A 72089-nucleotide genomic window follows, 5' to 3' on the forward strand; every position below is an offset into this window, starting at 1 on the left:
TGAAAAGTTGACAGCGAGGGGTCGCATCTCCCTGAAAAGGTGATAGCGAGAGGTGACCTCACTCTAAGAAGCTGGTAGAGTGATGTCACATGATATTAAGAAATGCATTAATGACATGGTAAATAGTAATGTCTGAACTTGTAATACATAGAAAACAGATGTGCGGTCACATCGCTCATGAAAGGCAGCAAGATACGATCACATCGCTCATAAAAGGTGTCTGAAAAGGCACTAGCATGCGGTCACATGTAGGACATAGAAAATAGACACATTCGAATATATAAGACTAGTTGGCGAATCGAACATGCATCATGAAACAAATATCTAAGTTACGAAAGCAAAGTTAAAATCCTACTACTACCTCCCCCGCTTTCATCGGTTGTTCCCACCATCATGGTCCCGTCACCGCTATCACTAGTTCGCCCTCATGTGGCCTCTAGAGTAGGTCAGGTTGTCTGGTGGAACAACCTGTCTGGTAGGCCTCGTAGTGATCAAGGGAGTCGTGGCCTCCTCTTAGGTCTGTTGCGTCAGTAGTGGAGCAGTGGGCAACTAGGACCACGTGACAACGTCATAATCCGGTGTGCCCTTGAAGAAGTCCCTCACGAGGTCGAACGGGGGGGGGGGGGGGTCCATCCCATGCTCATCCTCCTGACTTGGATAAGATGATTGCGATGGTGCCGCTGTCGTCCATGCATAATCACTAGAGGGCCTGTGAATGGATGAATATATTAGATACGGTAAATGTGGAAATGAATGTATTAGTAAAAATATAATGTTGTACCTATATGGTATGCAGGGGCATCTATAGACGGCCATGCATGAGTGCTGAAGTAGGGTGCGAATGATGGATGTGTAGATGAAGACGTCCTGGTTTTGTCATCGTAGTAACCTGCGGAAGGATGATTACATTAGATATACTATTGAATATATTGAATGCGGCAGTATATTGGAGCCCATTACCTGAGAGGCTAGAGACCGGTGAAGGTGTCGGCACTGGCCATGGTCTATGTGTCAGCGCTGATAAGTGTGTAGGTGCTCCTAATATAATTTGTGAAATTAATGCATCAGTAACAAAAGGATATCGCTAAATACCGTGTGTATGACAAATGCATACCTATTGTTACAGGCCTTGGAGGCCGTGGTCGAGGTGGTGGTGTGATGTTAGTCCCGGTGGAGGTCATTGCACGTCAGACCTCCTGGACAATTCTGTGTAGACCCCACTGGACCTAGAATGAGCACCGACAACATCTGCGATGGATCGGCATGAGGTAAGATTCAGGGCCCAGACGGTCTTGTCGAAAACCCGCTTCACAAATCCTGCTACATCCGTCACACTAAGCTGAATTCCTTGCCTGAGGCATCCCATGGCTCTAGCCACATCCCTATGGATATCATATATGATATCGGCCTGTTGAAACAAACATGGAATGGGAATTTCAATTCATAGCGGTTCATATGGGATTATATGATGACAAAAAGATACGTTAATTAAACATACCAATGTAGCGTCCTCGTCCCAATGGCCCGGGAAGGCCTCCGTAGTCGATGCGACGTGCAGCTAGACATTACCTAGGGTGTAGGTGACCTGAGTACGTGTATGAGGGATGTACCATTGCAGGTACTCCTCGAAGCCCAGGTCAACAAAAGGACGAGGCTCCTCGATAACGTCCTCAAGGGCATGGGCCCACGCCAAGACATATGGCGCCATGTGATCTGCCCATATGTTGCCACCCGGTTGGTCTTTACGTGTATACCTACAAGTTAACCACATTAGATAGACTAAAAATGAGATTAAGCATGCTATGGATTATGAATTTGACTTTAGTTACCTATGAACGTGGGGCAGAACCATGCGAACGTTGTTGAGGGGGAATGCCTCAAAGCGTCTGAACTGCCTCATCACGCGGTGGGGTGAGTACTCATCGACGTAGATGTCGAAGACGAGCAGCTTCTTCGTAAGCCAGTAGTCCTCATCGTGGCTGCACAACGAAGAAAGACCGAAAGGCACATGATCTTGTATCATCAAGTGGCTGTAGGGGGTCCAGACCACGTCCTCTAGACGCAGATGGTCAAACTGCGACCTAAAAGCTTGTACGCATTGTGGGCCTACTCATGCGCCTAGTGCAGCTATGGAGACAAATAGTAAGAAACCAGACTTAAAATATGTGGCAAGTAAAGCTGAGATATGTTTCTTACATACCCAACGTCGACACCACAATGAGCCTATGGTGGGCCCATCCTCCTTAGGTTACCCGTACCATTCCTCAGGGTATGGGGAGTGGTCCACAATGGGTCGACCGATCGCGAACCGCTCGTATGACCACAACTGCTGCAGGAGTGGGCACCCAGCAAATGTGGGTAGTGGCTCCTTCTTCGTGCAAATGTTATACAAGGCTTGATATGTCACCGTCAGGATAGCAGAGGCCCAACTGAACCGGGGGACATCATCAAGCTCCACATCTGCGATCCCCCTCGCGTAAGGAAGAATGGTCCTCGACACCAGGTGGCCTTGGCTGCTGGTGAACATAACCTAGCCGAACAACCAAAGTAGATAGGCCTCCAAGTGCTTCGCGATTGAATACACACCGGCTTCCGGGTATGTAGGCTAGAAGTAATGCAATTCATGATGAGTAAAATATCTTGAAAATCGTAAAGTAAATGGGAAGGTAAATTACAAGGTACCTAGAACTAGAGGATCCGCTTCTTCATGGGCCCTCGCGGATTCGATAGGAACTCGTGCATGTAGGCGGGTGCATCGTCCGTCCACTAAACTGGGGTGAACCACGCGATCATGACGTTCATCTAGTCTGCATCCACATCGAACGGCGGCTCCGGCGCAAGGTAAGCCTAATAGGTAGGCTATGTCCTGCAACGTCGGAGCCATCTCGCCACAGGGGAGGTGCAAAGTGTGGGTCTCAGGCCTCCACCGGTCGACCAGTGCAGCGATCAGCGAGCGCTCAAAATAGAATCACCTCGTCACTACCTTAGGGTTCTCTGTCGATTGGGCCTCCACCAAACGACACAACGGTAGGAGTCCAAATGCTGCCAATCTGTACTATTTGGAATATTAACTAAATGTAGGACATACAATAAATAAATAATCAGGAACATACGCAGCTAACCCGCGACATACTAGTACTTCCAACGATTGTTGATTGTAAGTAACTCCCTGGGTCCACGTGGTCGGAAATCTTCTAACTTTGCCTGGTGAGCAACAAACAATAAATTGTGGTGCTTCTTGTCTACTATAGGGTCAAGAAGCTCGAGGGTCGGTGGGTGCGCCATATCTTCATTGAAACCAAATTTAAACAGTCTGTATCATACATATACACACAGTTACATGAACAATATATAATATACAGGTACACATAATTACAACTGATTACAACATATATGTATACAATCAAATAGAAATGTAAGGTCCAAGTACAACGTACATATGTAAGGCGATCAACTTACAAATATAAAATCAAGATACGCTAAACACATGCATATGTAAGGTCCATATGTAAGGTCCAAGAAGATCCTAACAAACCAAACTGGAAGTAATCAACCACTCCACACAAATCCAACAATAGGGAAGAGTTCCTTCAGGGTGACCCTGTGTTCTTGACTGCTTCTACTTGGGTGAATGGGTGGGGACGCGGGGTGTTGTCATGCTGCAGTAGGCTTCGCCAGCTCGAGGGTCGGGGCGTGGGCATGTGGGTACTGCAAAGGAGGAGAATGGCAGCAAGCAGGTGCTGCAACTGGGTTTGCAGGCTCGTCCCTCGCGGTTCACCCATTAGGCCATTCGACTTCCTGAATCCTGATCGCGCAGAGCATCGGAGCAAGCTAAGCGTATGAGCAACATGGCGAGGGCGACAACAGGCCTGAGTGAGTTGGTGATAGGGTGGTTCCTGACTGATGGCCCATGTGAACAGCTTGCTCCAAGATGAATGGTTGTCCTAGCACCCTTGTGCACAAGTTATTTGGACCATGGTGCACACAAGGCAATTATGGACTAAAATACTAATAATTTTTTTAGGCCCTGGTGCACTAGCACCAGGGTACCCTCACTGGGCTTCACCCCTATCAGGTAGGGATGGTAATATGCATATTTTATATGTGTACTTGAGGCTAAATTCTTAATGAGCACGGATTTGAGATGTATTATTTGCCTATAGATCTTGTTGCAGGTTTGATGTTAAACTCGATAGGTAGAAAGACACAAACAAGAAATAGTCTTACATGTTCCCGCTTCACCCATATATCCTCTCCACGTATCTGACATGTGGGCCCAAATCATTCTTAGTATATAAACTAGTGGTCCTGCTACTTAGGGTTTCTCGTTCTCTCCTCTTATCCCAACCCCACCTAGTCATTACCCATCACACAACTCAGTCGCCCGTCCACCCCTGACGCCCCGGTCCCTCGGCCACCTCACTATCCACCCCTGTCCCCCCACCTCACCATCAGCCCTCGTCTGTCCACCTCGTTGTCCACCCCACTCCGCCACACCTCACCACTGCCAGATCTAGCGAGCATACGGGCATACCCGTGGGTATGTGACACAGACGGGCGGTGGGCGTGGGTCGCATTTCTTACCCATGGCGGGTAATGAGTATGGGCGCAGGTTTAGAGACTAGATTATGGGCATGGGTTTGTGTAGCCTCTACCTGTAGTTTTGTGCTCATTGCTATCCCTAATCTCAGGCAAGGATGGTGGACATGTGGGTCCGGCTACCCATGGGTTCTACACCCGATGGTTCCAGGTTTAGGTCTAAATTTTCACCCGCGGGTCTAATGGGTCGGGTACCCGAAATAGGCTAGGTCGGCTTTGGGTTTTTAATTTCACATGAGGATGCCCACGGGTCCCCCGTCACCTAGACCAACTCACTCATTAGCCCAGCTCGCCCATCAACCGACCTCGGGCCTCCCAGTTTCCATGCCCGGCCTCCCCGTCCCCGAGTCCCCGACACTATCACGCAGTCACGCCCGACCTCTTCGCCCGTCCACCACCACCGTGCCCGGTCACCCAACTCGGCCTCCCCGATCGCTGGCGCTTTGTTCGGCCTCCTCGCCTCCCCCAACCGGCTGCCACTCATCCCGCCTCCACGGCCTCCCCACCCAGCCCTGCCTCCACAGCCTCCCCATCTAGATCTAGTGGATCTGTCGTCGACGGTGTTGATCTCACCAGGTGTCAATATCTCCCCGGCCGTACAGCCTCGTCAAAGGTGGCTCAGCGGTGGTCTGCCCGATGGCGGCTAGAACTAGCCGGCCCGGCTGCGAGAGCTAGCTGGCGTTGCCCAGTGGTCGGCCTGAACAGCCCGCCCAGCGACGGTTGGTGCAGCTCAAACGGCAACTGGCGCATCCCGTCCTTTGCCCCCTCGGCGCCGCCCCTCACCACCCACGCCCTTCCGCGGCTCCGTGCGCTCCTCTGTTATTAAGACTCGACGGGTCCCTATCGGGTTTCGGGTCCCTGTCGGGTTTGGGTGCGGGGGCATGTTTTAACCCGATTAGCACTTGGATGTGGGTTAGGTTTTGAGATTCGGGTTTCGGGTTGGGTGTGATTTTACTCTACCCAATTTTGATCCGATCCATTGTCATCTCTAATATGAGGGGACTTCGGTGCGATGTGGCAGCAACATAGGGTGTCCACCAGATTGTGTGGAGGGTAACCTCGAAATAAGAATTCGCGCCCCCAAAAGTTAATTAGCCCGGGAGGGAAAGAAGGATTTGCCGCATGGTTTGTTGGCCTGCCACTAGATCATTATCTAGTGGTCGATCACCGTGTAGAAGGCCCCCTTAATTTGGCGTTATTTCGATCAGGCACGTCTGATCAGGTTCGACCCGCGGTACATGGACGAGTCGGTCCTGTGGGCCGAGACAAGGAGGACCTGGGCGACGGCTTCCGGCGCATCCACATGATAAACAACATAGATTACATCTTCGACGCGGATCATGCCATCCCTCGCTACGGCGGCGCGCGCGACGGCAGGCGCCTGATCCTCTTCCGGTGGAACGGCGGCAAGGATTAGCAGTGGCGTATCGTCCCGCACAGTACCGCGGCGCCAGAGCAGGCAGAGCACGCGCGTCCCGTCCGAATCCTGTGCCAGAGCGATCAGGGCCTTAGCCTCACTGTTCGTGACGGCACCGCCGTCCTCGCCCGCGCGGACAAGGACGAGAGACAGGTCGGTCACGCAACCGCGCCAGCTTTTGCAGCGATCTTCACCGCGTCGTTGCGCACACGTTAATGCCGCTTCCTTTTGAAGTGCAGTGTTGGATCCGGAGCTTTCGGAACACCGGACGTGACGGACGACGAGGGGGCACCGGGCGTTCGCCCTCGTGAACCGCGCCACCGGGAAGACGCTGAGGCACTGCCGCGGCGATGAGCCGGTACGTCCGCGTTTTCTCGTTCAATCGTGCAAAATGCGTGAAAAGTAGGATCTTGCAGCACGAACTCATGTTTTGCACGGTAGATGGATCTTTTTTTTTTTGCACGGTCAGTTCATCTCGTCGGCAACAACCCGGACTCCGTGGACGTGGCGCTGCTGTGGACGCAGGGCAACGACCTCGGCGAGGGGCTCCACGGCCTGCGCACCGTGAGCGACGTAGGTCTCGTCCTTGACGCGGCGAACGGCGTGCCTGAGGCCGGCGGCGCGCACGACGGCACGCTCATCATCGTGTTCCCGCGGAACAGCGGCCCCAACCAGAAGTGCTAGATGAGTCCGTTCTACTGATGACTTGCTCCGGCGTTTGCCTTTCCTCTGGTAGGATTGGTATGGCTCGTTACTTCAGGTTTTGTTTTTGTGACGTCTGAAACTGATCCGTGTCAATTGATGCGTGCCTGTACTGGGAATCAAATTGGATATCTCAAACGTTAGGCCCGTATTTTACTAGTAGAACCTGACAGTGGTCGTAAAAATGAAAAATGGGGCATGGTCAATCAGTCGATGTCTCATGGAACGGATCTTGTTTAGATGTCATAGTGTTGCAGAAAATTCATTATCACGAATCTATGGCGATGTATTAAGACATTTCAGCAGATGCTTGAACTATTGTCAAACCTGTTAGTTTCGTTGCTTCGATGACGAAATCCGGGAATACCCAATTGATAAAAGGTGTTGCAGAATAGTTAATCGCCAGCCTGGTAGAATTTTGGTCAAAATGAAAAATTAAATTTGGTATCGCTCGGAGTTGGTTCGCCCCAATATTGGAATGGGAAATGCGTCTGATTCTGAACATTCTGCCTCTGACCGTCTTACTTGTTCTGTACTTCTGCTGCTTTTCATCTTGCTTCACTCTTGTCAAATCACAAAGGCATAGCACGTCTGGGACATCAAGATACTACTGCACATTACACTTCGGCTTTCACAACTATTACCATAGAGATTACTGAAAAACGACACAACTGTCCTTAGAAAGTCAAATGTTGACTTAGAGATAGTTTTTTATAGTAAAACATAACTAATGGAGATACAATATGATGCAGAATCTGCCAGATTTTGCTGTTTTGACTTGAACGCTTGGCATATTTTTCATTTTAAAATGTTTATTGACACCGATGCATTTCAGAAGAGTGACATCGGGAAGCTTGACTCCTTACCTAATACTGCAAGCAGCAAACACGCAATGTATGTGATATTGCGATGGATTAACGAGGCAATCTCAAGTGTGCCTTTTGTAATCATGATGAATCTATTCAGCACCTCTTTTTTGAATGTTCTTTAGCTAAGATTATCTGGTATATAATCAGAATAGTCTTAGGGATTAAGAAACCGGGGAACATGTCACATTTGATCGGTACTTGGTTACGGGAGATAGGAGCAGAGAAAAAGAGAAGAATCTTAGTGGGGATATCGGCTATGTTCTGGACTATTTGGCTCTGTCATAATGATATAGTGTTTCATAAAAAATCAATAATGTCATTCATGCAGGTACTTTTCAGAGGCACTTACTGGCTAAGGTTCTGGAGACTACTTCACAGGGAGGATTTGAGGGAAGATTTTCTGTCGGTCTGTCATATGTTGGAGGTGGTGGCATTGGAGCTCTTCGTCAAGCATGGATGGTCTTGTAGTTACAGATGCAAGCTTCTTGATGTTTTTTTTGGTGTGATGTGGGCTACTCTTGTTAGGAGTTGTAATAATTTGTTGGCTGTATGCATCTTTGGATGCAAAAAGCCGGATGTTTTTATCCATTTTCTAAAAAAGAATTAACGAGGCAATCAGTCTCATCTTATACACAATGCAAACGAGTGGCCTAAGTGGTCAACTGGCTTAAGTAGCAATTGGGAGCTTCGGGTTTGATCCCCGAGCGGACGAATTTCGGGGTTTTCACGCAGTCACGTATAGAGCGTGGGGGCAACGCTTCACAGTGGAGCCAAGCCTGACGGGGCTTCGATCCCCCGTTTCGTCTTTGCCCCGGACCTCCAATGAAGGCTATGCAGATGGGGTCGCATTGTTAAAATAAACAATGCGAATGAGCATCGGCTCGAGTGGTCAGCCGGTTCAAGTAGCACTCGGGAGCTCCGAGTTCGATCCCCGGACGGACGAATTTCGGGGCTCCCACGCGGTCACACATGGAGTGTGGGGGAAACACTCCATGGTGGAGCCAAGCCTAGCGGAGGTTCGATCCCCGCTTCGTCTTTACCTTGGACCTCTAATGAAGACCGTGCAAATAGAGTCACACTGTTAAAAAAATATTATATACAATGGATATTACACCGGTCAGCTGCATCTGGTGACAGCGACAAGGGAAGAAATTTCCCTGATTCCCTTGTCCATGTAATATGTATCCAATTATTATTTCAAAGTATATCTGAACCAACCATAATAATGTTTTTTAATTGTTTTTTATTTAACAAAATTACTTAACTCAAATAAATAGCAAACCCTGTCTGACAATCTGAAACCTGCATAAGGCTGCAACAAAGACTGTATGATTTCTGAATTTATACAGTTCACTCTTTAATTTGTACAGTTTACCATCGTTAGGCATGTGGACCAGTTTCTGAATTTGTACAGTTAACTCCTGTATGATTTCCTTTCATATAAATCAACAAAATTTGGCTGGTGGATACACAGAATGGGTACAAGGGACCTATCCTTTGGATAGTTGGCAAGGGAGCAAGCAGCAAGAAAGCTTGCTCACTGCAGGAAGAATTTTCTATACACACAACAAAAAGAACCGAAGAAAGGTGTAAAGCTATCCTATTCGAATGAACAAAAAGATCATTGTGTAACCCCCTACCACTAAACTCTAACCACTGTACTCATCTGAACTTCTGGATGAGTTACGTCATGGGTATCTTGCCACTTCTCCATTTCTCTCGCAATCTGAATGTCACTGGGTGTGAAATACTCCTTGAAGGCCTTTGCAGCAAAATGGGGAATCATTCCTGCTACGGTCACCGCGAGCAGCAGTGCCCAAAACAACCCAGTTCCCATCACCTTATAGATTGCCCTGTCATACAATTACAACATCAGCAAATATGTAGTAGATCTTTATAATATAAGTAGACAAGAAAGTATTAAGAATGTCTCCGTACCAGAAACCAGGCATGATCGGTATGGAATCTATAATCATGACGCAAATCCATGTCGCAACAATGCTACCCCATATCGCCGCATGTGTGATCCAGTTCCATCTGATGACATCCATTGCAAGGTGAATGTTGACAAGAATGACAACAGATAGTGTCCAGAGGTCTCCTAGGCTGGCACCGTCAATTACACTCTTCCGGTACGCAAGGTAAGGGATGAAGAAAATTGCAAGGCTCTGCCAGACGGAGTCCATCATGATGAAGATGAATAACCTTAAATTGTAATTCTCCTCGCACTGCCCCGCGCCATAGAGTTGGGGATATTTCAGCAATGTCCTCCGACCGAGATCCTTGTCGAGAATGGCAACAACAATAGTAGGGACAGCGGTGTATATCACAGAGTATAGCACACTGCTCCACTCAGTTATTGCTGTTGTCAGAGTGAAACCAGTGTAAAGTACATACCTGCAATGGTTAACGCTTAACGAGTTAATATTTGTTCCTTGATGCAGATTAAACCAAGTAAGTGAAGATGGGAATGAGCTTACCAGAAAAGCATAAAGACAAAAGTAGCATTTCTGTAAAAGTTGTACAGAATCATGTAGCCCATCCTCTGGTAGTTCCAATGGCCATGAACCAACAACAAAGGAACCAAAAATCTGAATTGCCCCATGGCAAAATCCGAGGCCATAACAGCTTGCCTTCCCTCTTGCCCACTGATACCAATACCAACATCAGCCATTTGAATCATGGATACATCATTTGCACCTGAAAAAGGTACTTCTTTCAGATTTTGACAAAAATAACAATAATTCAGAGAGTAATAGCTCAAGTTCTGAACTAGTTTAAAACAAACAAAAAAAAATCGTACCGTCTCCAATAGCTAGAGTCATGTCACTTGTTCGCTTCTTTATTAGATCAACAATACCAGCCTTCTGTAGGGGAGCTACCCGACAGCATAGAACAACGTCACAAGCTATGGCGACTTCAAAAAGCTGCAAAATTGATGATTCATGAATTGCTGCTAACATAATTTAGCCAGATGAAAATTCTAGTATGATTGCATACCTTCTCTTCTCGATCCGTATCAAAAATGTAGACAAGGCTGTTCCCATCAATGATCAAAGCAAGGGGCACTCTAGCTTGTGAGTCTGTCGAGAATGATTGAAACTTATCAACCATGGAGATTGCGTCATCTAGACTCTTTGTACATGAATCTCTCGAGTGACTGTTGATTACAATCTGTGTCATCTCCCTTGTCAAAAGCTTGCAGGAATAGCCGATTGAGATGGCAGTTTCTTGCTTGTCACCTGTCAGTACCCAAACCTTGATCCCTGCTTGCCTCAGTTTCTCGATTGCTTCAGGCACTCCATCCTGCAGCTTGTCTTCAATACCAGAGGCTCCCAATAGGCGCAGGTTCCTTTCAATGTTGGCAGCCACGCCGCGGAGTAGGTTCCCTCTTCCTAGTAGCGCGGTGCTAGCCTTTTCATAAGCCATTTGCCACTCCTGAAACTCTGCTTGGCTGAGTTCCCGCATTCCGATAACAAGCGTTCTCAAGCCTAATGATGAATATGAATGGAGATGCTTCTCAGTTGCTTGGACAAGATCTGAATTTATTGTTTTGTCAATGACTCCAAACATCGAACTATCAGCGCCTTTTACAAACAGCATCACTGTCTTGTCAGGGCAGCCAATTATAACAGACATCCTCTTGCGATCGCTATCAAACTCATGAAGCCCAAGGACCTCATATCTGAAAATCAAGTCAGTGAAAGCAAGTAATTAAGCAAATCTTCTGGAATAGGAAATGTATGAGTGAAAAAAAAATCTTATGTACAATGGAAAAAAGACAGTAGCAAGCACTAGCCTTCTTTTCGAAACCATAAGCACTTGCCTTCTAAATGTACAACGAAAATAGGCAAATCCATACATTGCAAGATAAATGAGAGTCAACCGATTACATTAATCGAACTATGCTAATTCAAATAAAGTAGTTCAGACAGATTTTCATCAGCTCCAGTACCAGAAAACACCATCGATTGTCTGCATCTCTGCACTATAAGCCCAAAAAGAAGATGCAAGCAACAGCCACAAACAACCAAAGTTTCAGCTATTAAAAGACAGAAGCCAACGGCAAGCAACGGCTACTATGAGAGTAAAAACAGCTGCACGTCTCGTTCTCCCAATTTCTAATTCTAATCTGATAGTGGCGCTCCACCGAAAGCGTCAACAAGTGCCTACATTTTTAATCGCAAGAAGAAGGTCTCGATCAATACCTCTGCTTCTCACCAAGGACATCGATTACAATGTGCCCCGATGTTCGTTCAACTAGCACAAAGCCATACGCCGCCGCCGCGGAGACCAATGCCTGCTCATCCGGTGACTCGCCCTGGTAATCGATCACTTTCTTCTTAGGGTCCGCGCCATCGGTGATCATAGGAACAATCGTGTTGCACGTTGCCAGGGCGAGAAAGAATTCCCGGGTGTGCCTCCCTTGATAGGTATCACCCCCGTCCCTGATCAACTTCACCAGCTCCGAATCCGTGTTCACCGATATATTTGGCGCCCAAATCCGATCACCCTCTGCTATGAAGTGAACCAAAAGCTATCAATTCCCAAACCAGACTCTCCTAACTCCTAAGCAAAAGAATTGATGGGGATAAGAGAGAAACTATCCTACCAACAGGTTGCTGACGTGTGATATCGCTGTAATCGATACCGTCAATGCTCGCGCACCGGAACTCCATCTTGTTCTGCGTGAGCGTGCCGGTTTTATCGGAGAAGACGCACTTCACCTGGCCTAGGTCCTCGTTGATGTTGAGAGCCCGACACTGGAACCTCGTGTTGGACGACTCGTCGTACAGCCTCGTGTCTCGGATCATGAAGTAGGCCTGCCCGAGCCTGACCAGCTCCATGGAGATGTAGAGCGAGATGGGTATCATGATCTGGAACACAATGACCGCCATGAGGAAGATGAACACGATCTGGGCCGCTATGCCGTAGTAATTGTAGTTTCCGTCCTTGTCTTTGCTCAGGTAGTCCCTCTTGTGGAAGAACTGCGCCAGCTCGAGCTCCTCCTCGTGGGTGCGCAGCCACACGCCCGAGAGCGCGGCCACGAGCGCGCAGAGCACGACGAGGATAGCGGAGAGGAAGAGCGTCTCGCGGTTCATGTGCGTCTCGAGGCGGCTGCGCTTTTTCGGCGCGCCAGCATTGTTGAGCATGGCCTTGGTCTCGCGCCCCGCGTACACCACCACTCCGACGGCCCAGGCCGTGTTCTTGAGCTCGCAGCCGCGCAGCACGATGTTGGACGGGCCGAGCGGTATCCGGCGGCTTTCCCCTTCGAGCTCGAGGTTGGCCTGGAATCCGTAGACGTTGCGGTTGGGGCGCTCGCAGCGGATGACGGCACCGGTGAGCTGGTCGGGCGGCGTGGACAGGGTTTCTTGCTTGGCGTAGCGAGTCTTGAGGTTGGACTCGCCGTCAAGGTTCAGCGTCTGCACGTATGCGACGCCGGTGGGTTCGCTAGTCGCGAGGAGGACCATGTCAGCAGGGAGCGACTCGTTGGAGACGATTCGCAAGACGTCGCCCACGCGGACGTGCTTCCACTCGGTCGGACGGAATTGGGCCCCCGCGCCCTCGCCCGGGGAGAGGACGGCGGCGAGGCGGCCGTTCTCGGCGCGGTCGGAGCGGTGGCGTCTCCAGTCCTCGTACGCGTCCTTGACGGCGGTGACGATGAGGACGAAGGCGAGCGGCATGACGGATGCCCCGCGCCCGAAGACGGCGAGCTGGGGCAGCTGGTTGAGCACGGCGATGACGAGGAAGTAGACGTAGGCGAGGCGATGGAACTGCTCGAAGAGGTTGCGCGGCAGGAAGGTGAGCGGCGAGTACTTGGCCGTGCGCACGGCGTTGCCCGCGTACTCGAGGCGCTCGCTGGTGCGCTCGGCGTCGCCCACACGCACCACCCGTGCGTCCTCGTCGCCCAGATCCTTCTGCGACGCCGACATGTGCCGCGACGACCCGTGGTGGTCCTCGGCCATGGCGGACGATCGGTTCGCGCGAGCGCTGACCGGCGGCGGCCAACCCGCGGCGTCAGGCAAGGAGTCTCGGATCCCCGCCCGTGTTCCCGACCATAGCGATCCCGGCGCGCTCGTCAAGGTGGGATTTTGACCGGCGGATCGGGTTAACGCGGCGAGCTCGGTCAGCCCGGTCGGGTTGAAGAAACAGGGGATGGGAGCGTAAGGAGCAGAACAGAGCGGAGCAGAGCGGAAGACGAGTTGGGTTTTGGCAGGCACGCAAGGAGGAGGCGCGGGTAGTTGGCCGAGGTGGACGCCTGGGAGTAACTAGGGTGACTGTTGCATTAAAGATAGGCTTCGCCGGGGGGTGTTACTGCTCCATATCTCGGGCCGAGGAAGAGGAGGAAGCGAAAGGGGGAGGAAATGGAAGCAGACTCGTTGAAATGATTTGGTCATAGCGCTTAAAATCTGGCAGGGGTTAGCAGTTGGTGAGGACAAAGGCACCGTTTGTATGAGAGAGAGAGAGAGAGAGAGAGAGAGAGAGAGAGAGAGAGAGAGAGAGAGACTTGTGGACTTCGGCGTGTGCCTCTGTGTTGGTGTTGTGTTCTTTGAATGAAGTCTAACAAGGGATCTATAAACATTAAGCTGAGCCTCAGAATATTGAATTATCCGTAGAAGATTTGACAACGCCGTGCCCTGTCCTCCTAGAAGCTTCTTTGCTCCGCTCACTGCAGGCAGGACAGAGGCGACAGCGGAATGGGGCTAACAGAGGAACTGTTTCTTTTTAAAAAAATTGACCGGTCTCTAACAGCTTAACTAATCCCGGAGAAAATCAAGCTGCCACTGATTAGGGCCATCACATGTCGCTCTCGCTAGTCGAGAATGGGCAGGGACTCCGTGTAGTGGAGAGACGGTGAAGGTTTTTTTAGACGGTGAGGGGTTCCTCGCGAAGCAACCGTAATTCTTCGGCGCTTTGGTGCTTGGTGGAGCCGGCCGGCACTTCTCTGCTTTGTGGGCGGAGATCTTGAAGCTTCCAAAAGGCCAAAGGGGTTGCATGGATGGGTATATGACGGTTCTTTTTGGTGAGGTTAGGCCTGATACAGTTAAACCAAACTGCAAGTTTATTCTGTGTGCTGATATATTGGGCCGCTTTCTAATCTTACCTGGATGAAAGGACCTGAATCCTATTCAGAAAAGCTTCACTGCATGCTTAAGCTTCCATCTCCAAGACTGTCTTTTTTTATAGTACATTCTACTACCATTTAACAGGGTTTAAAAAAAACTATAGCTTCGAGGTGAAGCTAAAGCGCACCAAATAGCGGCACATAGGAAGGGCTTTGAAGTCAAAGGTTTTTTTTATGTATTTTGCCTTAAGACATTTAACTTCAAATAGCACATAAGATAACAGCTTGATAAGCAGAGAAAAGTTTTAGAAAGGCTTTTGTATATTTTATCGTAACAAGGGTTTTGAAGTCAAGGTATTAACCACAACGACTAATAAATTTGGCCAATGATTAAGGTGTTACTCTTGTATCCTAGCGTTTGATAAGTCTAAATACCACCTAGACATTTCTGCTCTGACAGCAACCGGTGACTTTAATTTGTGTTTAAGGTTGTAAATAACCGCTTAACTATTTTAAAATCCAATATAACATACAGATATATGTACACACTCATATCACCACATATATACACTCGCACAACATTACTGAAGACCAAAAATATTATGTTCAGAGTGGCTAACTTGACACCATTTACTATAACTTATAAGTAATACGTGAGATGTACGAGTTAAATTTAGCAGTATAAAATATCACACCACGCTGAATTTTTCACAACCAAAATTGCAGCCGACAAGGTTAAAGCACTAAATAAGTATTATCACATTCTTGTGACAAAATGTTACGAACAAGTTATGCTGACGATTTTGAAAAGAAAAATGAAAAATGTTGCTGTGACATGAATTGATAAGGAAAATATTTGCCGCGAATTAGACCGCTCGACCCCCTAATTAATCCTAATTCTGAAAAATTAAAATTGGGTTGCATTACGTGCACGGCAATCACAAGGACGGAGGTAGGATCTCTGACTGGCTGACTTTTGCTTTGCCCACACGTACCTCTTTTCCAGCATTTGAATTCGAATCACGGCAAGGCTTGCAAAATCACGCTAAAATCACCAGTGGGCGTATATAATATTTCAAATCGTATAATTTTAGCGTGGGAGAATCTTGTCAGGAACATGATTAACCCATAAATATCTCGTTGAGGCGCCGGGTCAACGCTCGGACAAGCGGCTCGGGCACGGGCAGGGACGGAGTAGTTGACATCAAACTGGCCCGCCTCGAACGACCGGGAAATAAACTTCCCATAAACTACGCCCATTTGCTGTAAACTTCGCGACGGTCACCGTCTCCTTCTAGAAGTGGCTCATGCGTGACGACAGTGCTTGCGCCGCCGTGGAGTCCCATGACCGAAGGCGCAAGCTATTCTGCACTTCAAGAACTTGTGAATTCTTGGCTCTACGTGCATGTTCCTATTGGTGTGTAGCGATAGAATTAGATTCAAAGGGGATGAGATGACAATGTGGTGAAGTATTTTAGAGACGTTGGGGGTGTAACCATCAGATTGTAGCAGCAGGTGACGAACAGAAATGTTTTCTGGTGGTCATGGTGATGAGATTTTGATGAAACTTGGATGTGGCCATGATGACCGATAAACGGTACAGCATCAATCGTTCACAGTACTTGCCAGAAAATGGACGTGCACTGTGCGGAATTGAATCCTTGAAAAGATGTCGAACTGGAGAGGCATTGTCCTAAATTTGAGAGCTCGGATGGATGGATGGGTGACCCCACCATGAACTGACCATGCCATATCGCACAGTGGATTTGGATTAAAAAAATGCATTTTATGCTTGATTTGATCTGCCCTCAATACTATCACGATCGAGCAGGTACGAGAGGACAAATGTGCCATTTCTTTTTTCTCTTCTTTCGTCGCTCCTCTTCCGCGGTACCTGATTGGATCAGTTCTATAGGTGAACAGTTCTCGTTTCCAGGAAAAGGGCAGATCAACTGGCGCCCATGACAACCTGAAGAAATTTCGATCTTAAAATATCTCACAAATTATGGTTTTTTTAGTTATTTTCGTTAAGTACAGATTGGGTTTTTTCGAGGCAGACTCAGTAGCATAGGAGCGAGGGCACAATCTCACTCAATTTAATTGGTTTTGTGGACTGTAGCTTAAGTATTACTGTAGCTAACCGATTTCTGGGTTGAGTTCGTCCTTGATTTCTTGTCAAGGAAGTTCAGGCATGCTGAGATAAGAGCTAGGTCTACCCGTGCTCTTCTACATACTAACCAAGGCCTCACAATGATCAAACAACTTTGACCGGCAAAAAGAAAATTCTACGAATTCTCCTGTAAACCCACCGATGCTGCGTCGTTGACATCGGCAAAGCTAGAGCTAATCAACTGGCGGCTTCGGGTGAACCGTGGCATGGTAAAAAAAAACGGCAAGAATCGCCGAGACCCACCCGCGCGCGCGCTCCGTTCTACACGGCACGCTGACGGACGGCACCATGTCCACTAGTGGAGGGGAAATTATGGTGGCCGTGAAAGTCTTGAGCAGGCCGCGCGCGATACAAGACGCGCCGTGCGCGGTAGTGCTCTCGCGCGCGCGTGACATTTGGCGCTCGGCGTCCCGCGACGCACGCACCGGCCGGCAGGCCGGCCGGGCGTGCGTGAACGTCCACGTCCGTGCCGCGCGCTGAGCAGGTGGCCGTAGCCGCCTGGCTAGCTACCAGCCAGCCGGAGCTAGCCTATAGCCCCCGGTCAGGGGGTGGAATGAAATTGGGAAGCCTCGTGGGCACCGTCCAGTTTGGCCTGGCCTGGCCTGGCCTCTTTGGGGCAGCGCGGTACGGGCCCGCACATATGGCTTGTGGAGCACGGGAGAATCCAGGCCGTCCGGTTGCTGTTGAGCGCACGCACAAGTCAAATCCAGGGAATCTTGGGTGCCTTTATCAGGTCCTGCTGCTAAAGTACGGACTTTTTTATTTTAGCTTTTTTTAAATTAATATTTTAATAATAACATGTCGAAATCTAAATTTTCAAGAATTAGTCCTTTTTATCACACCAAAATACCTGACGTGACACCTCAATGTAGTCACGCCAATGAATTTGACGTGACTAAAGTGGCCACGCTGGCGGAAACTCCGACGTATTTACACGTAGATTCGACGTGACAGCCTGAGTCACGCCAAATTGGTTGGCGTGACTCGGATAAACAGTATTTTTGGATGAACAGTATTTTCTGCGGTTTCAATTATTCTCTTTTGCTTTCTCTATTTGAACAGTTAGGTTGCCGTACTCTAAAATTCATAAAACTTTTTTTGTATATCCTATAATTCATGATGAATCCATTTTAAAAGGATTCACCTCAATACCCCATCTAGGTTTCAAAATAAAAAACTCCAAAAATAGTTACTTTTAGAAATTCTAGTAATTTTTAAGACCTCAAATAAATTCCCAAAAATCTGAGAAAATTCATTAATATTCCTATCATGTGGCGTAATAATTTTTAAAATTATTTTCAACCCTAGGTTACTTGATGAAAAAGTGAGTTCCTTCGCAATGCTCCATTTATATGCATTTTTATCATTTCATACTATTTAGCCTTATAAACGTCCTCTAAATAATTAGCAATTATATTCGATTTCCTCAAAATTTTGCCAGCGCTTAATGCAACATGTGCAGGTCCTATTTGCAAACATGCACATCCAATAGAGTCGTAGAATTTGAATTATTCAATTTCGAATGTTGGTATATGTTACAATTTGTTCTATAACAATAATACTTAGGTGACTTGTGGAGCTAAAAAGGATTGCCATTTGCGGTCTAAACCATACCAAATTTATTGTATGGATAGTTCAGAATATGTTTTAGCCGAACCACACACATGATTTTTAGGAAGACTAATAAACTTTAAATAAGTAGACTAAAGAGAAAGAATAAATGAAAAAGAGTAAAGATTGGTATATAAATTACAATAAGTTATTTTATGTAGTTATACCTACCATCCGAAATATAGAGGTGTCGTATTGTCTTCTTAATACTTTTGACATAAGTTGTTATAGTAGGTTCAATAGAGACCCTTTGTCCTATTGTGTCTGTATAATGTTAGATTATATGTTATTTTATTAAAGTTATATGATGGTATTACAATAGATAAAATGTATATTAGAAATGGTAGATGTAATATATAAATGAATATATAGTTACCTGACATGTCTCTAGTGTAATCAATTCTGGTCCTTAATGTATCAACGGATGCTAGAGTATATGCATACTTGGGGAACGTTGGAGAAGCACCAGGGAATTCAATTACCTCAGTGTGACCCGTGAATTTTATCATGTATATGTGGTCAACTACTCGATAATAATTCTTAGCTAGGAACACTTGAAAAAACTTTATGAAATATACAACTCCTTCTCTAAGGTGTGTTTTGAATTGATCTACATGGCGTTGTGGCACTTGAGCTTCCATTGCATTTCCCTATACATTTGCATAGAAAATTATTTTAAATAATTTATACTCTTTTATTTTTTCTAAAGTACCTAATGTTTGTGGATACCTCTTGATCTAATAGTACAAAATCAAGTCTATGGATATTTTCTGGTTTGTCATCCAGAATATATTTGGATAATCTTGTCACGACAGAGTGTCGTCATTTCATGCTAAAAGCTCTGTCGTGTAATCACCATCGGGTGGCTCATTCCAATCCACAGTTAAACTACTCATGGATAATGGTTGCCACTGTTTCATTCAATATAACCTAAATTGTGTATAGATTCTTGATGAACATATCTCATGGCTTAAACCTAAGAACATTAATGTTATCAATTGCCTACTTCCAACAAAATTGGAAATTATTTTCTAATTTAAATGTACGTTTCAAAATGCTTAATTCACACTGTAGTCTCAAAGGCTGTGGGTAGCCATAGCACTTAGCCATGTTTGAATATGCGCAATTTAAAGTTTATTAGTCTTCCTAAAAATCATGTGTGTGGTTCGGCTAAAACATATTCTGAACTATCCATACAATAAATTTGGTATGGTTTAGACCGCAAATGGCAATCCTTTTTGGCTCCACAAGTCACCTAAGTATTATTGTTATAGAACAAATTGTAACATATACCAACATTCGAAATTGAATAATTCAAATTCTACGACTCTATTGGATGTGCATGTTTGCAAATAGGACCTGCACATGTTGCATTAAGCGCTGGAAAATTTTTGAGGGAAATTGAATATAATTGCTAATTATTTAGAGGATGTTTATAAGGCTAAATAGTATGAAATGATAAAAATGTATATAAATGGAGCATTGCGAAGGAACTCACTTTTTCACCAAGTAACCTAGGGTTGGAAATAATTTTAGAAATTATTACGCCACATGATAGGAATATTAATGAATTTTCTCGGATTTTTGGGAATTTATTTGAGGTCTTAAAAATTACTAGAATTTCTAAAAGTAACCATTTTTGGAGTTTTTTTTATTTTGAAACCTAGATGGGGTATTGAGGTGAATCCTTTTAAAATGGATTCATCATGAATTATAGGACATACAAAAAAAATTTCATAAATTTTAGAGTACGGCAACCTAACTGTTCAAATAGAGAAAGCAAAAAGAGAATAATTGAAACCGCAGAAAACACTGTTCATCCGAGTCACGCCGTGACTCAGCTGCCATGTTGAATCCACGTGTAAAGGCGTTGAAGTTTCCGTCAGCGTGGTCACTTTAGTCACGTCAAATTCATTGACGTGATTATGTTGGGGGGTCATATCAGGTATTTTGGCGTGACAAAAAGGGTTTAGTTCTTGAAAATTTAGGTTTCGACAGGTTATTATTAAAATATTAATTTTAAAAAGCTAAAATATATAAAAAAAAGTCCTAAAGTACACGGGCCGTGGGCCCCGTCGCCGCGCCGGATTGACGCGTTCAGAGCTTCCCAAGATTTTTTTAGGCTGGAGATCGGCTGCATGATGATGTATCGATATCGCGTGATGATGGGTTGCAGGTAGTATGAGTTAGGGGACTTCCGGACTTCTGATGGAGCTGTCTTGTTCAGGGAAAAAAAATTCCACAAATTTCCTCTTGTTGACTTTCTGGAAGGGCCGTGAGCCGGTGAGTATGATAATCGTGGAAGCGATAGGGGGCTCGTCCAAGACCGCACGGCGCGCATGTGAATGCCACATGAATCCCGTGCGGCTGTGATGCACCGGGGCCGCATGTCAGCCAGTATAACCCAGGAAGCCTCACGATCCAATCCCCCGCTCGAACACGTACCAATACGTTGGTGGCTAGCGTTCGTCTATGCACGTGTCCAAGTGATGCACTTCTAGATGGATCGAAAGATTTCGTACTCACTCGTCGTCTAATTTTCTATCGGAATTGATTGTCGAAGGTGGCCTACTACGGGCGACCTGTCATATCCAGCGCATCGTTCTTGCTCACCCAAATGCGCGAGGTGCCGAGGCGGCTGATTGCACCTGCGTGTGGTGCATGCAACGCAAAACTCTGCATGCCTGCAACGTCAGGATGATATGTTCTCAAGTTGATTAATCTTGAATAATATGTTTTATACGGATTAATTTATAACAAAATTTCGTATTAGATAAGAAAGATGAAGAATATACTTTATTATAAATTGGTTTTTATAAAATGTATTATTAAAAATGATTAACTACGAACATATTATTAAACATGGATCTTCTATTAAGAAAACTACTACTCCATGGTTGGACGGACCATTGGTCACCATGCTGTACGCAGCTTTCATCTGAGCCGGCCACCATACGTAGGCTCTGCATTTTTTCGATCTGGAGAAATTCTGATCACTATCAGGGAGAGAAAAATGTCTCTGGTTTGAATATTCTTTCTGTCCCCCTAGGACAGACGCTAGGATATGACGTCACACCTGATCGCTGACGATTGGAAGCCGATGGCTTTGGATGTCCACGTTAAACCGCCGGCCAATCATGACCTAAATAAAATGGCTAGGGCCACCGGAATTCTCCTCCATGATGGCGACCATGAGCCATTGCCAAACTAACAACTACTAGCTAGTATGAATAGTATATAGTTGCACTGATGTTGCGCGTGATCTGGCTAAAAAGTTTCCAGCACAACGATACCCGGCCTGAAAAACGTGGTGTACGTACGTACAAAGATAACCTGTCGTTGTACTATACTGGTATTCTGATCAACAAGTAATCAGCGAGGCTGCACTGCGCCTCTGCCACATCAATTTGCCCTTTAGCAAAGTGGAGCAGTTGGCGCTTAGCATGCTGTCTGCTTTTGCTGATCGGATGAAGAGAGAAACGTATCAGCCCTGACAGGCCCAAGATTTGGTGACACTACCAGTGAAGACTGTCTTCCTATATAGTATGTAAGTTTTAGCCTTGTCTCATCAATCTACCTGACAGCTGCCTATACGTTGCTATCAATCCCATCGCACCACGCATTGTCCAATTACGTAGTATTAGCTTTCGTTGTCCAAAGCAACGGAAGCCTTTTTAGAGTTAAAAAGCACTTTTCACGAACAACAATGCAATCAAATCAGCAGGGAGCAAAGCAAACAATTCGTTCACCAACAGCAATGCAACCAAGTGAAGCAAGAATTTGCAGACGATGTGTAATTAGTAGGAGTGAGCTATCGGCACATACCTTTGCCTGGTGCCGAACACGTCGATGATGATGTGCCCGGAGGTGCGCTCCACGAGCGTGTACCCGTACGCCGCCGCCGCGTACACCAGCGCCTGCTCGTCGGGGGACTCGCCCTGGTACTCCACCAGCCGCACCCCCGGGTCGGCCGTTCCGCCGTCGATGACGATGGGCACGATCGTGTTGCACGTCGCCAGCGTCAGGAAGAAGTCGCGGGCGCTGTCGGCCTTCGCGCCGGCCCCGTCCTTGAGCAGCGCCACCAGCTTCGGGTCCGTCTTCACGGCCGTCTTCGGCCTCAGCACAACGCCGTCCTCCTCTGCATTGCATGCGCCACACAGAAATTTTTTAGTTCAGAAACTGGAGCAGAGTTTGAATGTTTTGCTAACGAGGGAAAGTAGAGTAGAATTATTGGCAGAATCGGCTGAGAAATGTTATTGCCGCTGTTTTTTTAATTTTTAAACGTCATTTCCCATTTTTCTCCTCAAGACAGTGTCGACACAGCAGCCTGACGTACTCATTTGGATTTTGGACTGGTAATTGCTCTGTCGATCGTGAAGGTCTCTGAGACCAGGAAAAACGCATGATGACGAATCATCGTTATCGAGACATTGGAATCCCTAAAGAATGAGAAGTGTTGGATTAGTTGAGCATGTCCGGCAATTCTTATCCGAAGGTCATTACTGATCCTAGAATTGTGCCCATCGTTCGTCAGGTTGGAGCCTTGACGTTGTAAGGAACGATCAAGACGGTCAAATGCCAACAAATGCCGCAGGACGAGACTTTTCTGTTTTCTATGTGGGTTTAAAAGGGGGCGAGAAGTTCATTGAAAAGGCCAAACGGGGAGACTTGAACTGTGCCACGACCATCTATGATCAACAGTATCGCACGATTAAGTTTCTGTCCTATACTCCTATACCATGGCAGTTTTTTTCTTCATTTACACGGATTAAAGATAGCGTGGAAAGGATACTACTGTTGTAGCATCTAATCTTTTTCGTATCAAGAGTGTGTCAGTGTTTCTGCTAATCTCCAAAAAAAAGTGTATCAGTGTTTGTACTATCTATCACTGGCACCGATTTCTGGGTCAGCATCCACAGGAACCTCGAGTTCTTGCAGAATTCAGTGTTCGTGAGGACGTGAGCTCGAAACGGGCATGGTGACAATTCTAGCATGCAACTGACAAGTGTCATCTCAAAGAGTGGTTCTACCTGTTCGATGTCTTATGTGCTAAAACTGCCCTTCTCGGTGACTAGTCAACCAAACACGGAATAACTGAAACTGAAACTTGCTTACCGGTCACGGAATGCCCATCGCCGCCATCGGTGTCGCTGAAGTCGCCGCCGTGCACGCTGGCACACCGGAACTCCATCCTGTTCTTGGTGAGCGTGCCAGTCTTGTCGGAGAACACGTACTTGATCTGCCCGAGGTCCTCGTTGATGTTGAGCGCCCGGCACTGGAACTTGGCCTGCCTCTTGCCATCGAACATGTGCTTGTCCTGCACCATGAAGTAGGCCTGTCCCACCCTGACAAGCTCCATGGAGATGATGAGCGCGATGGGGATCATCACCTGGAACTGGATCACCCCCATCATGAACGTAAACGCCACCTGCGCGCTGGCGCCGTACCACTTGTAGGTGCCGTCGGGGTCGTTGGACGAGAAGTCCCTCTTGCGGAAGTACGGGATCACGCCGAACTCGTCGCTGTGGTCGCCGAGCCAGATGCCGGTGAGGAGCGACACGATGGAGCAGAGCAGGACCAGGACGACGGCGAGCACGATGATCTCGCGGTTCATGTGCGTCTCGAGGCGGCTGCGCTTGGACGGCGCGCCCGAACTGTTGAGCATCACCTTGGTGTCCCGCCCGGTGTACACGGCCACGCCGATGGCCCAGGTCGTGTTCTTGAGCTCGCAGCCCCGGAGCACGATGTTGGAAGGGCCGAGGGAGACGGCACGGCGGCCGTCGAGGTCGACGGTGGCGAGGAAGCCGTAGATGTTGCGGTTGGGCTTCTCGCACTTGATGACCCCCGCGAGCGCCTCGGGCGGCGTGGGTATGGTCTCCAGCTTGGCGTACCGTGTCTTGAGGTTGGACTCGCCGTCGAGGTTGATGGTCTGGACGTAGGCCACGCCGGTGGGGTCGCTCGTGGACAGCAGCACTATGTCGCAGGGCAACGTCTCGTTGGCCACCACGCGCACCACCTCGCCCACCTGTATGTCCTTCCACCGCTTGGGCCGGAACACGCCGCCCACCAGCACCGACGCCGTGCGGCTGTTCTCGGTCTTGTCCGACAGGTGGCGCCTCCAGTCCTCGTACGCGTCCTTGACCGCCGTCACACCGAGCACGAACGCCAGCGGCAGGATGGACGCGGCCGGCGAGAACACGCCGAGCTGCGGCACCTGGTTCAGCGCCGCCAGGATCAGGAAGTACACGTAGGCCACCCGGTGGAACTGCTCGTAGAGGTTGCGGGGGATGAAGGTGAGGACGGAGTACTTGGTGGTGTGGACTGAATTGTCGGGTAGCCTGGCCGGCGGCGCGCTCGTGCGCTCCGCGTCGTTGATGTACACGAACCGCGCGGCCTCGTCGCGGAGGTCGCAAAGCGAGCCGAAGCGCTCCGACGCGGACCGCCTCGTTGACACCCGCGCGACGCCGGCGGGGGTTCCGATCCTGGAGCCGGCGCGCTGGAACTGGAAGCTCTCGAACGACGACATGCTGGACTCGGCTTTGGAGCCCGACCTGATGTCGGCTGCGAAGGTGACCGACGGCGAGTCGGCCATGAGGGACCGCAGCGACGGCGACCGCCTGGTGGAGTTCGCTGGCGAGTGCCTCAGTATCGGCGACGGCACCGGGTCCGGCAGCCTGGCTGGGGCGTCCATGCTTGCTGCTCCCGCCGCTTCCTCCGTCTGTTGCGGCTGCAGGGGCGGAGTGGACGGCGGCTGAAATGGCCGATCGGGTCGCATGCTGCCGTACTCGATCGTAGTTTGTACTTACTGCCAACTGAGCAGCGCGCAGATAAGGTTGGATTCAGCGAGGCAGGGAACAAGAAGGGATCATCACTCAACTTTGTCCGGGCTGGAGTTCACGAGAAAAGCTGCCAAGTTTTTGGAGGGATCGCTTGGTCGTTTGCAGGGGACGGGCGGGGAGTTCGAAGCGAGAGAGCTCAAGCGTGATGACGCCGAGTTGCTTGCGGGAGAGGGGGAGGAGAGCTCAAGTGCTGTGGAGTGGACGTGGATGTCTTCCGGAGCAGGAAGAGAGGTGAGAGCGTGAGGTACTTGTAGGTGGTACGGGGGAAAAGAAGAGGTAATGGCTGGCTGGCGGGTGCACGAATTGGTCCGGAAGGCGTCAGCGTTTGATTTTGCGCTGGTCCAGGCGGCGCGTGGACACGGTTCACGGCACTAGAAACAGGGTACGGGTATGTCTGTATAGGGTTAAAAATGCGACGGTTACCTTTCGAAATACACAGTAACCGATTTTACTGCTCCAATTCGGTTTCATAATACGCTCGGTAATCGAATTTGAATTAAAAATTCAAATCAATTTTTAAAAAACTCAAAAAATTTAGAAAAAATTTCATAAAAAATTAGAGGTAATTTTAAGATTATCTGTGAAAAGAATTTTTTTTAAAAAAATATCATTTGTATAAGCAAATAGCCGCTCAAAGATTAGGAGTTTGTAAAAAGACCGAAAATGATTAAAAGGCCGAAACGGGTCAAATGCATAGTGCAATCAGCCTGTTTTAGCCCAGCTCAAATGGATAAGGGAAGTTGGCGTTTAGCTCGCATTGGTGCACATCTTACTTTACCCTCGTGTTTGTCCACAGCAAAAATCGAAGAATCGTCGCCCAGTCGGCCAGATCCGCGACAGTCCGGCGGAAATCCGGTGTTGAAGCTTTGGTTATCGAGCGATTAGCGTCAGTAACTGATCGTATTTGAGGGGTCACCGTTCGCTTTCGAAGAGCAGTGCGGAGCGCCTGACGTCGAGCGATTTTTGAAGATCTTTGTTCGGTAACCGCCTATTTACTAGCGATTTTTCATGATTCGTTCGGTAATCGTTCTTAGGAGGTCGGTAGTTTATTGTGTGGTCGATTAGGACGATTTAGTGGTTGATTCGCTCGGTTATTGACTATTTACTAGGATTTTTTATGTAATTCGTTCGGTAATCGTTCTTAGGAGGTCAACATTTCGTTGTGTGATCGATTAGGATGATTTAGTGGTTGATTCACTCGGTTATTGACCCTATTGCGTCGGTTTTTAGCCCGATGTGCACGGTTGTTACCTTGTACTGGTAAGGGTTGTTAATATTGGTCAAGTTAATTGTTTCTTCAGACATTTATGCATGACTAGCAACATGACAACACATGTTTATCAATTTAACATGTATATACATAATTATTAGTAGGTTAACCATTGAGCTTTCTTCTTCCAACAGAGACAATACAAACTAATCGATGACAGATAGAGATGTGGTGTGGCAACACGAGAACAATTTGGCCCTGAGGTTTGGGTGCACTTACTGCAATAAGAAAAAGAAAGGCGATGGTGCCACAAGGTTGAAAGAACATTTGGCAGGGCGTGGATCAAATGTTATACATTGTGATATGGTGCCTTCAGATGTGCATGATTATTTTAGGCGTAAGCTGGATAGGGCAAGAGATAAGAGGAAGGAAAAGGCTGAGGAGAGGTTTTGGAGGCAAGAGTCAGTAAGAGTTCAGGTAGATTTGACAAGCGATAATGAGGAGACGGAAGAGGAACAGGTGCAACGTGTCATGGCTCAATCTAGGGAGGAGGAAGAGTTTAGGAGGTGGGTAAGTGAGTCATATGAGTATGGAGGTGGCAGTGGAAGTGACAGATGAGGTACTGTGTTAAAGAGGATGCTTAGGAGAGCATCTTCAATCAGGGAGCCACCACTAAATGTTAGAGATTACAATGTTTCCGTAGCAAAAACCCCTGTGCAGCAGAGGATTGACACCGGGTCATGGAGTGCGAAGGGAAAGAAAACGAAGGAAGCTATTGGTTTGGCATGATGCAAATTTCTCCATACTTCAGGTATTCCTGGTAGAAGGGCTGATGGCGTATTCTTTGTTGCTGCAGTGAAAGAAATACAGAAATATGGTGAGTGATTAAGTTTGTAATGAATTTATTATTATCTTATTTCTTTCTTTTTGACTTATGACCATCTATTCTATAACAGACGATGGTGTACTGTCGGTGAATCAGGAACCAAGGGTCCCCGAATCCCGAGGCCAGGCCAGCAATCCGCCACGTGGTGCCATCCCGCGAGGTAACCTCCGCGAGGTAAAAAAGACTAAGTCCTGAGAGAGGGCGCTCGGGGCCACAGTCAGTGGTCCCCGAGTACCCGGGTTCCTTGATGATCTGCGAAGACTAAAGTGACTAGGGAGAAAGTGCTCGGGGAGGTGAAAGTGACCCCCGAGCACCCAAGTCCCCCGACGACCAGGAGAACCGAGTACGGGAAGAGGTGTGCCCGGGGCTGCGAGCAGTAGCCCCCCGGGCACCCGAGTACCCCGAGGACTCAAGGAAGGTAGTTCCGGGAGAGAGTGCTCGGGGCTGCGAGCAGTGGCCCCCGAGCACTCGGTTCCCTAAGGATCAGTACAGTCAAGACCGGGAGAGAGTGCTCGGGCCGTGAACAGTGGCCCCCGAGCACTCGGTTCCCCGAGGACCAAGAAAGGGTGTTCTCGGGAGAGAGTGCTCGGGGAGGCGAACAGTGACCACCTGAGCACTCGGATCCCCAACGACCCAGGAAGCCCCTCCGACAGTGGCCCCCACAAGGGTCCAGCGATGAGGTGTCAGCCAGTGAAAGGCCCGAGGTCGCATTTAAGAGCGCGCGTGGCCCATCACCTCCAACTGCTCCCGTCACGCTCGATGTCAGTTTCTGCCATATTCTGGCAGAAGGGCGTGGGGACATTTAATGCACGGGTCCCATCCCGCGCTATCCGGCGCACCTCGGGATAGTGTCGTGAGGCCCGAGGTGTTCCGTCTGCCGCGCTGCTGTGGTAGCCAAACAAGACAGGGCGGGCACGTCGGGCCGCTCTATGGCTGCCCGGTGGGCCCTCTCCACGGCGCCCGTTGCCAGTGCCATCATGACGACTGAAGACCGGGCGTAGTTTTCGGTCTTCGGTATTTTCCTCCCTCCTCCTCTTCCGCGGGGGTTCTGCGGGCCGTCGCGGGGTCCGTCTCTGGCGGTGGGTCGGCTTGGGCACTCACTGTACGCGCGCTCCCGTGCCGGCCTTGGTCTCTGGGCTCCAGCGCCCGGGTGCCCATCGCCGGCGGCGGGTCGGCTTGGGCACTCGTTGTAGACCCGCTCGAGTGCCGGCCTTGGTCTCCGGGTTCCAGAACCGCAGATGCCCCATCCTCCGCAACATCGAGCCCAAGCAGATCAAGGTCTGGTTCCAGAACCGTAGATGCCGCCTCCGTCGCGGGCCGCGCGCCGGATTGTTGGCCGCCTCGGCCTCCCTCCTTTGCGCCGCCCGCCGGCGGCCACTGCAGCAGAGGCGACAGCGACGACAAGGACGTCGACGTAGGAACAAAAATCCGGGGGTGTTTTCCTTTGTCCCCCGGCACTATCACCGCCCCACTGCCAGCGGCGCCTCCTCCACCAGCCTGGCGGCTGCTGCCTGTGGCAGCCCCACGGCCGGCCTGCGGCCTGCTGCCTGCGGCACCCGCGCCACTGGCCTGCGGCCTGCAACCCGTGGCGCTCGAGCCATCGGTCTGCGTCGGGCTGCCTGCGGCCCCCTTTTCGCTCATCTGCGTCCTGCTTCTGGCGGCGTCCCCGCTAGAGGCACTCAGAGCATGACCGGTTGCCTCATCCACCCCGGGAATCTGGATAGTCCCGGCCTTCCGGCGTCCTGGCCGGTCGACCAACCCTTAGGCGTCGAACTCGGGTAGCGTCGCTTGCAGCGCCACCCGCTTCGGGTCAGCGCAGAGCGCCAGCTCCTTCCAGGGAAGCTCCGCCCGGGCCAGGTCATCCACGCCGGTCACCACTCGTAGCAGCCCCCTCAGCGCCGCATCGTCTAGGTCCCACTCCGCACCGATCTGGGTCCTGGTGATGTCCTGGGGGCCCGTGTATACCCAGCAGGGCAGGACCCACTCCCGCAGAGGTGCCAGGCGGCGGCGTAGATAATCCACCACCACCATCACCGAAGTGAGGCCGGCATGGGGTAGGAAGTCGATGCGATCCAGGACCGGATCCATCCGCTCGTCCGCCTGCGGCGGCGCCTCCCAGGTTGACCTCTAGGGCTCCGCCGCCCTCTCCGGCAACGTCAGGAGATCGTGAGGACTGACTTCGATGTAGAACCAGTCGCGCCGCCAGTCGTCCCATTTGCTCCGTAGCACCTGGGGAATGTACTGCTCTCCCAGGCCATCCCGCAGCCGAAAATTGCAGCAGCCGGCGACGTCGGCGGTGGAGAAGCCCCTCTTCTTCCCGGCTGGCTGCAGCATGAAGAAATGTCGGAAGAGCGACACCGACGGCGGCACCCCCACGAACATCTTGCAGAGGTGGGCGAAGACCGCCAAAGAGATGACGGAGTTTGGGCTGAGGTGCACCAGCTGGATCCCGAACATGTCGAGGATTTGGAGGAAGAAGGTCGAGAACAGCGGCACTAGCCCGGCCGCCACGAAGGAGGTGAAGAGGACGATGCGCTCCGGCCGGTCCTTCACTGGCGGGAAGCTCACCGACCTCACCACCGAGGCCTCCCGCTGGCCTTCGGGCACCATCAACTTCCGCACTTTATCTATCGCCTCCTCGTTCACGAGTCGGGACTCCGGCAGCACGCTGTCGGGTGTCTTGTCACGGCGGCTTCCTCCCGCTCTCGGCATCTTGTCAGGGTGCTGGGTTCGGCCTCAGTGACGACGAAGGGCCCATCCGCAGTCTCTAGGCCATTACTTGCCAATGGGCCCGGGGGCTGCTGTCGGTGAATCAGGAACCAGGGGTCCCCGAATCGCGAGGCCAGGCCAGCAATCCGCCACGTGGCGCCATCCTGCGGGGTGACCTCCGCGAGGTAAAAAAGACTAAGTCCCTGGAGTGGGCGCTCGGGGCCACAGTCAGTGGTCCCCGAGTACCCGGGTTCCCCGATGATCTGCAAAGACTAAAGTGACCAGGAAGAAAGTGCTCGGGGAGGTGAACAGTGACCCCCGAGCACCCAAGTCCCTCGATGACCAGGAGAACCGAGTACGGGGAGAGGTGTGCCCGGGGCTGCGAGCAGTAGCCCCCCGGGCACCCGAGTACCCCGAGGACTCAAGGAAGGTAGTTCCGGGAGAGAGTGCTCGGGGTTGCGAGCAGCGGCTCTCGAGTACTCGGTTCCCCGAGGATCCGTACAGTCAAGACTGGGAGAGAGTGCTCGGGCCGTGAACAGTGGTCCCCGAGCACTCGGTTCCCCGAGGACCAAGAAAGGGCGTTCTCGGGAGAGAGTGCTCGGGGAGGTGAATAGTGACCACCCGAGCACTCGGATCCCCGATGACCCAAGAAGCCCCTCCGACAGTGGCCCCCACAAGGGTCCAGCGATGAGGTGTCAGCCAGTGAAAGGCCCGAGGCCGCATTTAAGAGCGCGCGTGTCCTCACCTTCAACTTCTCCCGCCACGCTCGATGTCAGTTCCTGCCATATTCTGGCATAAGGGCGTGGGGACATTTAATGCACGGGTCCCATCCTGTGCTATCCGACGCACCTCGGGATAGCGTCGTGAGGCCCGAGGCGTTCCGTTTGCCGCGCTGCTGTGGCAGGCGAACAAGACGAGGCAGGCACGCCGGGCCGCTCTGCGGCTGCCCGGTGGGCCCTCTCCACGGCGCCCGTTTCCAACGCCATCATGACGATTGAAGACCGGGCGCGGGGCGCGTTTTCAACCCCCGTCACTTCGCGCAGAGGCCATGATGACGCCCTTTCCATTTATGGCACCTTGGAACTTGTGCCCTCACATTCGGGGCATGCTACCGCCGGTGGGTATTTAAAGCAGCCAGCAGCGCGGACAGAAAAAGCCTCTGGAGGTCTGAGAGAGTTAATTGGAAGGCGACGCTCGAACTCTCAGACAAGCGCACTCAGAGCCAATGAACACACACACACAGATCGAAGAACACCTTCGTACGAGTATAGAAACTAAAGAACAAGGAGCCCCAGGCTCGAGGATAGACAGACATTCTTGTAACTAGCACATTCCTGAAAGACATTCTCAGGGCATTTATAGCATCCACACAGGAGTAGGGTGTTACGTGCAGTGCGGCCCGAACCTGTCTAAAAATTCCCCAGCGTATTTACTCTTTTCTACATTAGATCATTCCACCCCACCAGCCATCGCATTCATATCCATTTATTTCTCCAGCAAACATATTCAGAATCATCCCCCCGACCGAATCTCTAAAAAGGGTCCCTCAGGATCCCTGCGACAGGAGCTAACCCTCCGACATGTACCATCTCCATCTAGTCGGGATATAGATGGTAAGTACATGGACGAGAACGAGAGTGCATTGAAGAAGATATTTGGCAAGTGGAAGCTAGAATGGCCAGAGTATGGTGTGATCATCATGTGTGATTCTTGGACTGGACCGACGCATATGAGTATTATTAATTTCCTTATATATTGCAATGATTGTATGACGCATATGAGTATGGTGCGACTGGCTACAGTCAAGATGGAAAGTATTTGAACAAGGTACATTATTTTGCTGAGTTGGTAACATAGTATTTCAATTGTTGCATATTTATTTGGTTGATTTGTTTATGCAGGAGATAAGAGCAGTGGTCAATGATTTAGGGCCACAAAATATTGTGGAGATCGTGACTGATAACGGGTCTAACTATAAGAAGGCTTGTCAGGTTCTCAAAAGAGAATATCCTGCTATCGCGTGGCAGCCTTGTGTGGCGCATACGATAAATTTATTGTTAAAATCAGTTGGTGAATTTAGATAACACGACATTATCATTCAAAGTGTAAGGTCCATATCGCGATAGCTGTACAATCATTCAAAGCTACATGAAATGATGAAGACCCCGATTGGTTGAGAGTTGGTGAGGTAGAATGCCACAAGATTTGGCACAAACTATCTATTTCTTGAAATCTTTCTATACCGAAAGGATATGTTCATGCAATGGATGACATCTAGTGAGCTCCAGTAGTCTCGCTACATTAGTTCTGATATTGGGAGATATGCACATAGTTACCTATCCAGCTTACCATGGTGCGACAATCTTAAAATGGTTGTCGATTCCATTCAGCCATTGTATGCCTTCCTCCAATTTGCTGATCAAGACAAGGTGCCAACATTGAGTGAGGTGCTCCCGAGATACATAGTTGTCAAGTAGGAGTACGATTCGTTGTATTACAATGATAGGGATTCTTTTGAAAAGTACATGACAATTATCGATCGCAGAATGCATGATCTAGCGAATGAGACCTATATGAATACTGGTGATACACTCCTACCACTTACATTGTTATTGTACTAATGCTTATGGTACTAATGCTTTGATCATGAACTTGCAGCGGCCGCATTGAACCCCCGCACACACTACGCGTATGGCACGTGTCCAAACTTGTTCGAACATCTCTGAGAGGCATTCGAGAGGATGATCGATGTTAGTATTACCGCGGAAGCACTTATTGAGGTTGAAATATGTAACACCCTGATTTTTAAATTTTGCAATTCTTTAAATTTTTCCTAGATTTAATTTGAGTTTAAACAAATAGCATAGGATAAAACTTAATTTCTAAATGTTAAATTCAAATTTGAATTAGGATTATTATTTGCTTGAATGCATTCATGCTGGAGTTAGGCATTTAGGTTTTTGTTTGTCTTATTTGAATTGTTTGCTTGAGAATAGATTTAGCAATGTTTAGAAAATAATAGAAAATAGTTTTGGAAAAAGAGAAAGAAATAAAAAGAAAAGAAAAGATTAAAACTCCCTCCTGGGCCGCCCTTCCTCCTTCGGCCCACTCTTCTATGCCGGCCCATTCCTTTCCCCGCCTCACGCCACTCCTCCTGGGTCGCGCCGTGCGCCCGAGCTGGCCCAGCCAGCCGCACGCGCCTGCGAACGCACCTTCCGTCGTGCCGCCTTCGCCCGAGCCTCTGCCATGTGGGTCCCGTGGGTCAGAACCGTCTTCTACCTCCAGAAGGAGTCCGAACCGAGCACGAGACCAGGACCGGCTGTCGAATCCCGCTCGAATTCGAGCCCTATCCAAGGGGGAAAACATCTGGAAGCTCGTCCCATGATTCTCGTGATCTTTTGCCAGCTTATCTCCATCGAATCCGTGTTTAAATGGGGAAAATCGAGCTCGAATTTGCGCCGCCGCCCTCTTTCTTGGCGTGCGTGCCACGGACTCCATGATTCCGTCGCCTATAAATAGCACCCGACGCCCCTTTGTCCCATCTCGCCAAAAACCGCTGCCTCCCATGCTCTTCATCGCCGAATCACCGAGAGCCTGCCGCCGCCGCCATTAGAGCCGACCGAGCTCGCCAACTCGTCGATTTCGTCGCGCTTTGCCGCCGACTAGCCGCCCCGAAGCTTCTACAGCGCCTCCCGAGCACGCCCCTGCCCTCTCCTTTGCCTCTGGGTCACCGGAGACCACACCCCGAGCTTCCCCGATGCCTTCGTCGACGCCGGCCAGTTCCCGTGCCGTTCCAACCCCGGTAAGCCCTAAAACGAGCTCCCTATGCCCGCCTCACCGTGTTACGAGGACCAACGCTGGCGACAAGGTCTGCGCCGATCTCCGGCGAGATCGCCGCCGTGATCCCCTCGGCTCAGCCGTGTTCATCCTCTCAGCAGCCCCTCCCTCTCTGAGCCGTCCGATCTAGTCCGAACGGCCGAGATTAGATCGCACCTATACCTCTTCAGTAGCCAGTAGCAAGTCGCCACGTGTCGTCTCTTTAAACACAGTCAGCACCTTAGTCACGTCACCCTGCCACATCAGTGCCACATGTGCGCCACATCAGCCATTATGCCCAGTCATCTACCCAGTCAGCAATTCAAGCTTTTCCAGTACAAAGATAAATCCAAAAATTCCAGATAATTCTTTTAATTGGCAATTTTGCAGAAAGACCCCTAGACTTCTCTGTAATTACCTAAAAGCCCCTGTCTTTTTACAGTTTAGTCCCTGAACTTTTTCATATTTACAAATAGGTCCCTCTGTTTTTACAAATAGGCCCCTCTATTTTTACAAAAAGGTCCCTATACTTTTCCATAATTACAATTAAGTCCTTTTCTTAATTAAAATAAACCCTAATCTTGTTTTTAGTGTATCTTTTCCGTCGTAGCTCCGATTTAAGCGATTCTTGCGCCGATAGATTCGTTTCTCCGAGCTCTATCTTTCTAGTTAGGTTTTGTCTTATTGTTTCTCTGGTTTGTACTCTGTTCTTAGTATGTTTTGTTTATGTACTTTGCCGGTTATTGTGCGATTAGTCGTCAACGCCCCGGATCAGTTTGAAGAATATCAAGACCAGGAGCAAAAATACACTGAGCAGCAGCAAGGAGAAGGTAAGTGTCCTTGATCATATTGAACCTATGTTTTTAAATGTTTTGTTTTACAAAATTGCATGCAATGTCTGTCAATATGATGGGTAGTCACCTATGTTAGGGTTTTCTCTAGATTTTCCCTTATCATCCCTTGGAACCTAGATGGTTTATAGTTAGGTGTCTTTTATGGGTAGATTGCTTAGCCATGCTTTTGGGATATTGGGAAGTGTCATATACTTGATTAATGAACATATGCAACAATAGTGGTTAACTGGTTAATGATCTAGCAACATGGAACCTTATGCCTTGAGCAAGGTAGTTTTGATGGTTGTCATGGTTATGACGTTGGTTTAGTGTTTGCTCAAGTAACCTAAGTAAGGACCGGTTCATGGAGCGACAACCCGAGAAGCTCCGTACAAACACGAGACTGATATGGGAAAGCTTAGCCGATTAATTAGGGTTCTTCCAGTGTTGTGTGGGCCAGAGGGGAGGCGTGGATAAGAGAAGGTAATTCTCAGAAACCACATGGCACAAGAGGGGGCTTCTAGGTGGCAGCACCTAGCGGTGAAACCTGGAGTGTTCGTGACACATACTGGGAGGATTCTTTGTAAAGGCTTCGTAGTGATCTCTTGGCAACACACCACTGGCGTGTGTATAGTGCTTGGCCGGCATTGCAACATGGAGACTTTAGTCATCTGCTTGCAGGTGATGAAATCACGACTCGTAAAAAAGTTGTACAACCTCTGCAGAGTGTAAAACTGTTATAACAGCCGTGCTCACGGTCATGAGAGACTTGGATCCTCACATGATTAGTTGGTGGTGGAATGGTTATGAGCTTGGTTATGGTTCTAGTACAGGGAGTACTAGATGGTTATAGTTTTGGTTATAGTACAGGGAGTACTAGACGGTTATGGTGTGCAAGGTGGGGAGCCTTGTATGCTGGGTATTGGACTGTATGGGTTACATTCACTTAATAAATGTCTAATGCTTTTGAGTCCAAATATGTTTTCTTTACTTGCATTTACGCAAAAATACCATGTGATAGCCTATTCTTGTTGAAAGCCTGCATATCATTATTTTCCCACACTTGCTGAGTACTCCATGTGCTCACCCTTGCTATCTCCCACAATACATATACTGCTCAGTGGAAGACTTTCAAGACTTTCAAGATGATGACCTGGTGATCTAGGAGTGTGTCTTCCAGTCAGTGCCTGTGGAGCGCTTGGTCGCCGATGCTTTCATTCCGCTGCCGTCGTTTAATAGTTATAGATTGGTTAGTAGAGTTGTTTAGGTGAAGACTTTGTGTAAGAGTTTGACGACTGTAAGCTAAAGTATTGCTTTTGTTACTTCACCTGTGACGTCCTTATGTGTGTTGAACATCCTGGGCACACATAAGCCGCATCTGGTTTTGGCCGTTAAAACCGGGCGTGACAAAATATATCGGACAAAGTCTTTGTCGTTCGCTTGTCCGCTCGCTTCACGAATGGCTTGTGACGGCAGGACTCAACCTGATACGAATTGCGTTGACATATCTAACCGTTGCATCACTTTATCTACTTTTCCAAATGTTATATCACTTTACCTACTTGTAGCATAATGGTGATCTATGTTTGGTTCGTCTACACCTACACTAACGACGCTTGCTAGGCGTCTAGTGTCTCAGTGCGCTTCATCTAGTGGGTGTGAGAGGAACTGGAGTACATTTGTATTTATCCACATAAAAGTTCGCAATCGCTTAAGCTACAAGAAGCTCCATAAGTTGGTATATGTCAATTATAACCTGAGAATACAGAATAATTTGGATGTAGACATCAAGTTGACTACTGATGATGATTCATTTCAGCAGCTTATGGAGCTCATATTGAACGAGGAGAATAATCCGCTCTGTGACTGGATGGAGGCCGGTAGATCAAATGGTGCCCCAGAGCTTGATGAGGACAACACAGACAGTGACATATCCCTGCCAACTCACCTGGTGATAGACACAGTGAACGCACAAGATTTGCAATGGTGGGCTACTAAAGTGGTAGGTGACACACACACAGGAAAGAGGAAGAAGAAAATGGCGCATCCAAAGAAGAGCAAGAATACTAAGGGTAAGGGTAAAAGACAAGTGCAAAGTGACGAGAACACGGATAGTGAACCAAAGAGCCCAACTTACCAAGTATCGAATGACAGCAGTATAAAGATAGATAGCGATGACGATGACGGTCAGGGAGGTGATGTTCCTCCATGCCCATCCTCTGTTGTTTCTCCCATGCAATTCACTAGTGAGAGTCAATTAGCCACAATTTGTGGAAGGAACTCAGGCAGCTACTATGATATCAAGCATTACCCCTCTACTGATGTGGAGTACAACGGGAAAAGAGTGTTACAGCGTGCTTTCTTTGCATTCGCCGCAACTATCAAAGCATTTCGATATTGCCGACCCATCATATGCCTAGATGGAACATTCTTGACTAGGAAGTACAAAGGGCAGATATTGTCTGCAATTGGGGTCGACGGTAACAACTAAGTCCTGCCATTAGGGTTTTCTTTCGTGGAGAGTGAGAACAGGGACAGCTGGTATTGGTTCCTAGAGCGGGTCAAACATGCTATTGTTCTTGACCGACCAGATGTGTGTCTCATTCATGATAGATATGCAGGATTGTTGCAGGCTTTGCTGGATATGCAACATGGTAGTGTTCGACGAGGTGTAGCAGCACAGTGGTCCGACCTCAAAAGCAAGTGGTGCATGCGCCATATGGGTGCGAACTTCTACAGACAGTTTAAAAACAAAGAGTTGATGAAGCTTTTCAAAAAATTGTGCAGTCAAAACCAACAACGAAAGTTCAATGCGCTATGGACAAGACTTGATGACTGACTCTAAAACAAACTGCGGAGGCTGCACCTAACGGTGATGAACCAATAGCTCTCGGACCTCTTCCAACAAATACTCCGCAGATAGTAAGGAGATCAGGCTCATCTATTAGGAGCTTCTCACAGTGAATACGTAATGAGCCAAATGAAAAATGGGCTCTGTTGTACGATAGTGGTGGTGCAAGGTATGGAGTAATGACTACAAATCTTGCAGAGGTTTATAACTGGGTCATGCGAGGAATGAGGTCCCTACCACTAGTTGGAATTGTAGAAGGCATTTTGCATGGGACTTGTAAGTATTTTATTGATCGGTATGCAGCTGCTAAGATTGTAATGGAGGACAATCGTATGCTTTACGGACGGATGCTATATGAGTACATGGAGAAGGCCAATAAGAAGGCCCACATGCATCGCGCAAATCAAGAGGGGACTGCGGAGCACAGGTTCAGTGTCCTATGCCGGGATAAGGGTCGGAGGGGGAGGGGGGTAGACGTGAGCGGCATGTTCAAGAGTGTGTGCTAAGGATTAGGACATGCATCTATAGTTGTCAGAAGCCACAATTACTCCACAAACCTTGTACACACATCATAGCTGCGTATGCGGAGCACCATATGCTTCCCAGGCAATATGTTTCAAAGTATTTTATGAAAGATCAAATACTCAACACCTGGAATCATGAGATGTATGGTTACGGCATTGTTGACACTTTTACAAGTAATCCAGGGCCTGCAAGAATATATGTGCCTGATTTGGAAAAGATGAAGAACGCACCTAGCCGAAGAAAAACTCGTCAGATTCGCAATGATATGGATGAATCCGAGGCTGGCCCTAGGGTCAAGCGATGCAGTCAGTGCAATGAAATAGGTCACACGTACAAGTATTGTCCTAAAAATGCACCTGGTGATGCACCTGTTGTCTAGGTGAGTTTTATGGTGCGTTGTGCTTGATTTGTACCATTTGAACCTTTGTTTGTAGGTCACTATCGCAGTGCGTTAATGTTGCATATAGTGATATAGCGAATTTGCATTCAAAGTATATTGTTACTGTCTATATCTAACAATGCATTAATGTACATGTCTTTGAAATGCAGATATGGCGGACCCTGTGACCCCCAAGCTTCTAGACCCTACAGTGGACAAGAAGCATCGCAGCTTCTTATCCGCCGAGCACCAGACGGAGCTAGGAGTGTTTCGACCACGAGGCCCTGGAGAGCTGCTCACGATAGACGAGCGATGGAAGCACAGGTACTTCGATAATTTCATACGAAATTGCTATATCACTGATGTAATTCCATATTATTGATATATTGCAATACTTGTAGGTTGGCAGCGGCAGAACTCCTACCGCTTTGCCGGTTGGTCGAGGCCCGATCGATGGAGAACCCTGAGGCAGCGGCGCGTCGTTTCTACTTTGACCGGTCGCTGATAGCAACCCTGGTCGACCGATGGAGGCCGGAGACACATATGTTCCATCTCCCGTGCGGCAAGATGACCCCGACCTTGCAGGACGTAGCCTACCTCTTAGGCCTACCTTGTGCAGGAGCTACGGTTGGGGTCATCGATATGGATGCTGACTGGATCAACATCAAGCATCAGCGCTTTGGCCCAGTGGAGCGGAAGGCGGACGCACCCCCCTACGTGCCTGATTTCTTGTCCGATGCACAAGGGCCAACGAAGAAGTGGATCCTACAGTTTCAGGTTCGGTACAATACAACCTATCATTTACTATTCTAGTATGTAGCAATGATCATTTTTGACACCAGTCATATTTGCATCCGGCGTACATACACCCCCATGCCAATGCATACGCAGTCTCCAGGCATTTGGAGGCCTTTCTGCTATGGTTGTTTGGGTGGGTTGTGTTCACCAGTGGCCAAGGCCACCTGGTTGCGAGGACGCTTGTGCCGTACGTCAGGTTGATAGCGGAAGCTGATAGGGAGGAGGTACCGCAGTTTAGTTGGCATCCGATGTATCAGGTGCTCTGCAACGCGTGCACGAAGAAAGAGCCACTAGCCACTTTTGCCGGGTGTCCACTTCTTCTGCAGCTGTGGTCATACGAGTGTTTCATCATAGGCAGGCTGGTGGTGGACCACTCCCCGTACCCTGAGGAATGGTACATCGAGCCGGACGAGGACGCGCCTACTATGGCCTCGATGTGGTGCCGTCGTCGGGTACGTATTTTATATTAACACTTTCCTTCGCAAGCTTTTTTCCCTCTAATGATTTGTAACGATGTTTGTCACGCAGCCAGACTAGGCGCATGAGCAGCCTCGTAGTGCTTACGAGTATTTTCGGACCCAGTTCGACAGGCTATGTCCGGACGATGTGGTCTGGGAGCCTTACAACATCTTGGCCGTGCAGGATTGGGTTTGTCACCATTCGAGCCATACTACAGCACAACAGCCTGGCCTTCTCCTGCTGCACCGGCATACCACGCAGGTACAATTATACAATTTTTACTACTACTTCCAATACCATATTGTTCATATCCAACATAATTATTTGTTCGTAAGCCCCTTCAGCCAGTACACATGGACGCCAGCAGAGCCTTCATAGTCCTCCTACCATAGTCAGGAGGATGAGGCTGGCCCGGACGCTGCATACAACCTTGTTCGTGACTTCTTCGGGAGCACACCTGACTATGATGTTCTCCAACGGTCCCAGGTACCCAGTGCTCCCCTTCGGACACAGCCCACGTAAAACCAGGCCTCGACACCGGTGCTCCCTACTAGGCCTACCAGACACGTCAGTCCACCCGACCCCCTCACCTACCCCAGGAGTCACGTGAGGGTTAACCAGCGGCATCGGGACCACGATGGGGCACACGGGCGACGGCAACGAGGGAGGCAGCAGTAGAATTTTAGATTTTATGTAACTTACATATGCATATTCGCTTTGCGATGTACTCCTACGTATTCAGACACGTTTACTCTTTATGGTCCACTTAGCATGTCGTAACTGCATTTCGTATTCCAAAACGATGGCATCCTAGTTGCATTTCTTAATCTGACATGACCACAAGCTACATTCTGTCGTCGTCATTATATCTTACAAAACAACTTATACAACGAGTGATACCTCGCTTCCTCTGTTGGGAGTGTTACTTTAATCAAAAAGTGACCACACTACTGAACTTTAACCATGACATGACAACACATGCCTCCTTGTGCAGGCTTTAAACAAGAAGTGACAACACTACCCAGCTTTTTCCAAACAATAAATGACAACACAGGTACCAATAAATATGGAATCTCTGACCATCATCAATGACACAACTTTCCCATTCTTCACGATGGAATTCGATGCTCCTGCCACCAGCTGCGCCTCTGCACTCACTCCTTTCTTCAAGAGCGAATCCAATGCTCCTGTCTCCCCCAACCATAAATAGCCGAACCTCCTTACATTGATGCACCACTCATTTCTCAGATCTCTCAAGTGCAATGTCTTCTTCAGCTCCATCAAGCCCACCAAAGAAATATTGGGGGACTACCATACCTGAAGGTCTCGAACCACCAATGTGCTTCTGTGGTGACATTTGTAAGCTCCGCGAGTCGCAGGACATCTCATACACCTATTGGTTGCGCTTCTTCATGTGTGCCAACTACGAGTATGACAAGCCTCAACATGCAAGAAATGGTTATCGATCGGTATGACAACAGATATCAGCATCATCTCTTTCGATTTTGCACCCTGTTTTACTAACCGCTCATCTTGTTCCATTTGTTCAGTCCCCTCCACCGCTATGTGATTTTATTCAATGGCTCGATAATGAGCAAAATGACGCACAGAAGCAGTGGGTCGACATGAACATGAGGTGGAGAAGGGAAGCGTACGCACGTCGGGAGTATGAGCAACAGCAAGAGGAACTTCGCCTCAAGCGGGAGGAAGAAGAGCGCATGAGGAAGACAGCGCACGACCGTACCGTGGCTCAGACTCGGGAGGCTGAGAGGGAAAGGAAGCGGGAGAGAGCCCGCCGTGCTAAGGCGGCAGGTTCCGATGCCCTCCGAAAGGGAAAGTATCCTAGATGCACTCAGTAGAGAATATCTAATGTAACCCGACATACTTTCACTCCCTAAGGCATGTTATGATTAAGATCGACGCACTAATAAGTAGATCTTAGTACGAACCGTACATGCCAACTTTGTTTCCTCATCGTGTTGTCGCGGTTATAGTCTTATGTAATATTTTCAACCTATGTTTAATACTATGTTTGTCGTCGTTCGCACCCCATACCCACGTAATATGCTGCGAGTGCTAATTACTGATTTTTATTCTCTGACTATTACATAACCTTCTCTAAATTTAAATTCCAAATTTTCTTAAAGCCCTTTTTTATTTCTTGAATTACACAAAAAATAATATTTTTAGGGGAAAAAAGACCCTAACCGCCTCCTCAGAGGGTAGCAAGGAGCTAACCGCCCTCGCCCCTAAGAGGGCGGTTAGCCCCCTTGCCGCCCTCTGAGGGGGCGGTTAGGTCTGCCGTCCTCTCAGAAGGCTGCAGCTCCGAGAGAGCTGCAGCCGTCTAGTTTTGCAATTTCTCCCATAAAGAATCTATTTATTTAAATTTTTAATAAAACATATAAAAAAGAACTCTTGCGTTGGCTCAGGCCAACTCCATAATGCCATCCGCCACAACAAGCCAACAACACGAGCAGACCGTGTCCTCGCCGTGCATCCGAAGCCCAAGACACCCACGATCGTGCCCCTTCGACAAACGCCGCGGATCTCTGCTCCAACCCAAAAGACAGCCAACCAGACGCATGCATTTTTAGTACTGGAGCCAACCCCCCGCATGACCTCGTCGCCGGGACGCGCTGCTACGTGTGAACTGAACATCCTTTGAACAAAGTTCAGGGGTCGAAGAGGCACAAATTGCACCTGCTGCCCTCGGGTCGAAGCAAATCAACGCCGCTTGGGTAGGACAGCCGAAGTGCCGTAGGTGGACACGAAGCACATGTTTAAGCAGAGAACAATACCAAACCATCGCCGAACGCAACAGAAATTGAACAAGTCATCAAGGCATAAGCATATTAAACATAGCCATCGATTCTTAATGTAAGGATTCATAACAGACCCATAGTTAGCCTAATGCGTGTGTCACATGCAAAGCAAGCACCGTCAAACCAAACTCCCGTCTAGGACGACTACTGCGCATGGATGCTGAGTTTTACATGCTGCTATGATACGTTACAAAAGGGATACAAAATGACAGAATGTAGGGCACACATCATATCCTCTGTGCCACGAAGTTCTAGCTACTTCATGGATCGATCAGACTTCGCTGCTGACTGTTGACCATTGTCCTTCTGACCTGAAGACGAAGATGATCCAACCTTATTGAAAACTCTGCCACCAAAGAGATCCTTCCCAATCATCCTCTTGAAGGGGAACTGTTTCTTGAAACGGTTCCGGAACAGTGACCCACTGCTTCGGCTTGGCACGAGAGCAGAATGATTCCTCTTCAAGCCATGATCGTTGCAGGAAGGGTTTGCGCTGCTGCTACTTCCGCCTGCACCACCGCCTAACGAAAGATTCCTGCAGGCGGATCTGAGGGCAACATGCAGAGGTTCTGAGAACGATATGCATCCTTCGTCGTCAGCAGCTCGCGCGCACAGGGGGCAAGATGGTTCATGGGCTTGAATTTTGGGAGTGCTTTCCTCCAAGCAGTCCGCATGGAAGACATGCCGGCACGGGAGGACTGCTGCTACTGGCATGTCGGTATTTCGAACAATCCTATTAGAGGTCCAAGGTGATTTCTGCCGCAGGAATCTCTCGCATAACCCACACTTGAGAAATCTCACTGAACTTGTGGGGGATCTTTGGGACTCAATACTGATAAGATCCGATATGTCAATGGCATCCCCATCGTATCCAAAATCATAGCTGCTAGCATTGCTCCATCTAAAACCTTCCCTTCTTGAGCTTGTATTCGGTCCAGGCGAAGCCTCCATCTTCCCAAGCTCACTCAATGCATTATGGAACTTGAGCTCCGGACTCGCCAAGCTGCGACGCCACAGAGGAGAAGCTTGGCTGTCATCACTTGGTGTTGTTCGCCCAGCATTGCTAACCTCGGGCACTCTGGAGGCTTCTGCTTCTGACACTGGATTCCGGAAGACAAGCGGGTAGACCGGTTTTGACATGAATGATCGCCTACCCATATGATTACGAGGTAGATATGGGGCTGGTTGTTTACTAGACGATGCTAGCTGACCTGATTCCGAGAATGGGGATGCAGAACTGAAACTACCCACGACAGTCAAATGCCTCTGCAGCAGATGAACATAGATGTCAGCAATGTGATAAAGACTGCAATATTCTTGATTAGTTTCATTAGATCTATGTCACCTGTCAAAGGAATTGGGAGATAACTCATTAAAGACGAGATGTAGCTTACCTCACTTGATTGAGGATAATGAGAAGTTTCTGGTCTTGATCCTGGTTCAATGAATAAAGCAAATGTTAACCAACAGGAAGATATCCAAGGAATACTAGAAATGCAGCAATGCCTGGTCAGTTGGTTCCTACTGTTGCAGGAGATGAGGAAAACATCCTGTTGTCATTAAGAAGAAAGAAAAAATTGTGGTGTAGCAGTCTTTAACTTGCAGTACTATTAATGTCTACCCCAATATTTACAGTTTAAAAAATTAACAGTCCCCAATAGATTCAATTGATGAGCAACCATAATAGATTCAGTTGATGAGCAACCATTGAGGCCATAGTGTCTGTGTAGTGCGCGAAGATATTTATATATCATGCCTATAGTTTATACGTCACTTATCACGACTAAGATGATCCTAAATATAGTTCTTTGACCCCACATACACCCAGTATTCTTTGCACTTAAATATTGTTCAAATTGATGCAAAACAGAAAAACTGACTAGGAAAGAATAAGACATTCAATAGAAATATCATAAATAATGAGTGCATAACCCGGAAAGTTCAGAAGGGAAAAGAACTGACCATGTAAATAGCAGCTATATCAGCATATCTTAACACAAGGTAGAACAAAGTGTTAAGAATAACCATTTAAGTGGGTAGTAACCAATCAAATTACAATCCCCCATTGATTATGCAATGTGTACTTGTGTAGGCACGTTTCTAAATAACAGAATTTATTTTAGAAGTAAATTACAAAAATGTAGAAGGTTCTTTACAGAAAGAAGATGTTGTCTAGATCCATAGGTACACATGTTCACTGTAAGCTTTCATCTGTATGTGCTTCCATGCCCTTCGTTTACACTACGAGCACGGAGTGGCAACGAGAGGAATGAAATACTCCAATGCCAACAATGTGACTCAAAAGTCTCAAAGTTATCTTCCGCACTTAACTGCTTGCAAAAAGTTGGGCCCATGCTACAGCTACACCATATTGTAAGTGTTTTATCAACGGAAACAGTTAACTACGTTAGTTTTTCTAGTGAATGCCCCCATTCAGCCTATCTCAGAATTCTATGAAGAGAGAACAATATTAAGCAAATAAAGTCAAGTTGTATAGCTGGTCAGCTCATTTCACAATCCACTATATGAAATGTGGAACAAGTACATACCTCCTGCAGGTGTAGAGAATTCTCCAAGATCAAATCTTTGAAGAGAGGATGTCCAGCGAGGAGCCTGAAGGCTGTCAGCTGGACTCCCAAAATAAGAGAGTGCTCCATCAGATACAGAATGATGGTGATTGAGGTACTGATCGCTACCAAATGCACTTATGCTTCCTTTACTATGAGATGACAGTGATGAAACGTAAGGTGGGTGATCATGTGGAACATCATGAACCCTACGAGGTAATCCATCTGATGAATACCGGCAGTCCCATCTCCTTGATGTCGGAGGAGAGAAGCTCGAGTTTATCCGCCAGCGAGGCTCAGTAGGATCCATGGAACAGTCTCTGCTAGCAGGATTCGACTTTGTCCCATGTGGCCTAGCGGCCACGCAGCAAAGAGCACCCGTCTTGACTAATTTTGCTTATCACAGGCAAAACACTACTTGCTTATTTATGTCTGAGATAAAGCTTGATCAGAGCGGAGAAAGATTATACACCCAAGTCAAGAAACAAAAGACATCAAACACAGTGTCACCTGCACATGTATGATGCATGTCAGCGTTGCCTGGAATAAACAGAAAGACTATTATCTTGATCTAAAAAAAGGTCCTTTTTAGGGGATAAAGAAAATGCAAATGTCTCGAATCAACAAGGATGCATACCCAGTTCAACTACCCAATTCACAGTTAGCTCCCACCAAACCTCATGCAGCATGCAAATAAGCATATTATGCACCAGGCGAACTATTTACGCACAATAGAGCTTCTATGTCATCAGACTGACTTATTCATTCTGTAAAGCTTATTATTTTTTTAAAAAAAAAAAATCACTGCCAGAAGGTTGGAGAATATCTGCCACAACAAATTTGCACCTGTTAATGCTCATAAGTGGCACCGACCTAATTCTAAAAATTATCACAGTGGAAACGAATTTACTTTGCAAGTGATTTGCTTATTCTATTTTTGCACCAAAATACTTCCATTCCTCTGCAGCGACTGATGATCTTCCTATTCAACAAGAAATTTCCACCCAGTGTCAAAATATTTTCTAAGCGGTGCAGAATAAGAGCTAACTTTAGTACTTCATCCCTCAATCCAATAAAGCACCAACAGTCCAACTATGTCGTACAAGATTAGGGTACTAGTAATAAATCATACCAAACCACGCCTAATTCGCACGGCAAACGATTCATCGATCAAAGAATCGCATCAAAATATCTAGTCCTCTCCTTAGCTCCCAAGACCCTAATTATCTCAGACCTAAGGTCACTTATTGCTTAGGTCAGGTCATCTACAGAGTAAGCCGCGTTCTCCCCCCATACACCAAGTACTAACCGACCAAGAATCAACAGAACCTACAGACCGAGTTCAAGAATCGCAACAGCATGGAGCCCCGACCCTAGCCGCTCCGTCCAACCAATAAATCCTCCCCCAAAAAACTACCGACAGTAGATTAAAACCAGGAAAGAAAGGAGGGGAAAAAAGGGGAGCGGGGGTACCTGATGGTAGTAGGAGGAGAAACGACTGAGGAAAAAAATATCGGAAAAAGTTGAGCTTTTTGGCGATGAGAAACAGAGGTGGCGACCTTTTGGAGGGTGGGGACTGGGGAGGCGGAGGAAGAAGAGGAGGACAAGGACTGGAGACAAGTGAAGAGGAGTTGCAGGGGAATAAAAGCGGGGAAGCCGAAGAGGGAGTGGAGGAGGTCACACAGATACCGGGGACGCCGGATCGAAAGACCAAAAATGAGAGGTTCTCGTGTTCGGCTTGGAACGAGAGTTGCATTTGCATGATTGGTGTATGTATCCACGCGGCAAGGGCCCCCACGTACCCCACTACAAGTTCTCCCATGGCAAATGCACACATGGAATTACTACATGGTACGTCTTTTAAATAAAACTAAAAAATGGTGTGCCCTTAGCACACCCTATGACCATCGTCAATGCAGTATATTACAACTTTTAAAGTCTGTACATACATATAAAAGTGTACAGATATAGTATTGGGTCATATATATCGTCGTTGACATGAAATTATCTTTTGAAGATAGAAGTAACATAACTATTCTTATCTTATGCATATTCTTTAGGAGATAAACTATTAAAGTGGGTTTTTCACGCTAATCTTCAAAGTGATATCGCTGACAATTGTTTGCGCAAGATTAAGACCTATGTTTGTATGAAAAAAGTATAAGGACTTACACAAAAAATACAACACTTAAATAAGGTAGAATGATTTTTATGGATTTTAAAGAAAACTTGAGAGTTTATATGTAAATTGGAACCTTTTTTCTTTTTTCTTTTAATTGTTGGTTGAGATGGGCCAAAACAACTTAAGCTAAAAGGCCCAACAGGCATTTTCAGCCTAGTCCAGGCCAGCTCCTACGGCCTAGCATATAAAAGGGGTAGCTAGAGTTTTCGGACTCTAATAGCATCTCTAGCTGACTCTATAAATATTGCTTCTTATATGTATCCATATAGAGACACTCTCTAAAAAAATTCTCTCTATTTTTTTACGCATTTTAATTAACTCTCTACTCACATATATTTTTAATATCATATAACTAAAAAAAATTCCAACGGCTATATTTAACTGTTATATTTGCAACGGCTAAATTTACAACGTCTATATTTTCAACAGCTATATTTGCAACGGCCATATTTTCTATGGCTATATTTTTCAGGTCTATATATTTTCAACGGCTATATTTGCAATGACTATAATGTATAGAATTTTGTATGTGATGAAATTGTGTTTGAATTCAAAATGAATTAAAAGAAGAATATCACATAAAATAATAAAAATACATATAAATGGACCATTACAAAGGAGTTCCTTTTTTCATCATATAACCTAGGACTAAAAATAATTTTAGAAATTAGCCTATCATATAAGAAAAATATTAGTAATATTTTCTAGACTAGTCTAAGCTAGATCCTAAACCGGTCTAGATGAGTTTAAACCAGATCATAAACTAGTTAGACTAGTCTAGACCGGTCTAAACAATTTTAGACCAGATCCTAAACCACTTTAAACTAATCTAGACCAATATAGACAAGTTAATAGATCAATTTTTAGACCAGTTATGATTGCGGTTTTGAAATGTCAAGGGGAAATTTTGTGAGCATTATAGTTTGGCCTTGTGAAGCAATCTAACAAACACATGGTAAGTAATTAAAAAAGTAGCCTTCTATTGAAGGTAGTTTAATAAACACATGTTGGACAGTAGACATATCGCTGTACATAACAAACAGATAGAATGAGAGGGGAGGAAGAATTCGATCTGGGAGAGGAAAGGAGTTAATTGTGGTGTGAGCAGAGCATGTGACTCAATGGAGACAATCTAGATCAAATCTTAGACCAGTCTAGACTAGTCCTAGACAAGTCTAGATTAATTTCTAGATCAGTTCTGATAGCGGTTTTAAAACATCAGGCGAGCTTCGACAGATATGAAAGTCAATCTGGCCACACGGAGAGGCCAGGGCAGACAAAGCGTGCCTTTTTTTGTGTGCCTTTTTCTTTCTTTCCGGCTGCTGCAACCTGAGTGAGTTTTTTCCTCACTCCGTTGTTGTCCCGTTGCAAGACTAAAAGATCTGCTTGATAGCTGTGATGACAGAATATCACATGTGGACGGTGAGGGAAAACAGTGTACAGGGCAACAGTGAAAAGGACACGTGTCAGCAAGCCAGGCAAATTTAGTTGTACATCTGTAGTTGTATTGGTTTTTATTTATTCCATGTCATTACTCAGTGCTCGGTCCTTTTGCACAACTAAATATGCCATATTTGTTGTAGATTTTGAAGTTTGAGAGTAAGTTGGTGGATAAGTACATATAAGTTATATTATAAGAGCAGCGTTGCTAGAGATATATACAGTAAAATGAGTTTTTCTTTCGGATAATTTTGTTTCTATAGAAGGCTAAACACAGCAATTTATAGATCAAAAGAGATGATGTTCCAACCAAGGTTAAACATAGAGCAATTTATACATCAAAAAATAAGCTGCTCCAGCTTGGTAACAGATTTAGTATGGAGCTGAGTACCCATTGGTATCAAAAGATAAGCTTGATCTATTATAGAAGCACTAATACTGCGCCATTTGGGCTCAACTGGTATGTTTCCAACTATATCCAATCTGTCATAGCTGCTTTGGCTATCTTCAGCAGCTACATTAAATTTTCATCCTCAAAAACACTATTACAATATCCTCTATCACTATTACAGTATCTCTTATTTTTTCATCTCCAGCAGCTACCCCATTTCCTACCTTCTACTCCTCTTTTTCTTTCTCCGGTCCCGCTGTCAGCCTCTGTAAACAGTACTGCTACAGTATCCTGACCGTGTTTCTGTTCCAGGCCACTGTCAGACTACGTGAACAGTACTGCTACAGTAACTCCGCAAATATACAGCTCCTACTCTCTCTGGAACTCTGTAGCAGGGTACTGTAGCACTAGATATAGTATATTTGGAGCACCTGCTGGAGTTGATCTAAGTGTAACAATTCGACATATGTTAGTGCAGCAAACCCCTCCATTTTGAGGCCATCCACTCAGATTTAAGGTATGAGAATATGCTACCTGCATTCTATCTATAAAGAATTGCCCAAACTGATAGCAAGTTTCACAGTTTGCAATGCAGTTCGACAGTGCAGCACTCAACGGGCTAACAGTGATATTGAGCTATTAAGCACCATGAAGTGATCCTACTTTCCCTACTGAAGTTACTGCCACACTATATCACGCAAAAACTTGAGAGCAGGAACACCTCTAATCACCATGTCCACAAGAGGTGCTTGGATAATGTTCAACACCATCAATTCTGGATCATTCCTTATCATGTCCAAAGCACGTGTTTGATCCTGCGTGAAAGAAAATACATAAATGCCCCTGCAGGTAGGTAGTTCTTACAAAAACAGATATTCAATCTTTATATATCTAAACCGCGTTGGGTTTCTCGGCCTTTGATTGGCTAATGAAGAAGAACCATCCGATCGCAATAGAACGGTCCGATGATGAGGTAGTACAACAGTGGGGCATCACGAATGGTCAAGCGAACTCTGCGGCTACTTTGGGAAGCATTAGCCCCATCGCCCACCTCCAGCTCCCCTTTCCTTTTCCCCTCTCAGAAACCCGCCGCCTGACACGCCTGACCTCCCCCTGCTGCCCTAGAGCTTCAAGAGGCCGTGCCGTGAGCTTCTCCATCGACTCCTCAAGCTATCATCACCTCATTCGCTCGAGACCGGAGCCGCGTTGCTTATTCCCCACCGCCGAGCTCAACCTCCACTGACCCGCCGTCGCTCCCTTCCACCGACGTCTCCCCTCCACTCTGAGCCTAGGGTGAGCTCCGCCGTGCTCCACCAAACCTTGTGCGTACCTCCCCTTCTTCTTTTCCCTCGCTTCCTCGCGCCGTTGCGGGAACCAACCGCCGGCGGTGGCCATGCTCCCTAGCTGCATGGCACCGTAGAGGCCTCAAACTGGTTCCTCACGCCATGTTGATGCTCCCATTGCTCTTCAACGGTCGAGCCCCGTAGGTTCAATTTTAGCTGAAGTCCAGTCCAGTGAGTCAGGCCCCACATATCTAGAGATTGGCTATATAGATCTGGGTGTAAAATGTATTTTTGGGAAAATTTTTTTAGGAAAAACCAGAAAAATCCAGAGGGATTTAATGTTGTATTGATAAATCGGCTGAAATGATATAAAATGCATAGAAAATTACCTATAGCTCAGAAAAATGTGAAACCAATTTTGTTAGATTTCTAATAGTGTTATCTAGATGTTACAATTATGTACATTCATGAAATACTTACTGTTTTCTTATGAATAAATGAATGTGTTAAATCTTGATAAATACATAATTAAATAAGAGATGCCCAAATTAGTGAATCCTATTTTTGTAGTCCTCTTTTATCATCATCTGTACAGGAAAAATGCATTTCACACATGAAACACTTGTTAAGCACTATTTCCTAGTTAATCTTGTTTAAGACTTTTAAACTTGTTTAATTCCTAAAAAACAAATAAAAATCATAAAATGTGAAACCATTTTTTAGGCCTTCTCTATGTGTACCCTACACATGGAAAATATTAGTTGGCATGTTGCATCTACATAAGCTGAATATTTAAATGAAATTTGTGACAGCATTGTTTGTGAACCACATAATAACAACATTGTTACAAAGAGATGTCTTAAATGAACTAAAGTATTCTTCACACTTGCTTAAACCACGTGACAATGAATGGACCGAACCCACATGACTGGCACGAACTAGACCCAAACTTTATTCCCCTTGATTGCATGCTTTCAATTACATCGTTGACATTTACTTTATATCTGGTTCTACTTCTATTTGTTAACCTTCCAATGAATTCTATACTTACTAATAAGTTTGTTCCCTTGAAATCTTCATATCCCTTGGTCTGGAAACCAAAACTCATTTTTTCTATAAATTCTTTTATAGGCATCATCAAGTCTGGAGCTATATAAGTTATTAATTTATTTTCGTTCATATCTCCTTCTAAGAAACCTAATGCGGCTTTATTTACTGTATCCCATCTTTTATCTAATAATGTTATTAGCACCTTTGTTCCTAATTTCTTCCTTGTCATGCCCTTAATTCCTATGATATACATACCTTGGTGAATATACTTGTAACCTGAGTATTTTAAATCATTTTCAAACTGCTTACTGACAACTCTTAATTCTACTGGTTGTGTCAAAACACTTAACTCTACTTCTTTAGATATTCTGTATAACCCATTCTTACTTTCGAACATACCCATTTGATAAAATTGTTGAGGCTTTATTTTTCTTAAAGTATCCTTTTGATATCTTTCAAGGTCATTTTCCACATCTATGACTTCTTCTAGGTTATCTATATCCTCACTTTTACCCTTTAGCCTATCCATTAAAGTTAAGGGTCTTGCATCTTGGTTTACTAGCTGGAGCGTTTTGCCTCTTCTGACGAAGCTTTTAGATATGTCCATCTTTGTGAGTTTATAGCCTTAGTGGATGCAACTATTCCGGACGAAGATAAAATGATCTCTTTGTTATTTTCTTCTATATTGATTCTATTTAAAATCTGGATCAGCAACTGTAGAATAGTATTATTCTGCCTTATTAAAATCTTAGAGTCTTCTTTAGGTGATTCGTAATCAGAAAAACCAACAGGGTCAGCTAAATATTTTTCTGTTTCTCTTAAAGCTTGTTTATAGTCTGTCATATATTTATGAGAGAACCAAGATCTTTACTTCTTCTAGTAGCCTTTTAATATTAACTAAATCTTGATATAAAGATTTCGATTCTTCGAATGTCTTTATAACTTCCTTTTTATCAGATAGCTTATCTAGCAATAGCAAAGAGTCTAGTTTTTCGTATAACAGAGTAACTTCTTCTTTAATGTAATCACTATTTTGAATTGATTTATTTTGCTCGGTCTTATTTTCTCCTAGGATTTGTAAGGCCAAAATTATTTTGTTATGTATAAGAGAATATTTTTCTTCTAACTGCTTGTGTTCTTTATATAACATTTCTAATTTTAAGTCCAAGTCGTCTTGTCTTTTACCCCAAGTTATATAGAAGTTTTGCAATAAGTCTACAATTATATTTAACTGACTATGAGAAGAATGCCAACTATGTTCTTCAGAGCAATTGAGTCTGTACCGAATATTAATATTATCCTTTGTATTAATAACTTTACCTGTACTAACTTCTAAATTTAGATATTTTAATTTTTCAATGATGACCAGGCTCTGATACCAATATTATACGATATTATACGATAAAAATTATTTTGTATTACTATTCAAATTTAAGTTACTATTCGCTAATACTCTTGAGCGCGGGTCGGTGTAAGTATATAGAAACAAATTACTATTCAGATACTATTCTGCGTGCAATTCTTTATTCACGAAGTACTATTCAGATACTATTTGGTACTATTTAGTACTGTTCGCACACCGCGTGAACAGTACAGAGATGATTTTTTATTATTAAAACACTATTTCAAATAGTAACGATAATAATAAGATATTCATATTGAAAGTGACCTCTTTTGATTCAGTGGTAATTAGTGATGCTAAACATGATCTTTGCAGGTTGGCGAAACCAACAACTCAGTCGGTTGCACAATAGTTGTAAAAATCCTACTCGGTACTCACCATTTTTATTGCTAGCTTATTTCAGAAGTAGCAAAGTTTTCTCTGGATATCCCTAGTCATGTATATATGTGATAAGTTTATATCATCACCCCAGGTAGTTCCACCCGAAGGGAACACTTCTCTACGGACACAGAGTTCTCCTTCCCCTATTATGGCTATGCCAGATGCAGGGATTACCTGAGAACTACCGAAGAGGTTTCTCCTATAGGGTACATAGCATAAAAACTCATCTCATATAGACAAACTAGAAGACCAAGGGATTTTCAAAGACAACACTACTTCATTTCCATAAGCATAGCTTACAAATGGTTTTCCCTTTCGGGAACCCCAAAAACTTACTTACAAACGGAGGATTACCTTACAGAGGTAGTAGCACAACTTCCTTCTTCAATATAGCCTATTTTACAAGTGGACTATTACTAGGAATGAGAGAGTGCTATGGATGCTATCGCTCTGCTCTGGAGGATGCTTGAAGGCTGGTGAAGGCTGGTGGTCGTGTCTAGTACCTGAAGCTGCCTTTTATAGCCGCAAGAGGGGCTCTTTCCTCCTTATTTAAATTTGCCTAGATAATAGCCAGGAATCCCATAGCCCTAGAAAATATTCGCCTGCCGTTTGCCAGAGCGTGAAAACCACGTGAACCCACGTGAAGGTGTTTTTCGTTTGTTTCCACATGAACCCACGTGAAGATGTCGTTTGTTTGCTTCTGCCTGAGTGCATTCACTTATTGGTGTCTTCGTCTTCATCTGAATGCCTTCGATTATTGGTGTCTTCAGGTATGCATGGGTCTTGGTGTCTTCAGGTATATCATCTTCTATATTGTATGCATGGGTCTTCTACGTCACAATTATTGATATTACTTATCAATACATTCATACACATACTTTTTATTTTGGATTTTGCCCATGTCCGGCAATATCCATTATATCTTCATTTGAGAGTGGAATTTTAAATTTTTCATCATAAGCTTTCTTCATTTCTTCAAATTTATCATTCATTTCTTTTCTTAACTCTTTTAGAATTTTTTTCTTTTATTTCTATCTTCCATTGTGGTGATATTGATTCAAATTTTTCTTCAAGTTTCCAATCTATATATGACCCATCCAAAGGATCTACATCTTTCAACAAACATTCTTTATATGTAGGCTTTTTTGAAGATCCTTCTTCTTTTATAATTTTACCAGGTGCTGCTGTTGCCATTTTTTTATTCTTTGCTCTTTTAAATTTCTGAATATAATCCTTTGCAGCTGGTTCTATCAAGCTTGATTTAAAGCTTCATCAATGTTTGCATATTTTTTCCATGACATTCCTCCTGTCAATTTTGTTTCTATTTTTTGAGTCAATATTTCTTCAAATGATATATATATATTCATGGTACCTTACCATCATATACAACATATATTGGCTTCTGTTCTATTACCTCGGGATTCTCTGATGTAGGCAGTAATTCATTTACCATATGAAAATATTCAGCAAGACTGTTTAATATTGAAAGCATATATCCATTCTCTTCTCGTTTATTGTTATATTGATACCAGAAATTGTCTAGTATGCATTCTTGGACTTCATCTAGGATTATATGATCCTTGGGCTTAAATTTATATGAATTTGGTGGAAATATTCTGAGCTTATTTTCAACTCCAAAGCTGAAAGATTCAAACCCGCTCAAATTCATCGATCTCTTCATACCTGCAAAATAGATGATCGCGAAAATAGGTCAGGCAACTTATTATCCTTTCCTTTTATATGTTCAAAAATAACTTTATAGTCATTTCCAGTAATAATATCTTCAAACAAAACCCATCTTCTAGTAGAACTTTTCTTACTATTGATTTGATTATAATATCTACATATTGCTTCACAGTCTGTCCTAACCGTAAATTCTTTGAATCCTAAATATAATCGGAAAGAATTTATTGCATATATTATTGCTAATATTTCTCTATCAGTATTATTTACAGTTTTTAGCTTGTAACTTCCTGAAGCATACCTACATATTTTTTCTTCTGCCTTTGGTGAATATTTATTAGGTTTTTATTTTAATATAGCGCCATATCCTTCTTTAGAGGCATCAGTTTCGATAATAAAATAATTATCATCTAAAGGTAATTCTAACGGTTTTAAGTCCTTAACTTTCTCCTTTATCAATTTTACTAATTTTATATCTTCAGAGTTAAAATACTTTTGACCATTTTTTCTTAACTTTGCATATAGTGGCCCAGCAAGCTTAGCCAGATTATCTATATAGTTTCTTGCATAATTTACAATTCCTAAGAATTGTTGTAGAACCTTTCTTTCATTCATGAGGTCAGGGAATTGTAAGATTTTCTTTGCAATATACTCTTGTAGATATATTTTACCTTCTCCTATCTCATGTCCAAGAAAATTTATTTTTTCTTTACAAATTTATATTTTCTTTTTAGATAATATTAATCCATTTTGTTCAACTTTTCTAAAAAATATTTCAAGATGAGCAATATGTTCCTTATAAGTTTTTGAAAATATTAACAGATCATCTATATAGACTAATATAAACTCTTGATTTTCATTAAAAATATTTTGTATTTTCCTCTGAAATAATGCGGGAGCATTTTTTAAACCTAGAGGCATAACAAGCCATTCAAAATGTCCTTGAGGACATGTGAATGCTGTCCATTCTATAGATTCTTCTGCCATCTTGACTTGCCAGAACCCGGCTTTTAAATCAAATTTTGAAAAGTATCTGCTACCTTGAATCCTATTAATCCATTCTTGTTTATTTGGAATATTATATGCATCATCCACAGTATTATCATTTAGCCTTTTGTAATTTATTACCATCCGTGATTTTCCCCTTACTATTTCGGAATGATTTCTTACTATAAAAGCCGCTGATCTGTGTGGACTTCTACTTTCCCTTATTGCCCCTAATTTTAATAACTCCTCAACATGCATTTTAAACTCTTCTATGTCTTTCGGAGTGGCTTCTATAGGGCATGTTTTGATTATATAATCTGGGTTTATTATGTTAATTTTACGTACAATAGAGTTCTTATCCCAATATTTCATTGGTATTTCTCCAATTATTTGGATATCTTCCAATCTTTGTACAATCTTTTCTATATCCTTTTTAGATTTTATGTCTCTGTACATATATTTATATATATATATATAATGTGTACCCGCCGATGCTCCTTGATGGTGCCTGAAACCCTAGTAGCCGTCGGCACCTCTAAAACATCATATGGCGGTGGGTCAGAGGCAATGGCAGTTGGTTGGAAGGAAGGGGACGGAACCCTAACCCACATCGTTACATCTTTTTTTCGGAAGTAATCACAAGTAATCAGATGTTCCAAAGAAATTCTATGGCTCTCCTACCCTAGACACTACACCACGTACTTGTACAATGCAAAATAAGCTGATTTGACCAATCCTTATGCAAATGTGTTAAGGAATTGCAACACAGTGGCATAGTAAGTGTGCTATCTTGTACGCTAAGTGCGGGTTTCAATTACACAAAAAATTATAATAAAATTTGCACAACCACTGTGACCACCAACTAAAATACCTAACTCAGTTTCTATATAATTTATAATATAATAAATAATAGTATATACACTTATGATTCACTACAGACATGCTAAACTTCAAAGTATTCACTTCAAATTACTAGAGGTGATTAATTATTGAAAAAACACATCCTTTTGAAATAATAGGTCGATATCCATATAATGGAACGAGTTGACAATTGATATGTACAATTTTCACACCATTGAACCAACTACCAACAACATTTACAACAAATGTCCTTTTCTATGGTTCAATAAATGCAAATGTACAAAGAATTGAACATACTACAGCGGTGTACTTTTTTCTATGTATGTGTAACATTTGTACCAAACCTTTATATATAATGTATGCATCATGTATCTTTGTTACTATTTGTACAAGACATTATTTATCATATATTTGATGGTTCTTCACTGAGATTGGAACATGCTGGTCTAACCACGACATACATAATGATGTTAAATTCCTGTAAGAAAAAGTAACAAGACAATACAATATACTATAGCCGGAGGTCAGATTCCTTACACCTCTAGCAATGATGTAACTTTTGGATTTCGTACCACTGTGTGCAATAATTGACGTTATAGGTAACAATATGACAATAATACCAAGTTTTAAGGATTAGACTAGATGAGACATCACTATTCTCAGTGATATATTTTATTGATCCGGTTCTCACTAACGGGTTTAACCACAGCCCCCCCCCCCCCCCCCCCAAAAAAAGAGAAAAACTAAAAGAAAGTGGTAGAACTTGGTTGACAATCCCGTGAAAATCTAATCAGTTTGTACCTTTCTTTTTATAGCACAAAATTTGCAATCCCGTGTTGAAGGTGGTAGAACTTGGTTGACAATGAGTCTCCTTACAGGAACACTTCCCTTTTGCAACGAAGAATGCAGCCTTGATGATTCACTGATTGCCATCACCTGAAAATGTCAAACCAAAAGGAAAGGGAAGAGTGTACCTTATGGAGACATGCATATACAAGGGAGCTGGAGAGTTATGTACACAATTGTCACCGTTAGGATTGTCACAATTATAAACTCTGTTGATTCCGTGTCACGAAAAAAGCTCTCGCACTTTGACCATCCCTTCTCTGAGTTGCTCCAATTTGTTGGCCTTTAGTAGGAGGAACACGAGTTGAAAGTTTGAAACACCTAAGAAACAGTATATTCTAGAGGAACTAAGCAGAACACTTACTGCATCCTGCTGTTGAACCTCTTGTCGAAATACTGATTTAATAGCTGATGTTGCAGAAGAAATCTTGCTCCTCAGCTAGGGAAAAAAGAAGGCAACATCAATATGAGAAACCTCAGCACAATACAAACATCATTTCAAGTTTCAAAATACAATAATGATCCTAATCTGATGAGATATCTATCTTTTGGTTAATGGACCTGAAGGACAGCTTCATATGAAATTCTAACTAAATTGCAGGAATAGCAGATGGAATAGACAAATAATTGCATAGTAACAGTCATGATCTTTGGTCATATCAAGCAGGTGAGGGAGATACATGTGAGTGATCCTTGGCAACCACAAGGAATAAAAATATCGAGCCCACTAACACTGAGCTGAACAAATTATAAGCAATGTTTTGTGTTTTCCAATTTCACAAATTGAATGTGTTAACAAAACGAAACATTAAATTGTTTAGCCATCAACATAAAAGAAGGGGATTCTAAGAAGTAATACCAGTTACATATATATTAAGGGCCTCAAATCATAGCACGATAGCACAAAGCATGGAAGCTAACAATACCTTCAAGATTTTCCCAATGGACGCATCCAAGAAATCTGGCAAGGATAGCAACCGGAGTGTATGGCCCTGTCAATATGGGAAGTAAATAACAACTGATAATGTGATTGAGTATCTGGAGTTAACGTTGGATACACAATGATATGGTCATTACCGTGGGGACAGTGTCAAACACAATGCTGCTAAACATGCTGTACTCTTGTGCTTCGAGAAATTGGATAACCTGAGTGACATGCAAAAAGGAAGTCACCAACTACAACCGGAAGAATGAGAAGTAGGGCACTGTAAGTCCACACGCATGTCTTCTTATTTGAAATTGCAATTGCTTCATCCAATCCTGGTTCAAACATATCTCAAAAGCACATGTGTTCGATGAGGTGAATGGCCTGTGCGAAGGAGTCGCTCAACGAGTGCGCAGGGTCGGTGGAGACGACGAGGGTCGGGTATCCGTTGTTGGCGAAGCGCATGGCCAGAGACGTCGTAGCTCATTTTCCCGACCCCACCCTTACCCCTGAGCATGTAGTACCTCCGTCACATCCCAGACGCGTGTCGGGCCGGGCGCTGGCGTGGGAAGTGGATGCCGCAGCGGGTCTCCGTGGAGGTGCGGCAAGGTGGTCGCGAGCATCGTGGCGAGCAAGGGAGGAGGAGGAGACGACGGTGATGGGGAAAAGGGGATCGAGAGAGTTCGCGAGCAATCGGGCACTGGTTACTCAGCGGAAGACACGACCTATGGACTCCATCAGACGGCCCGATATCACGAGTTTGACAAATCTAACGGTTAACGTTATTTTGCTGACGTGGACGTCCTCGCCAGCAAGGAACACGACCGCCTTTTACTCAGCATAAGACACGACCTGTGGACTCCATCGGACGGCCCATATCACGAGCTTGACAAATCTAACGGTTAACGTTATTTTGTTGATGTGGATGTCCTCCCCGGTGAGGAACGCCACCTTGTTTAGAGTATAGAGATGATTTCTAAATAACGAACTATTTTGTAGGACTGCAAACATGGCGTATAATTTTATAGATATTCAAATGTCTTGTTATTTCTTTTTAAATCCATATTTTTCCTGTATTGTATCTGTTTGGGCATTTTGATAATTTTTCCTGTTCTGTAATTCTCCTTTTTCGCTTAAATATATACTCACTGAAATTTCCTTTCATTCGATTCCTTTTACCAGCCTTCCAAGTCCCCCCTCCCCTGTGTTCTCTCAGGGAAGATGTTCCACGCACTGCTTATAACTTCCATTGCCCGTCCTAAATAATTATTTCATTGCATTGAGCATGCATGTGCATGATGAGCATCGTCTCAGCTTTTTTGGAGCATTTTTTGAATGCATTGAATTTAAATTTAAATTGAAAATTCATATTAAGTAACTCAAATTTTCACCATACAACTTAGGACCAGAATTTGTTTTCTAAAAAATACAATATTATTTAATATGAATTTTAATGACTTCTCCCATTTTGGGGGGAATTAAATTGATTCTAAAAAATCAGACAAGAAAACAGACACTTTGTTTGGACTCTAATTCAGTATCTACTCAAGCTTTTTTAGTGAAATCGACTCAAATGGATTCTTCTTGAATTATAATGTCTGCACAAAAATTGACACATTTTTTAGAAGTTTGTAGATGAACCAAACCACCAGAGAAAGAGGAGGGAAAGAAGTCCCTTACTGGTCTTATCAGGGCTTTTCCATTAACACATTTGTTTCCTAAACTTATAGGTAATTTCCATCTCGAAATTTCTGAATTCAATTTCTCAGGTTCAAGATTTGAAAACCAGGATCACACTGCTTGTTTGACTCTCTTTCAAATGTTATCTCTTGCTAGATAGAAGCAATGCTTGTTTCAGTTGTCACTACAGTTAAAATAGTGGTAGTAGATCTAGTAGCTATATTATGAATTCCCTCCATAACACAACAATTCAAGGCTTCAGGCCATGTAAAAGGTATCTATGTCTTACTATAAAAAGTAAATTTCAAAAACTTATAATTATTTTAACATATATTGCAAAAAAATATAACTTTTATTGCTCATTTAAAAAACCTACAACTATTTTAATAAATGTTGCAAAAAACTACAACTTTCTCACTGTGAGATCATCTGTCATTCTCTGGCAACAGATAGGTCTATAATTAATTCTCCTATGACATGTCATAGAAGATGAAAAGTAAGTACATGGTGAGAAAGTTGTAATTATTTATAACGCGTGTCAAAATAGTTGTAGGTTTCTGAAATAGACACTAGAAATTGTAGTTTTACGTAACATATATCAAAATAGTTGTATATTTTTAAAATTTACTCAACTATAAATTATCATATCAGAGTATGAACCTCTTTCTGTCAGGAGGCACACTGTTACATTAGATATTCCAAGCATAAGATCTTACTTTGTGCTCTTCCAACCCGCTCAAAACAGTTTGCAAGCTTTGACAAGTAATTCAAGATTCTATCAGCTCCCTCTGTGTTAAATTTTCTTTCGTCTGTACAAGCAGGTATCAGTACGGCAAGAATGGGAATGAAGTGTGAGTAATATGTACATATACAATTGCTCCTCAGGCTTGTACAAATATTGGCTACAACTTATAGCTCTTCTAGAAAAAACACCTTCTGCAGCAGTGAGAGAATTCACCATGCTCTCCAAGTAGTAGCATCGCCATCTCAGATATAACAAGAGTTCGTTTCCTTGCTTTGCATTTGATCAATCTAGCACAAAAAGTATAACACCACCGTTCTGCTTAGGAAGTGGCCATGGAAGCATCAAGCACACTCGACTTCACCGCTACACAATGACAGCTACAATTGGGACATCCCATAGCTATTAGTCAAAAGCCCACCACACTTCGGCTGCGATAATGGAAGAAGGTCAAGCAGCCGAAACCCCCTTATCTGGCCAGTAACAGGGACATCTCTCTCAGATCCAAATCATTTAACTTCACCCCGATGAAACCAGGGATAAATAGTAATTTGTGAGTGGTAAACAGTAGCCTAGCGTGATCACTGCAGCAACGGTGGTACAACAATTTTATTGTTTGTAAAAACAATGTAGCGTTAAATTTCATTTATACATCTGAGATCTAACGGCTCATCCGTGACTTCACTCCACCGTAAAGTTAGAGGATCCCATTTCCATCTCTCTCACCCCACAAGCACTTGAGAGATGGCCGAGACGCCGGACGTATCACAACATTATTGCCTGTTTCCTCTATTTGCTCAAGTGGCGGCCATGGTGGCTGACAGGCTATTGCTTCAACACATTTTCTTTGCTCCCCTTGGTCAAGTTGTATCATGGAAAACCACCCACTAAGGGTGAAAATAGGTCAAATATTTCTCACTTGTCTGATCATCTGAACCGTTTTAGATGCTAATTAGATCTCGGATATTAGATATTTGGAAAAAATCTTAGATAACGGATTAGATCTCGGATAGTTGTATCATATATTAGATTGTAGGAGTCAAGTATCTGACGAATATCGGACATTCAAGAATAAAATTGGATATATCCGAGTCTATCTTTCGGAGTTTGTAACTTCTTCATACGAAGTTGGATAAAGATAATCTTTATAAGAAAATTATAGCTCTTAATGAGACCTATAAGTTTGTAGTTGATACTTTTTTATTTTAAGTTATTAATATGTTCAAATAATTAATAGACGCTTCAGCAAGTATATTGGGTACTCGTAACTTCTCCAATTTCTCTGTAGCATAACTCCTTGTTAGTATATTGTTGATTTGATTGTTGGACATCTAATGTAATTGAGTTTTGGATAAATAGAATGGTCAAATAATCATAACATATATGATATCTATGGTTGTTAGTTTTACTCAATATTCAAATAAATATTTGTGACTGACATTGTCTGCATTAGACTCGTCACATATTCAAACCGTATTCGTAACCAAGACTATCTACATTCGTATTTGATACCATCTGTGTCCAACTCTGATTAAAAAAAATATAATATAAAATATAGAATTAACGATGTTCATCGTATCTGATCTATACACCTGTACCATCCACAATAAAAGGTAGGCTCCCTCCAAGCTTTGACATGCATGCGAAGGAGCGTGATGCTCATGCTCACATGTGGTGCCGCCGTGATTCTACGCCACTGACGTAGACCTGGTGCATGGGTCTTCTAGGTGTGCATGCGAAGGAGCGTGATGCTCATGGTCACGCCACAAGTCATGGCAGAGTTGTTCCTCAGTCTTCGCTGACCAATCTCCTACTACCTGTGAGGCGTGACCACGCGAGCCCTAGCCCTTCTCTTCCTTGTCTCCCTCCCCTACTCCCCTTTTCTCTCCCCTCCACCTCTAGATGGTCGGCTTTTGCCTGCCCCACTAGCCTTTCCTCTACCAGGTGAGGTTAACACTCAGCAGTTGCATCTGAGGGCGGTGCGTGTGCAAAGTGGGCCCCTATTGCATGGGGAAGGTGGTGTTGTGAGTGCATCCTAGAAAGGGTGACGGCGTAGGGGCAGAGGAGGTGGGTGTCTGTCGGAGGGTTAACTCCTATCGCAGGGATCCTGGAGAACTCCTTTTTAGAGATTCGGCCGGGGGGATGATTCTGAATATGTTTGCTGGAGAAATAAATGGATGTAAATGCGATGGCAGGTGGGGTGGAATGATCTAATGCAGAAAAGAGTAAATGCACTGGAGGGATTTTAGACAGGTTTGGGCCGCACTGCGCGTAACACCCTACTCCTATGTGGATGCTAGAAATGCCCTGAGAATGTCTCTCAGGAATGTGCTGGTTACAAGAATGTCTGTCTATCCTAGAGCTTCGAGCTCCTTGTTCTTGGGCTTCTATGCTTGTACGAAGATGTTCTTCGATCTCTGAGTAAATGCCTGAGAGTTTGAGCGTCCTCTGCTCTGGGTTCTTCTGTTAGCTTCAACTTGTCTCTCTAACTTGTCTCCCTCTGTCTGTGCCTGCCGGCTGCCTTAAATACCCGCCGGCGGTAGCGTGCCCTCGGAAGGGAGGGCACAAGTTCCAAGGCGCCATAAATGGAAAGGGAGTCATCATGGTCTCTGCGCGAAGTGACGGGGGGTTGAAAACGTGCCCCCCGCCTGGTCTTCGGTCGTCATAATGGCAATGGTAATGGGCGCCGTGGAGAGAGCCCACCGGGCAGCCGCAGAGCGGCCCGGTGTGCCCGTTCTGTCTTGTACGCCTGCCACAGCAAGGCGGCAGACGGGGCGCCTCGGGCCTCACGATGCTATCCCGAGGCGCGTCGGATGACGCGGGATGGGACCCATGCATTAAATATCCCCACGCCCTTCTGCCAGAATATGGTAGGGACTGACACCGAGCGTGGCGGGAGCAGTTGGAGGTGACAGTCCACGCGCGCTCTTAAATGCGGCATCGGGCCTTTCACCGGTTGACACCTCATCGCTAGACCCCTGTGGAGGCCACTGACGGAGGGCTTCTTGGGCCGTCGGGGAACCGAGTGCTCGGGGGTCACTGTTCACCTCCCCGGGCACTCTTCCCCGGAAACGCCCTCTCTTGGTCCTTGGGGAACCGAGTGCTCAGGGGCCACCATTCACGACCCCGAGCACTCTCTCCCAGACTTGACTGTACGGATCCTCGGGGAACCGAGTGCTCGGGGGCCGCTGTCGCAGCCCCGAGCACTCTCTCCTGGAACTACCTTCCTTGGGTCCTCGGGGTACTCGGGTGCTCGGGAACCACTGTTCGCAGCCCCGGGCACACCCTTCCCGGTACTCGGTTCTTCTGGTCGTTGGGGGACTTGGGTGCTCGGGGGTCACTGTTCACCTCCCCAAGCACTCTCTTCCCGGTCACTTAGTCTTCGCAGATCATCGGGGAACCCGGGCACTCGGGGACCACTGTTGTGGCCCCGAGCGTCCTCTCCCAGGACTTAGTCTTTTCGTACCTCGCGGAGGTGAACCCCACGGGAAGGTACCATGTGGCGGATTGCTGGCGTGGCCTCGGGATTCGGGGACCCCTGGTTCCTGATTCACCGACAGTGTCTTTTTTGGAGGCAACAACCGCGATGTGGAGAGGGAGGGACCGGAGAGAAGCGGAGGGTGCGGCCAACGCGTGGAGGAAGGCGGAGGCGGTGCAACATAGAGTTGGGAAGGGAGGAGAAGGTGGCGTCTAAGGTGAAGTAGACGATGAGTGAGGCAGGCAACATGACAGGGATGAGAGGCATTACTCGTCCAGGGGAGCAAAATGCAAGAGACGAAGGGTCTAGAGCTCGCTCGATCCCACGCGGCCTCGCACTCAGAAACCCGACGTCAACCTACATATGCCCGCTCGACGCAAGCTGCAGATTCGCTCCTGCTTGGATCCGACAGGAATGCTATAACTGATGTGGCATGACATCAGCGGAAAAAATGACACACTTTCGACATTAAAAGATACGAGTGATGGGGCCACTCCCATTTAGAAGGTTGAGAATTGCTTGATTTTTTTCTATCGGCTGGCTTGGTCAGCCGAGTGAGTCCTAACCCCAGCCGTCATACATCAACATGAGAGGATGTCTGAAAGATCAATGACCCTCTTGTTGATCAATCTTAACATGTTTAATGGGGAGAACTTTTACGGTGAAAATGATTAATATGGACCATTTAATTTCTTGGTCGGACGGTCTAGATTAATCTAATGATATTTCTCATCATCTCCTGTATCATGTTATCATCTATAGGTATCATGAGGGTACTATTGGAAATAGAATAAGTGGCAAACTCTCGTCGAAGCCCTGCTGCATGTCGTGGTTTGAGGAGGCCAGAGCCTTGCTATTGTGTGCTCGTCATCGCCGTTGCAGGAGATCGATCGAGGGAGACATCCACCGAAGCGCTGCCACTATTCGTGTTATCCAAGCCTATCTGCAAGTTCGTCATCGCAGTTCGTTATTCACTGAGCCCCTGCGCAAGCTCGCTGTCGGTGATGGAGGAAGCCTAAAGCCCCCCGCCGCATATGGTCTTCATGGAGAGTCTTGCCTCTTCGATTGAGGCCTGCTTCCTCATCTTGCTATTGAGCCCCGTGTTGGTCGTCACTGCACGCTGAGGAGACAACCACACCATAGCCCTGCTGCTATTCGTGCTCAGCTCCGTTCCGCACTGATGTGTGCACGGCACCGCCATGCTACTGAGCATCGTGCCACTGTGTCGCTGTTGTTGTTGGTTGGCCATGTTTGAGCCACCTCCGTCGTGTACTAAGTTGCTGGCATGAGCGCCTTGCTGATGTGAGCATCATGCCATCGGTAGGCTATCGTGCATGCCACCGAAGTTGCTACCGTTGTGCTTATGCTTGAGCCTGACCACCGTTGTCTCTACCTGTGTGTCTCTATTGTGCTCATGTGACGGCCCGACGATGAGCACATTCTTCTCAACGGTGAATATTGCAACAACAAGCATGACTTCCAATGAAACAATTACAAAAATACCTAGGCCAATAGATGGTTGGATTTAATCTATGATACCTTAAGCTATTGGTATCATTTTTCATCGTAAAGGAGCTTTTAATGGGAATAACAATATTTGCTAGTATGCAAAGGTTTAGTCTTATGGATGAAGAAGATAAACTTAGGGTTGCAAACACCTCAAAAGATTGAAAATCAATACCAAAGAAGAGCTTCATGAAGATATAATGATATATTGTTTAGCTAAGTGATCACGATGTTAAGAACATCATTTGTGTAGATAGGTATACTTCTCTTTGACCATAGTGGTTTGAATTTAGTAGCTTAATTTAGTATGTTAAGATTAGTTATTTAGTAGTGACGTACGTTAGGTTTTACTAGTCTTAATAGATCAAAGAAAGACCAAAGATATCGAGAAGAAAAATCATTAAAGTTGGAACAAAGTTTCAACTGAATTGAGGTACGTGTTAAAATGTACACACTGGATACATCGGATGATTCATTGGATGTTTCGATATGCACCGAATGGTTTCATCACAGAATCCTCTACTTGCGCGCCTGCCCAGTCCCGCCTAGCCATAGCCGCCCATCGAGCGCTCAATGCAGTTTTACTATCATTCTTCGCCATTTGAATCAGAGCATGAGGTATATGGTAAAAGATCAATCCTTCAACAACATATCCTATAGGCTACAGCTTGTGCTGCCGGCTTATTTGATAGTAGGGAAGTAGTGTGTAACATGCCTATCGGTGACATGGGAACCAGGGGTCCTCGAGTCCCAAGACCAGGACAGCACAGTGCCACATGGCGCCATCCCTCGGGGACTTTTCCTCGAGGTCCGAGAAGACCAAGTTCCGGAAGAGGGTGCTCGGGGCCATGAACAGTTGTCCCCAAGTACCCAAGTTCCCCGAGGGCCCGAGAAGTACGAGTTCCGGGAGAGGGCGCTCAGGGCCATGAACAGTGGTCCCCGAGTACCCGAGTTCCCCGATGACCCGAGCAGACACAGTTCCGGGAGAGGACGCTCGGGCCATGAACAGTGGTCCTCGAGTGCCCGAGTTCCCCGAGGACCAAGAAAAGGCATGTCCGGGAGAGAGTGCTCAGGGCTATGAACAGTGATCCCCGAGCACTCACAGTTCCCCGAGGACCTGAGGAGTCCTTTGCTGGTGGTCCCCACAAGGACTCAGCGGTGAGGTGTCAATTGGTTAGAGGCCCAATGCTGCATTTAAGAGGGAGCGTGGTCTGTCACTTCCAACCACTCCCCTCACGCCTGCTGTCAGTCCCTGCCACTGCCTGGCAGGGAGGCGTGAGGACATTTAATACGACGGGTCCCATCGCGCTTCATCCAGCGCGCCTCGGGATGTCGACGCAGGGCTCGAGGCATATCGCCTGCCGCTTTGCTGTGTCAGGCTCGCTCTGACCGAGCAGGTACACGGGGTTGCTCGGTGGCTGCCCGGTGGGCCCCCCGCAGCACCCGCTGAAAAGCGGGATGATGACGACAAGACCGGACAGGGGCGCGTTTTCAACCCCCTGTAACATCAAACTGCAGCCCATGATGGTTGCTTTCCATTTATGGTACCTTGGAACTCGCGCCATCCTTTCTGGACAAGCCAAGTCCCCCCACCCCCGACGGCATAAAAGGAGGCGACGCATCCCGACGGCAGAAGCAGGCTTTGGAAGACAGGAGTTCTTCAGGACCGAGACAAGCTGATAAAGAACAAGAAGCACGAAGCTCTAGACTTAGACAAAAAAAACCCTTGTAACTCAAGAGATCCTCAGAGAGGCATTCCCAGAGCATTTATAGCATACACACAGGAGTAGGGTATTGCGCTTCGTACGGCCCGAACCTGTCTAAAAGCCCCTGAGCATTTATTTCCTCTTGCATCCGATCACCCATCCCACCTGCATCTCATTCACTCTCATTTATTTCATCTACGAGGTAGATTCAGAATCATCCCCCCGACCGAATCTCAAAGGAGGTCCCTCCGGATCCCCGCTTGTGGAGTTCATCCTCCGACAATGCCCATCACTCTCACACATATCACAACAAAGCACAGTGACTCAGTCCGCCTTTAGATGCGGAACCGGTTCCTCTGCTTACCAGAGGTAAGTCAGAGATGACAGTACCATGAATAGTGCTATGAGTCTGGGTGAACAGTAATCTATAGTGTACGGGATTACTGCTCATGTAATTATTGTTCACAAAATCACTATTTGTGAATACTATTTACGAAAGTAACTCATGAGTATTGTTTATCCTCTGACTTACCAGAGCCAATTCCTTTAGATGCCCTTTCGTAAATAAATTTGACCATCGGATCGAGCCAGCAAGAATCCCGCTTCAATCCCCCAACCCCATTCCCTCGATCGATCTCTCTCGATCCCCCTGCCCTACGCCGCCGCCTTCCCCACCAGCGTTGCCTCCCTCCACCTCCACCAGTGCCGCCCCCTCACCTCCACAACGCCACCATCTGCCCTACATCCGCTGCAGTCCCAGCGCCATCCCCTCCCCTCTCGTCCACAGCAGCACCGGCATCTCAGTTCTGCCACGCCATCACCGATGACACTCTCCAGCCCCGCTCCTCCGACGAGGGAGACGGACAAGGCTATGCCAAGACTTCACCCAGAGAATCGCCCAATGCCCAAGCCGAACTATTAGAGTTGATGGATTGGTAGGAAGGGCAATCGCTCCCTCACACCACAGCTAGCCCGCGCATGTCCCCAGTCATACGTGCCACCGTAGCCGTGGCCGTTTCCTCCCTTGTCTCCACCCGTCCCCGTCTCCCTCCCACGCCTGCCTGCCCCACCATCCGTGGATGCGCCAGCGCACTCCCTCCTCCAAACCCAAGCCCCGCTCCCGATGGCCACGCCCCTCGCGGGGGCCGAGACGGTGGTGCCTGTCATCGGCGATCGCTACCTCGACCTGCTCGTCCACTTCGTGGCATGCCACGTAGGCGTGCTGCTTGATGGCTCCATCACCCTACACCTCCACCCCGTCGGCCTCCCGCCTCGAGGTGCTATGGGAGCTCAAGGTCGTGGGCGCCGGCGAGCCCGTCGACTACCTCCACGCCTACGTCATCGGCCTCGGCGACCACCGTGTTCTCTAGCAGCTCCGACGGATCCTACGCCTCTTCACCTCGCTCAAGGTCGTCGCTTTCGCTCCTGCCCTTCGCATGCCTGCATGTGCCCGGTCTTCGGGGTTGCGACCTCTCTACTTCGGCCGCCAGGGGCCTGCTCAACTCTGACACACCCTCGAGAGGCTCATCTGTTACAATTCTACGGTGCGCATATATCATCTGTCGTATAATTTCGTCTGTGCTTCGTTTTTTGTGGCAATTGGCATGGTGGTGACCAGAGGCTATACTTATGATATCCCACTAAACTGAAAGCTATTTTGAGCTGCCAATCGTACTATGGTTTGCTGTTTTGGTTCATCGACAGCTAGTAAGCCACCATTATTTTAGCCTGCTCGCTGCAATACTATGGTCCACAAGACCACACTATTGATTTATTCCTAGGATCGGGTCCAACCCTGTAAATTTACCATATGGTATTATGTTCAGTCAGCTGTGCTTTCTGATGTAGCAATGATGCATGTTCTACTTGCTGCATTTATATTCTGTGTTCTAATCAATTAAGCTGTGACATAAAAAAAATTGTCCAGCCATGTGGTCTCATGATGGACATACCGTATTGTGATCTATATAGTTGCATGCACCTTAAATAGGTTTATGCATCTTCATCTACTTTTGAAAATTATGAAGAAAAAATTGATTCAATATATCATTCATCTTGGTTTGAGATTTTGGGGATTGTGAGTGATCTCTGAAAATAACACGGATATAATGCATCTTGGATGGCAGATAGGTCTCTTACTCTCCTCTCTCTAGCTTGCCTACACTCCCATCTTCCGTCTTGCTTGTGCAACTATCAGATATATATATATAAAAACTCGACCTATGGGGAAGACAACCCATAGCATTACTTTTAAATGTCGAGAAAAGGCACCAAAGACTGGCCACCCAGGGGCATCACTGAAAGTGACTTCATGGTCGCTCAGGACCACGCTGAAAGTGACACACAACGAGACGCCTTTTTTGTGAGAACCAGGGTTCGAGCCCTGGTTGGTAGGCAACTATCAGATATCAACCATTCTAGATAGAGTGCTTGGTTCGCTAATAGAATATGCAATGAAAATTGAGCATACATATGCAGAACTCTATTATTTGGTTGTGGTTTTGATGGCTGCAAGTTGATTGGGGTTGCCAAATTTTGAGTTTTTAATGGTATGCAATCAAATGTTCAACTAGCAGCAAGAAATCATCTGCAAGAGAAGTAGCATTAATCTTTCCCTTCATCAACTTAAAGTAGTTCTTGTGATTCAGGCTTCCTTTATAAGCACTTTCACGTTATTTGAATATCCTAGCCAAATTCACAATAGTTGTTTTTGCGCTATTGCAGGATGCTCCTAGGCATGTATTTGTGAGTAGAATCACGGATATCAAGAAAGAATGCAGTGCTCTTTACTGAGAAGGGACAGGTACATTCCTGTGTGCAGTCTATAAGTATATATTGATGAGTTACTCTTGCCATCAATCTTCACATGTTTGCAGTAGCTACAATCTGAAATGGCTGGTCAGGAACTATTTAGGCTTCTATAAGTTATGATTGCTGAGTGTTGACAGAGCTTGTCCAAACTTCAGATATCAAAAGATGAAAATTTAGTTCTTTAAAAGTGAAGAGAACACAAAATGAGGGAGCCAAGGATTTTAGTAAACTAGATGCTAATGATTTTAAAACCTCACTTCCATAAAGTTACCAGTCTTTTTACCTTATTGTTCTTTTGGCATCACATATATATGTTTCTACAACTACCATAATAGATAATATTTGATGTCCAATTTGGGACACTTGCACGCATGCTTCAAGTGGACCCACCCCCATAAAGCTGTGAAGATCACTAGGAGCAACGAATTCCTTGGTGGATGATGAGCTAAAAGCTTACGAAGAGGAACAGGAACATACCAAAAAGAAAAAGAAAAAACGCTAAAGGTTAGCCTCATCAAAGAAGAGGAACTGAAGGTTTCTCATGGATCGAATGCAAAGGCTTCTGATCCAATGGTCATTGACGCAAGTTCATCTCGTGAATCCTCCGATGTGATAAGATGGCTATACATTTTTGTGAATTTTGCTGGTCAATCTCCCTCATAACTTACCACACATGCAATCTTTAATATGATGCGTCTTTTGATAACCAGTTCTAGAGTACATTTATTGTTTCTCTGACTCCTTTCTCTTTTTCTTTTCTACTTGCTTTATTCATTGACTTGATCAAGTTCAATATCCCCTTTTATAATTGTTAATTATATTAAAGAAGCAAATATGCTTCTTATGTTAACATATCTATTGTTCCATTTAGTTTCTCCAAACTGATTTTATATTGTAAGATCTTTACTATCCATGTGATATAGTATATGTAGTTGACTATTCTTCTTTACTCTGTGGTCTATCAGTTGGTTCACATTTTGGTGGGAACATCGATATTCTCATTGATGGATTTATCCCTCCTTCAACCAATGTTGCTCCAATGTTTTCTTTCTTTGAAAGTACTGTTGAATGGGATGACTCTGGTGAGGTCATCAATCCTGATGATTATATGATGAAACAAGAAGAGATGGATAATACTCTGATGCTTGTAAGTTTGCTTATGCACTCACTATTACACGAGTTTTGACTATTGAGCATTTGTAAATGGCATGGCCATCATATATATTATTTGAATTCATTCTTACTTGAGTTGCACGGTTCTGACAACTGACAATATTCTAATTTGTTTCTTTGGAACATATTACCTAACTTTGTGCCTTCCTTTGTGACAATTGAAAGAACCTTTAAATAATAACTGGAAATACATTGTTGCCACTTTAGACTAAGATGAAACTCTCTGTTAAGTGCATATCCTTTTTTTTTCATGGTCCTGGAGATGACTTGGATGGTAAGATATATGAGGGCTCAGCACGCCTGCTCCTTGATTCAACACCCTCAAAAGTTATTTTTTTCATTAGTTTCTGCATCAGTTGCTCCTCAACTTCGATCCAAACCGCCTCCATCCCACACCTTTATCCTCCCCTTGGGGCACCCGCACGGTGCGCGGA

The 72089-nt window shown here is 45.8% G+C and overlaps 3 protein-coding genes and 1 pseudogene across 7 annotated transcripts; all 4 read right to left on the minus strand.

Annotated features, from left to right (window-relative positions):
* Positions 1–8992: 8992 nt before the first annotated feature.
* On the minus strand, positions 8993–25110 carry LOC133912418 (phospholipid-transporting ATPase 1-like). 3 transcript variants are annotated; one of them, XM_062355130.1, is made up of 7 exons: positions 23550–25110; positions 22260–22572; positions 10588–11272; positions 10391–10514; positions 10068–10287; positions 9526–9984; positions 8993–9440 (listed from the first exon to the last, which is right to left on the minus strand). In XM_062355130.1, the coding sequence occupies exons 1-7, from the start codon at positions 25024–25026 to the stop codon at positions 9230–9232; spliced, it is 3489 nt and encodes a 1162-aa protein (XP_062211114.1). In that variant the 5' UTR covers positions 25027–25110; the 3' UTR covers positions 8993–9229. The 3 variants fall into 3 exon arrangements, with proteins under 3 accessions (XP_062211114.1, XP_062211112.1, XP_062211113.1); XM_062355128.1 differs by lacking the exons at positions 22260–22572; positions 23550–25110 and adding exons at positions 11796–12105; positions 12200–14127; XM_062355129.1 differs by lacking the exons at positions 22260–22572; positions 23550–25110 and adding exons at positions 11796–12102; positions 12200–14126.
* Positions 25111–28344: 3234 nt separating this feature from the next.
* LOC133910534 (uncharacterized) lies at positions 28345–29010 on the minus strand. The gene has a single exon (XM_062352899.1). The coding sequence runs from the start codon at positions 29008–29010 to the stop codon at positions 28345–28347; it is 666 nt and encodes a 221-aa protein (XP_062208883.1).
* Positions 29011–42577: 13567 nt separating this feature from the next.
* On the minus strand, positions 42578–46858 carry LOC133912419 (uncharacterized). Of its 3 annotated transcripts, XM_062355132.1 has the most exons (5): positions 46602–46858; positions 45639–45668; positions 45111–45560; positions 43956–43996; positions 42578–43827 (listed from the first exon to the last, which is right to left on the minus strand). In XM_062355132.1, exons 3-5 carry the CDS (start codon positions 45436–45438, stop codon positions 42817–42819), a joined length of 1380 nt encoding a protein of 459 aa, XP_062211116.1. In that variant the 5' UTR covers positions 45439–45560; positions 45639–45668; positions 46602–46858; the 3' UTR covers positions 42578–42816. The 3 variants fall into 3 exon arrangements, with proteins under 3 accessions (XP_062211116.1, XP_062211115.1, XP_062211117.1); XM_062355131.1 differs by lacking the exon at positions 45639–45668; XM_062355133.1 differs by lacking the exon at positions 45639–45668 and having other exon boundaries at positions 45111–45638.
* Positions 46859–49818: 2960 nt separating this feature from the next.
* Positions 49819–59809, minus strand: LOC133910535 (ATPase GET3B-like; annotated as a pseudogene).
* Between the last annotated feature and the right edge of the window lie 12280 nt (positions 59810–72089).

The sequence above is a fragment of the Phragmites australis genome, chromosome 3 (assembly GCF_958298935.1).
Source record: "Phragmites australis chromosome 3, lpPhrAust1.1, whole genome shotgun sequence".
NCBI classification, from domain to species: domain Eukaryota; kingdom Viridiplantae; phylum Streptophyta; class Magnoliopsida; order Poales; family Poaceae; genus Phragmites; species Phragmites australis.

Bases quoted from the DNA above. Each gene is read 5' to 3' on its own strand.
- LOC133912418 (XM_062355130.1), bottom strand. From the start codon at position 25,026: ATGGCCGACTCGCCGTCGGTCACCTTCGCAGCCGACATCAGGTCGGGC. The intron at 22,573-23,549 runs GTAAGCAAGTTT...CATGCAATGCAG, and splicing joins CGATGGGCATTCCGTGACCG to AGGAGGACGGCGTTGTGCTG. The intron at 10,515-10,587 runs GTATGCAATCAT...TCAATTTTGCAG, and splicing joins ATACGGATCGAGAAGAGAAG to CTTTTTGAAGTCGCCATAGC.
- LOC133910534 (XM_062352899.1), bottom strand. From the start codon at position 29,010: ATGAGCGAAAAGGGGGCCGCAGGCAGCCCGACGCAGACCGATGGCTCG.
- LOC133912419 (XM_062355131.1), bottom strand. From the start codon at position 45,438: ATGGATCCTACTGAGCCTCGCTGGCGGATAAACTCGAGCTTCTCTCCT. The intron at 43,997-45,110 runs GTATGTACTTGT...TCATTGAACCAG, and splicing joins ATTCTCTACACCTGCAGGAG to GATCAAGACCAGAAACTTCT. The intron at 43,828-43,955 runs GTAAGCTACATC...CATCTGCTGCAG, and splicing joins ATTATCCTCAATCAAGTGAG to AGGCATTTGACTGTCGTGGG.